General features: G+C 44.2%; 2 protein-coding genes and 1 long non-coding RNA gene across 3 annotated transcripts; all 3 read left to right on the top strand.

The window, feature by feature from the left end:
- Positions 1–9,701: 9,701 nt before the first annotated feature.
- LOC128411617 (uncharacterized) lies at positions 9,702–16,195 on the top strand. Its single transcript, XR_008329845.1, has 3 exons — positions 9,702–9,762; positions 14,350–14,392; positions 16,130–16,195. It is a non-coding gene; the product is annotated as an uncharacterized LOC128411617 (long non-coding RNA).
- A 27,867-nt stretch (positions 16,196–44,062) lies between these two features.
- NT5C1B (5'-nucleotidase, cytosolic IB) lies at positions 44,063–52,193 on the top strand. The gene is made up of 6 exons (XM_053380910.1): positions 44,063–44,590; positions 45,172–45,339; positions 47,068–47,197; positions 48,448–48,570; positions 49,267–49,451; positions 51,026–52,193. The coding sequence occupies exons 1-6, from the start codon at positions 44,441–44,443 to the stop codon at positions 51,386–51,388; spliced, it is 1,119 nt and encodes a 372-aa protein (XP_053236885.1). The 5' UTR covers positions 44,063–44,440; the 3' UTR covers positions 51,389–52,193.
- Positions 52,194–55,815: 3,622 nt separating this feature from the next.
- Positions 55,816–60,821, top strand: RDH14 (retinol dehydrogenase 14). The gene is made up of 2 exons (XM_053380911.1): positions 55,816–56,248; positions 58,591–60,821. The coding sequence occupies exons 1-2, from the start codon at positions 55,844–55,846 to the stop codon at positions 59,206–59,208; spliced, it is 1,023 nt and encodes a 340-aa protein (XP_053236886.1). The 5' UTR covers positions 55,816–55,843; the 3' UTR covers positions 59,209–60,821.
- Positions 60,822–71,895: the final 11,074 nt, after the last annotated feature.

Genomic DNA, 71,895 nt, shown 5'->3' on the forward strand with positions numbered 1-71,895 from the left:
TTCACCCTTGAAAAGTGGCAGAATAATTACAATGGAACTGGAACCGCAATTGTAATCACATTAAAAACCTTTGCATGTCTAGAAGGTTCTATTGACTTTAATGGGGCTTACTCTCAGGTAAGCAGGTATCGGACTGGAGCCCAACACGCAAGTAAGGGGGCTTCCAGGCTGCTACTGGTGGAATTCAGGGATATACAGTGGTACCTCAGTCTAAGAACAGCCCTGTTAACAAACGATTCAGGCAACGTACTCTGCAAAACCAGAAGTAGGTGTTCCGGCTAGTGAACTTTGTCCCGGAAGATGAACGGAAGCTGAATGGTGGAAGGGCACCAGCGGCGGGAAGCCTCATTAGGGAAAGCACACCTCGGTTTAAGAACCCTTTTCCATGTAAGAATGGACTGTACCAGCAACGCACTACCAGCAATGGTTGATTTGATGTTCTTGGGCATCATCATGTAATCACACCACAAACTTTGTGCAAACATATCAGATGGGTACTCAATGAGCCGGTCATCTGGAAGAGATCTTGGATAGCTGCCTGATTTAATCCATGCAAATTTCAGACCTAGCTCTAAAAAAGTCAAGTCATCATCTGACAACATTAATTCCCCCCAGCATTTATGTTTGTTGATTTAATTAACTTAAATTATTTACAACTCACTCTCCTTTGTTCGCACAATTCCAGAGTGTGCATCAGCAATAAAATATAATAACATTTTGCTTTCCCGACTGGAATAACCAATGTAAGTAACATCACAGGGCTAGAGTTCATTTTATTTTACATTTCCTGCATGTCTGTCGTTTGGGCTAAACAGAAAAAAAGACACTTGATCACTCTGCAGACAACATGAAGTTTCAAAATTGTGAGTAAACATCACAAAAGGTATTTCTCCACCCCACTCTAAAAGCACTATCTATTATACATGGAAACATGTAATATTGTCCACAGAATGACTCTGGCAACAGGGTACTCTTGATTCTTGGAGTTATGCCTAGAATAAATATTTCTAACTCTACTTCACATAGGCATTTTTGGCTTAGATATAAAGGCTCTCAGAGAGCAATATATCCAGCTTCAATTTTGCTTATACATCCTGCAGACATCAATCTTTTATTTGAACTCTGTATCTGAAAGCGTCATGTAGCAATTTGATGTTTTGTGAATGTGTACTCCCCTCCCCCATTTTCTTTTACTCTGTAGGTGTAAGAATTTTGTGTGTGTGGAACTATCATAAAATATGCTGTCCTATGAAGTAGTTGTTAAGTGTGTACATAATATAGAATGCGCATGAGAGCACAGAGCATTTAGCATCAGACATTTCAATGTATTTACCATTCAAAGCCTTTCCGTACTCTGTCAAAATCTCAGATTGTCGCAGCACCCTTACATTATTAGGCCCATAACATGAAATAAGAAACATGAGGCGGATCTGCACTCATGAAGGAAGGGTTAAAGAATGCTTTTGATAACATAGATGGACACAAGATGTTCTACTTTTTACGTTCATAATGTGTTATTACCTTGTCTTTTTTAATGCTTAATTTCTAATAGTTTTATGCTGCTATATTGGTGAAACACTGCTCATATATCCCTGTGTAGCATTTAACTTTTTTTACTGCATTCAAATTCTGACACACACCCCTCCAGTGGTACCCCGCCTTTTGCTTCTTCCGTCCTAGAAGTTTCGGAGGAAGGAAGAATTAAAACGTGGCACCAGAAAGCAACCAACGACCTACAGCAAGGAAAGAAACAGCATTTTGGAAAATGGGGTGGCCGGGTATTACTTATGTTTGACGGAGTAAAAAGCTTTTTAATTACCAAGTATGCCCGGTGCTATTTTAGACCAGCATATCTGTGTTTAGTCGTTTAGTCGTGTCCGACTCTTCATGACCCCATGGACCAGAGCACGCCAGGCACTCCTGTCTTCCACTGCCTCCTGCAGTTTGGTCAAACTCATGCTGGTAGCTTCGAGAACACTGTCCAACCATCTTGTCCTCTGTCGTCCCCTTCTCCTTGTGCCCTCCATCTTTCCCAACATCAGGGTCTTTTCCAGGGAGTCTTCTCTTCTCATGAGGTGGCCAAAGTATTGGAGCCTCAGCTTCAGGATCTGTCCTTCCAGTGAGCACTCAGGGCTGATTTCCTTCAGAATGGAGAGGTTTGATTTTCTAATAGGGGGAAATAATGTTAAACTGGTCAGTGTAAATTCAGCCGTGGTCACTGGGCCCCCAAGCAGCTACAAACAAGCTGTGTTTCAAGACCGTTTCCACTCCGTTCTTACTCTCATGCTTCCAACAAGAGGAGAGCCACCACTGACCCACCTTCAATGCAGCATTGTACCCCACTGTTCTCTTGCAAGAAGGAACAAGGAAACTAGGTCAAGGCTAATGCTTTGGCCACTATAGTAGGTGAGAAGTTGTTGCCCCTTCAGTGAGATGCCTTGTTAAGAGGTAAATATATTAAACAAGAGTCAAACTCGGAACAACCAGCTACCCTATAGCAATCCTTTCCAGAATGGAGCATGATGTATCAATGAAGAGAGCAGACCTGCTGAGCCTATTTCGATTTTCTTCCCAATCCTTTCTTTTCTGGAATTTGCCTATGGCTTCCTTGTTTGTTTGTTTTCCGCTCAGTTGCATCAGAAGCGTTCCAGATGGTTTACCTCGACCACATTTGGGATCCCTCCCAACCATTTTGACTAAATTAGGCTTCACATGGTTTGGGGGAGGGGGGTGGGTGTCCCAGGGCTCTTCCCACCCCAACACTTCCCCTCTTATCTTTTACAGACTATTGGAAGCGAGCCAGAGAATGGACAAGCAACTTGGCCAAAGCCATGTGGGAAGTCTGTGGTAGAGAACGAAATTGAACCCAGGTTTCTGGCAAACTCACCGGCAAACTTGTGGTTTCCCTCCTTTCCTGATTTGCTGCAGTTAGACAGAAGTGACGGGTCTTGCTGCTGTGCCAAATAAACTGTTAAAACTATGGATGCTCCCCCTACAAACAAAATCCCAAGTGAAGTGACAGAGTAGAATCTTTAGCAACCTGTGTCATAAGCACACATTTACCTCAAAAGTCCTTGATGTGGCCAAAACAAGGAGGGATTTTCCACTCTCTGCACTTAGTTGGCAGTTCAATCACATGCCAAGGAGGTCAATACTTCCCTGTTGGTCTGTTCAGCTGTTCAGCACAGAAGTGGTGCATTGGCCATGTTCTTTCAGCTGAGAGAAAAGTATCCTTCTTTGGCTACCTGTACAAAGAGAAGTCTTTGAGATAGATCAATGTACTTTATAGACATGTGAGGACAGGGCCGAGCCCCTCCCATCTTGAGGGAGCCCACCAAACCTACCTGCTGTAGGGCAGAGTAGCCTAAGTGGGGCTCCCCACAGAGGCAGCAGGCCTCCACCCGACGGGTGTGACATCACACATGTGTACGCAACTACCCTATTCTGAGGTGCCTTGCTGACTACAGATATGAGGAGGAAAAGGAGTTGCCAGAGTGTGTGTGATGTCACATGCCTGCGTTGCGGTGGCGGGTACCCACAATCCTGAGGACATGATAGCTCCCCGAATGTCCAATGCAACCATGTCCTGCTGTCATTTCCCTTACCTTAGCAGAGGCTCATAGACTAAGGCCGTGGTTCTCATTGTGGGACACACGCCCCACAGGGGGGCAATTTGATTTGGGGGGGGCAATGCAAGAATGTGTTATTAACAGTGAATGTCCTTTTAGGCTTCCTCCACATGAATAGGAGTTTACTTTTTGAATAATAAGAATTATATGTCACGTGGGATGGAGCATCAGGATTTTAGAGATGCTTAGGTGGGGTGCGGCCAAAAAAAAAGGTTGGGAACCACTGCTCTAAAGATTTGGATACCTTGGGACGTAATGCTGTTTATCTTAAACATTTAAGCTCATCACCTATCTTGACTAACTTCTTGGAATGGCTTACAACATTTATGGAACCAAAGAAAATAAACAGAGACCAACACACACACACACACACACACACACACACACACACACACACAATGTCTCAACCCAAGGGCTCTTCCAAACTCAACTTTTCTCTTCTTATCTTTTACTGGCTTTGAATGTGAGTCACAGAAAGAGTCAGTAACTTGGCTCAGAAGCCGTGTGGGGAATTGGTGGTAGAGAACGAAATTCAATCCAGGTTTCTGGCAAACTAACAACCAGATATGTGCTCTCCCTCCTGGTTGCTGCAATTAACCAGAAGCATGCATGCTTTACTAGTCCTTTTTCCCCCTTCCTTCAAAATCCCTTGAATGTTTTCCCAAGAAAGAATCCTCATATTCACTTCAGCTTTTCTGGAGATTTTGGTGGCAACCCTACTGGAAAACCAATTCATGTTGGCTTTTGCTAATCTCAACAGCTTTGTCTGAAAAACTAAAATATTTTTTAATAGAACTAACAGGATGCTACTCCCCCTATAGACTTTACATATAAACTCATTTGAGATTAAATAAATAAATGTCCTACATAACTAATCCATCATAGTTCATTATTACTGCTTAATCATGTCACTTGAACTGTGGAGTTTATCATCATCATCATCATCATTAGCAATAGTATTGTTTAGTTTTGAATGTGGGGTTGGTAAGGTGAATTTATTCGTATCAAATTATGTTGAGATATGTTGAAATACAAAGAAAAATGCAAGTGAAATAAATAAATAACATTTATCTAGGCTAAATGAAATCCATTTAAAATACCAACAGCTAGGACACTAACAAATGCTATTTGGGCTAAAGAGAGACTACAAAAATGCAGATATTACCACAGACCAAACTAGAGAAATGAGAGAGAAATGTTCCATAGCAGAAAATGCATCTAATGCAAAAACATGAAAGTTAGCAAAATGGAAGCTTATAACAAAGCAATCAATTCTGCCTTTTGTTCCATTTGTTAAAAAACTCTGGAGATCAGCTGCATGTACTACCCCACTGGTTGAACAATGCCAAAACAATGTTCCTTACATATCACACCTGCACATCACACACAGTCACAAACACAGACTCTCACGTATATTAATCTAAATACAGGAGGTGATTTTTTAAAATAATAATAAAAATCCCATACTAGTTTTTAGTGCTTACTTTTTTAAAGGAAGGAACATAGTCCATTTTGTCCACTTTTAATATCATCCCAATAAAACAACTGGGAAATTGCAATGCCAGAAAAAAAGACATTCAAAATCCACCATTTCCCCAATCATAATAACAGTCAGCTTGACACGCGTAAGATAGCCGAGTAGATTTGCATTGCTTGGGTTTTTTTTAAAATATATATATTTAATATTGTTAAATTCTCCTTTGGAAAGCAATTAAAAAACAACGCTCCGTTCAAGATTGTAAAACTACCCACTTCTGATTTTGGCCTGACGTTTTTATTGGGAACCTGAGTTATAACATGTTCAGGTTCATTCCTCAGTGATTGGCTGCTGAGCCTTCTTGCCAGAGCTTTATGGCTTTATGGGAAAGTACAGTGTTTAAAGTGCCTTTAAATCTACAGGCTACTCTGGCTTCTGAATTAAGAAAAAAAAAGTTTCTCTTGACTTCTCAAAAATGCATAACAAGAGCCCATGTTTACTTAAAAACATCTGCTCCAACCTTTTTGGTCTGACATAAAAAAGAGGACTGATGTTTTCCATACTCTCCCTCTGCTCTTGTGTCAAACAATAAGAGAGTATAATTACTTTGGGCGAAACTCTGGCCCTCATCCAAGAACCACCAGTGCAGTCCCCACAGCTGGGAGGGAGGGGGAGGTCTGGAGAGGGCCCAGTCTGCAAGGACCTGGGCCGACATGTCAAATTCTTTCTAAAGCTTCCAGCAACAAACTGTCTGTAGGAAGAAAAGGAGCACATTTGCAAGGCCTGTTGTTGTGCTCTTTTGCATACTTATTAGCGAAGTGGGAAAGGGAGTATGGAAATTATCTTAGCGGTCTGCGGTGGAAGAAAATGTCAGGGCTCACTTGGAAAAGTACTTATTAAAACACCAGAGCTCAACCCTAGCATATTACTATCCATATCTATAATTACAGTGTATGCACACCCTTTGGCTTAATCCATCATGAGTATGTTCATCCGGCAGGGCCGGCCCTACCATGAGACAGAGAGCAGAATCGTCCAGACACCCTGTTTACTGAGCATTCATCCCGATTTGCTTGCACAAAGGTTACATGGTGCCTCCCAACACCGTCGTTTTCCCACACTTTCAACTGAATTTTCCCAACACTTCCCTTAGCACAAAAAATCCACTTCTGAGGGGGAGCCAATTTTTGGAACAACAGCACCAAACCCACTTTAATTGTGCGACTTAAATATGCTGGCAACTGAATCATGCTCACAAAATAGTGATAGAGTGCAAGTGGCCACCTCAGGCAGCTAGTTTCGGATGTCATGAAAGGGCAGCAAATTGCTATTTAATGGATTATGACTGTATTTTTATTGTCAGGGAGGGGAAGAATCACTTTGAGGGTTTTCTTTCTCAGGAGCCAAAGGAACTCGCCTTGCCATGGGTACTAAGGACAGTCATACCTCCATTTACGTAACCCTCTGGTTACGTAAATTTCGGGATGCGCGCACGGCAAACCTGGAAATATTTTACCGGGTTTTGCCTCACACACATGCACAGAAGCAGTTCTCAGGTTATGGAAACCTTGGGACTTGACTGGACCTCCGCAACGGATCCCATCCACAACCGGAGGTACCAGTGTACTTTGACATGGGAGGATGAGGTTGCCATATCCTACTCTGCCTCACTTCAATAATTCTCTGGGACACTGGTAGCACTGTGGTCTAAACCACTGAGCTTCTTGGGCTTGCCCAAGGTCGGTGGTTCGAATCCCCACAATGGGATGAGCTCCCATTGCTCTGTCCCTGCTCCTGCCAACCTAGCAGTTTGAAAGAACGTCAAAGTTCAAGTAGATAAATAGGTACCGCTCTGGCGGGAAGGTAAACAGCGTTTCTGTGCGCTGCTCTGGTTTCGCCAGAAGCGGCTTAGTCATGCTGGCCACATGACCCAGAAAAACTGTCTGCGGACAAACGTCGGCACCCTCGACCAGTAAAGCGAGATGAGCTCCGCAACCCCAGAGTCGTTCACGACTGGACTTAACTGTCAGGGGTCTTTTACCTTTACTTTTTACTCTGCCTCACTTAAATAATTCTCTGGGAACTTCTGCCATATGAAGTGAAGTTATGAGAGAACAAGATTTGAAAGCTCCCTGAGTGATATCGGGCCAGTCATTGTCTCTCAGCCTAGCCTTCCTATTAGTTTAGAGGTCAGCAAAAATTTTTAGCAGAGGGCCGGTCCACTGCCCCTCAGACCTTGTGGGGGCCAGACTATATTTGTGGGGGTGAACGAATTCCTATGCCCCACAAATAACCCAGAGATGCATTTTAAATAAAAGGACACATTCTACTCATGTAAAAACACACTGGTTCCTGGACTGTGCACGGGCCAGATTTAAAAGGTGATTGGGCTGGATCTGGCTCCCGGCCTTAGATTGCCTACCCATTTATTAGTTGTTGAGAGGATAACCTAGGATGGGGGGAGCTCATTGGAGGGAAGTTGAGATATGAATTCAGGAACAGCAGCAGGACCCCAACATGGGAATGTCCACAAAGAGAGAAAATTGTCAATGGGGGGGGGGTGTCGAGAGAAACACACCAGCCATGCTGTGATGTGTGACTCTTCTTGAGAAATGTCTGAACAACAGCTATTTATTCTGGCATTACTAGAGATATTCAGCCCAAAAATATGTGAAGAGTTTCATCACGAAATCGACTCATCACGAGATCAACTTTCGGATTGCCCTTCTTGCTGGGTGCAGCTATAGCTTCTGTTAACTATGGCAGACAGAACTCTAGCAAGAGGATGGGATGGCGTTGGTCTCCTTTGCCACCACGGAAAAAGTGGGAAAACCTAATTTGCTGTGCCTAGGGAATGAGATACATCACTTGATGGCAGGCTAAGCTTTTTTAAAAAATAAAATAAAAATCTTTATACGCAGTACTGAGTAATTTTTGCAGTACTCTGCTTAGATATAAATCCTTTAAGCAGCTTCTATATGAGACAAGCTTCTATTCATGCGCCCACATCAATATTAAACCTAACCTCTAAAGCCGTTCCTCTGCCACATAAATATGAGTTTGGTTTTATGGCACTTGCTAAGAAAGCAAAGAGTTTTTCACATTCAATCAACCTTTCCCAAACTTCACACTACACTTACTGCAGGATCAATGCAAACCTATATGAAAGTACAACAGTACGAAGCTGTTTATACCCTTTAATATTATAAGTCAGCTTTTGTCATAAATCTTGCGTCTGGATTGCGCATAGCTCCGGCATGAGCTCATGCCCTTTCTGATTTCCCTCTTTCTTATTACCCTTCGCCAACTGAGTGATATGTGACTTTCTGTCATGGTGCTGACTCTATTACAAAGTGCAAAGGTAATTTACGTCCCTGCATTGGCTAAGCAGCTTATTTGGTACCAACGTTGGGTAGAGGTGCAGCGCTCTGTTTAGCCGAAAGAGAAGAAAGATGAAAATCTAAACTGCAAATTTCATTAATACTGCCATTGGCACATTCTTAAGGGAGGCATGAGAATTTGCCTCCCCTTTTGCCACTAGATTCATAGTAAGCCAGCACCGCCTCCAGAACAAACAAACAAAATCAGGGGTCAAAGAAAAAAGATTTCATCCCTGTTTGGTCTGACTCATATAACACCAATCCTGAAAGACCTACATTGACTCCCAGTGCGTTTCCGAGCAGAATTCAAAGTGTTGGTGCTGACCTTAAAGCCCTGAATGGCCTCGGCCCAGTATACCTGAAGGAGCATCTCCACCCCCATAGTTCAGGCCGGACACTGAGGTCTAGCTCCGAGGGCCTTCTGGCAGTTCCCTCACTGTGGGAAGTGAGGTTACAGGGAACCAGGCAGAAGGCTTTCTCAGTAGTGGTGCCCACCCTGTGGAATGCCCTCCCAGCAGATGTCAAGGAAATAAAAAACTACCTGACTTTGAGAAGACATCTGAAGGCAGCCCTGTTTAGGGAAGTCTTTAATGTTTGATGTTTTATTGTGTTATTAATATCCTGTTGGAAGCCGCCCAGAGTGGCTGGGGAGGCCTGGCCAGATGGGCGGGGTATAAGTAATAAATTGTTGTTGTTGTTGCCACTGCTGTTGTGGTTGTGGTTATGGTTGTGGTTGTAAGCAAGGATCCAGGCCACTGGTTTTTTCCCCACAATAGAAAGGAAGAACATGGCAAAAAAACAACAACAACCAACCTTTGGCCTATTAATGGATATGGCAGATATCGTGACTCAGGGCATTTGAATACCTTATTTAGTTTTCCTTGGTTTCAGGCCTTGTAACCTTGCCTTGTTTAACCATTATGTCTATTTTAGAAATAGTTCTAGTTACTACCTTCCACACAGTCTCCCTCGGGAAGTTGTGGACTCTACATCCTTGGAGATTGGACAGCCATCTATCATGGAGTGCCTTCAAACTCTACAATTCTATGATTCCACGATTCTGGGATTCATTCACATACCTGTGGTTTATTTATTTTGGTGTTATTTTCTGTCTGTATTTGTTCAATAGGGATCTATGGTTGTGCATGGACTCTGAATATTTGATAACATTGTGCTTTGCAGGATCTCTCCTAAACCAATTTTTAAAAATAAAATAAATGGCTGCCATGCTCAGGGGAAAATGAGATGTCCTGGTTTCTTCTGGGACACTTACGGGGTATGCTATCGTGGAATCTGCCTAGAGTGGTATAGCAATGGGTATAGTTGTCTGTCTGCTTTTGATGGAAGTAACAGTTTTGTAATCCTAATATAAGATGGCTGATCGCCGAAGAATTGATGCTTTTGAATTATGGTGCTGGAGGAGACTCTGGAGAGTCCCATTGACTGCAAGAAGATCAAACCTATGCATTCTTAAGGAAATCAGCCCTGAGTGCTCACTGGAAGGACAGATCCTGAAGCTGAGGCTCCAATACTTTGGCTACCTCATGAGAAGAGAAGACTCCCTGGAAAAGACCCTGATGCTGGGAAAGATGGAGGGCACAAGGAGAAGGGACGACAGAGGATGAGATGGTTGGACAGTGTTCTGGAAGCTACCAGCATGAGTTTGACCAAACTGCGGGAGGCAGTGGAAGACAGGAGTGCCTGGCGTGCTCTGGTCCATGGGGTCACGAAGAGTCGGACACGACTAAACGACTAAACAACAACAATATGAGATGGTGGGAGGAAAGATTATTAAGTTATGGTTACCAGATTTTTTTCAGTGAATCAGGGGACACTTTTTTTCTTTTTCTTTTTTGAAGCTGAGTAGCAACAGGGAGTCAGTAGTGGGGATGGTGAGGCAAAAGACCCTGGGCCCAAGCACACATGCATATTGTATAAAGGTGCAAAGCCCTTCTTTTGCACCCTGCGAAACATAAATGCGCAGAGTTTTTTAAAAAAACTGGGCAATGGCGCACCACCCGCCCATGACTCCCGAGCCTTCCCCCATCTCCTTTCCCCTTTGTTTTGAGAGATCAGGGGAGGCTCTGGAGTCACAGGAGGGCTGCCGTAGCCCAGGAGGGGCCAGCCTGGTAGTGCAGTTGGCTCTGGCTGGCTTCAGGAGCTGCTTGCTGCCTGCTGCCGTGGCGGAGGAAAAATGGCGGGTGCCACAGCAGCGAGCAGCTCCTGAAGCCAGCCAGAGCCAACTGCACTAATAGGCTGGCTCCGGACTGCTGAGGCTGCCGCGGCCATGTTTCCCGGGGACAGATTTGCAAATCTGGGGACATTCTGGGGATGGAATTTGTCCGGGGACAGATTGCAGATGACACAACATTGATGGCAGAAAGTGAGGAGGAATTAAAGAACCTTTTAATGAGGGGGAAAGAGGAGAGCGCAAAATATTGTTTGAAGCTCAACATCAAAAAAATGAAGATCATGGCCACTGGTCCCATCACCTCCTGGCAAATAGAAGGGGAAGAAATGGAGGCAGTGAGAGATTTTACCTTCTTGGGCTCCATGCAGATGGTGACAGCAGCCACGAAGTTGAAAGACGCCTGCTTCTTGGGAGAAAAGCAATGACAAACCTAGACAGCATCTTAAAAAGCAGAGACATCACCTTGCCAACAAAGGTCCGTATAGTTAAAGCTATGGTTTTCCCAGTAGTGATGTATGGAAGTGAGAGCTGGACCATAAAGAAGGCTGATCGCCAAAGAATTGAATTATGGTGCTGGAGGAGACTCTTGAGAGTCCCATGGACTGCAAGAAGATCAAACCTATCCATTCTTAAGGAAATCAGCCCTGAGTGCTCACTGGAAGGACAGATCGTGAAGCTGAGGCTCCGGTACTTTGGCCACCTCATGAGAAGAGAAGACTCCCTGGAAAAGACCCTGATGTTGGGAAAGATGGAGGGCACAAGGAGAAGGGGATGACAGAGGACGAGATGGTTAGATAGTGTTCTTGAAGCTACCACCATGATTTTGACCAAACTGCAGGAGGCAGTGGAAGACAGAAGTGCCTGGCGTGCTCTGGTCCATGGGGTCACGAAGAGTCGGACATGACTAAATGACTAAACAGCAACAAGAAGAAGATTTGCAAATCCAGGGACTGTCCCTGGGAACCAGGGATGTCTGGTAACCCTATATTAAGTACTCCGAAGTTGCTGCCTGTTTCAGTTTAGCAGAGAAAGCAGGCAGGATCAGTCAGGCCAAATGACAGTCTGGATGAGCAGAACTTGTATAATCATTTCTCTCCTTTTTCTGCACACCAGAGCAGCTCCCAGCAGCAAGTTGTTGTAGCGCAGTGGCTGTCAGCTTTTCTAACACCTACTGTATAAAAGAAGAAGAGGACCTTTCTACCCTGTTCATATACATACGCATACATGTGTTCCTATAAACTAGATAGTCGAGTGATTTATTTATTCTGGTTGCATGCCAGACAGAAATATTTAAATCCTACTTTTGGAAGCAAGAATTATCTAATCACTCACTAGCTTTTATAATAAAGCATTTATCATGGACCATTAATCCATTAGTGCTTATTTTCCATCCCTTCCTTTCACTAGCACCTTGCTTTGAACACAGTTGAGCTTGGCTGCAATTTCTCCCTTTTTATCATGTATCGTAGCTACATGATAGGTCACACCGAATCCAAAAGGGGGGGAAATAACAATAATAATAATAACAATAGCGCTGGACTTTGCTTGAACTTGGCACCCAGGTATATCGCTTGTCCTGCCACTGTTAGCAAAAAAATAAAGGGGGTGAGTTCTGAAATTAGTTCTGAAAAGGGTGCGAGTTCTGAAATTTGTATTTCACCATTAACCCGCTGGTCGCAGAGGGGCATGTGGAAACAGCTCAAAATAATTATCTGTGAAAAGGGAAGGGGTTGGAGAATGGGTGGAAAAACCCTCTTGTGTTAAAGTTCCCTCTTCCTAGGAGCTTAATATGTGTAGCACATCAAAACGGCCAGCTCTATTTTTAATTCACATAGCGCATCACCCAGCTGCCAGTGGTGAGCCTTTCTTGGCAATCAGAGCACAATAAAGAACATAAGAGAGGAAAGGAAGGGAGGTTTGCTTGTGTTTTGCCGAGCTGCAGATTCAAAAGGTGCCACTGACTAAGAGTTATGCTGCAATCTCACTCGGCGTGAGGTTCAGAAATCCAAAGCTCCCCTCACTATTTGCTTCCTTGCCCTTGTTTTCAGCGGTTTCCCACCATGTCAGGGACCTTGCTGAGGAGGGCTGCACTGATCCCGAATCTTCCCAGCAGCAGGAGGACAGTATAGATTTGGAACAGTGGTTTGCAGAGGGGCATAGTTCAGAAGGCAGAAGCTGGGAAATACTGAGTGGTGAACAGCTAGGAGAAGAAGAACTGGGAGAGAGTTAACAGACTCTCTTTCGCTGGAAAGTGTCCATCCACTCTGCCCAAGGCCAAGGAGAGCAGCTAAGGTGGCAGCACAGAAAGCACAGTGGTTGCGAGATCAGGTTGCAAGGTGCGGAATTGACGTGGATGACAAGGGGGGGAGTGGGGGGAATCCTTAATTGGGAGCACCTTCATCCTAGGAATGGATTCTTTGTTCTCTCACTATGATCAGTAAAATTTCTAACTGGTAAGAGACTCCTTTTGCTTTGTTCTGATTATCTACTGCCAATGGGGGGGGCGAGTCCCTGAAGCCTGACATATCAGCTGTATAAAGGTGAGTCAAGGAGCAGCAAAATTTTAGGGATGCCCTTCCACTGACAGAAGGCTCTTTGATCCTTCCATGATCACAAACAGTACATCAGACACACACAGAAAGCCTTTTTTGCTGAGACACGTGGACCATTAATATAAGAAGACCTGTGCGTGGTACGAAGTATTTTGAAAATTACAAAGTTTGCCTATTCTACCTGAAGAGAACATTGTGCAATCATTCATTGGTTCAGTTTGTTAGTCACCTTATACAAGGTAGTCTCTAGGCAACTCACAGCAGAGTTAAAACCCTGGGAATCCTCTGTCTGTCAGTGTAGACAGTACTCTCCTAGACAGGCCATGGTCTGACTTGATAGAATTCAATAAGCTGTGTTTGATATTGGCAGCTTCTAGATCTTAGGGTTCTTAGATTTTCCTTTGTCCCCAGTTTTCTACAATGTTATCCATCTACTATTTTTTCTTCATGATTTTCCACTCAAGTTTCACGACAGTTGGTTGACAAGTTTGGTTTATCCAGATTTCCTAAACCAACTCATCTTTTACTCATCATGTTCTCAACTTAGACTGATCTCTCATGTGTATTTTCACTTTCAGCATCAACATAAACTTTACTTGTGACTGACAAAAGCTCATCGTATTTGAGCCATATGCAAGATGATAGATTTGTCACTCAACCCAAAAGGAAAATTTCGCCTTTGGATGTTAAAAACTAAAGTAATTTAAACCCAATTGCCACCAAATAAGTTGTTGAAAATGGTACAGTGCCGTCTTTGTTCAACAGGGATTAAAAGTTCAGCTTAAAAAATACTAATTCTATTTTGTTATACAAGTAATTCCATTCATCTGATTTACGTGGACTTTTTTATCTGAACGAGATAGATCATACATGCATCTATTTTAAGTAAATCAACACTCTCCTTTTGAAGCACTAATTTTGCAGTAGGCTTATCAATGTTTATATTTAATGACACATCTGCATATTTCTTTCACTTTCTTGAGTAAAAGACATCTGTGCAAAGTTATGAAGTGTGCATTGATAAATGGAATTCACAATCAATTTTTTTATAAAAAAATAAAATAAATCTACTTCAGATATGAAAGACAATGCAATTAATGGGAAAACTTTCTTTTTCCAGGGCAGGCAGGGATTTAAAGAATGTACATTCTCACATCCAAAAGGTAAGTGAAGGTAGATGACAAGATCCAGAAATTATCTCACTGAATCAAAACATCCCTAACCAATGGTAAGTTTGAGCACAAACTTGGAAAAGAGAAACGCAGAACAAAAAGGACTAAAATAAGAGCCCCAGGGATCTATACAGTGGTAACTCGGGTTACATACGCTTCAGGTAACATACGCTTCAGGTTACAGACTCTGCTAACCCAGAAATAGTTGTTGTCGTTTAGTCGTGTCCGACTCTTCGTGACCCCATGGACCAGAGCACGCCAGGCACTCCTGTCTTCCACTACCTCCCACAGTTTGGTCAAACTCATGCTGATAGCTTCGACAACACTGTCCAACCATCTCATCCTCTGTCGTCCCCTTCTCCTTGTGCCCTCCATCTTTCCCAACATCAGGGTCTTTTCCAGGGAGTCTTCTCTTCTCATGAGGTGGCCAAAGTATTGGAGCCTCAGCTTCAGGATCTGTCCTTCCAGTGAGCACTCAGGGCTGATTTCGTTAAGAACGGATAGGTTTGATCTTCTTGCAGTCCATGGGACTCTCAAGAGTCTCCTCCAGCACCAGAAATAGTACCTCAGGTTAAGAACTTTGCTTCAGGATGAGAACAGAAATCGTGCTCCGGCGGCGCAGCAGCAGCGGGAGGCCCCATTAGCTAAAGTGGTGCTTCAGGTTAAGAATAGTTTCAGGTTAAGAACAGACCTCCAGAACGAATTAAGTACTTAACCCAAGGTACCACTGTATAGGAATGGGAGAGTTACACTGACCAAAGAGGAGACATTTAAATATTGTTACAAAAGCCTAGTGCCTGCCCCTCTCTCTGCCAAGCAGTGGCAAGAGCGCATGGGGTCACAGGCACACATACAGTGTCTGTGTCCCTTTGGAGAACAGAAGACACAGTGCAGACTGTCGTGCTTTAAGAAATATGGGACTCAGCTCTACAGCTGCAAATAAAATGTTTTAAGTGTGCTTTAAGTGCAATATACAATGTGACGCTAGATGGCGATGGTGAAATTCAATGTATTTTTTAAAAGCATTTTCAGAACGTTTTTTAAATGTGTGTCGATTCCACCATGCTTTATTCACCTGTTTACACCTTCAGTCTGCATGGAGGGAGTCCAGATCTTATGGCATGGCCCAACCTTTCCTTCTCCTCCACCAAGATGCATCTCAGCCTTACTTCCTCCTCCTCCTGCCCAGAAGCCCCTGCTTCAAAACTCCCTTTTCCCATCCCATCAAACACACAGTTTCCCCAGCAACCTTTGTGGCATCTGTGTCCCCAGGCCAAAGGATCCTTCTATGGCCCATCAACAGCTTTCCATAACAGGTCTGCTCTCCCCCCAGCCAACCAACAAGGAGGAGGCAACAAGGAACAGCGCTTCCGCTAGGGAAAACACAAAATCCCAGACATTTACTTTCAAAATTATCTCCATCGTTCAGCCTGAACACTTAGGTCCAGCTCCGAGGGCCTTCTGCTGGTTCCCTCCCTGTGAGAAGTGAGGTTACAGGGAACCAGGCAGAAGGCCTTCTCAGTAGTGGCACCCACCCTGTGGAACGCCCTCCCATCAGATGTCAAGGAGATAAACAACTATCTGACTTTTAGAAGCCATCTGAAGGCAGCAATGTTTAGGGAAGTTTTTAATGTTTGAAGTTTTGTCACGTTTTTAATATTCTGTTGGGAGCCAGATTATTATTATGATGATGATTATTTTAAAAATACTTTTAATAATTCTCCCCAGGCACCAATTTAGCCCCCACCCCCTAGACATTACTAGAATTTTGAGGTTCATATGGTGACTCTCCACTTGCGGATGTCAAATAGGCTGTCAATGTTAAGACAATAGTGAATGTTTCCATTTCTGATGATGAGCAAATTGCTTGTTGTTGTTTAGTCCTTTAGTCATGTCCGACTCTTCGTGACCCCATGGACCAGACCACGCAAGGCACTCCTGTCTTCCACTGCTTCCCACAGTTTGGTCAAACTCATATTGATAGCTTCCAGAACACTGTCCAACCATCTCATCCTCTGTCATCCCCTTCTCCTTGTGCCCTCAATCTTTCCCAACATCAGGGTCTTTTCCAAGGAGTCGTCTCTTCTCATGAGGTGGCCAAAGTATTGGAGCCTCTGCTTCACGATCTGTCCTTCCAGTGAGCACTCAGGGCTGATTTCCTTAAGAATGGATAGGTTTGATCTTCTTGCAGTCCATGGGACTCTCAAGAGTCTCCTCCAGCACCATAATTCAAAAGCATCAATTCTTCGGCGATTAGCCTTCTTTATGGTCCAGCTCTCACTTCCATACATCACTACTGGGAAAACCATAGCTTTAACTATATGGACCTTTGTTGGCAAGGTGATGTCTCTGCTTTTTAAGATGCTGTCTAGGTTTGTCATTGCTTTTCTCCCAAGAAGCAGGCGTCTTTTAATTGCTAGCCCCATGTAATTTGACAGCATTCACACCAGCCAACCTTTCCTCCTCACGCTTCCACGAAAACTTGCAGATTCGAATGCAAATCCTCGCGCTGACGCAGACGTTGCATTTTCCGCTCGCGCCATCACTCAACATTCCAAGCATGTCTTCCAAGCCTGCCCTCTGAAATGTAAGATGAAGAAATAAGATCATAGGGACTTCTTGGAAAGGAAACCCTTCATAGCATGGTGAGATGTTTTGTGTGGCTTTGGGGGTGGGGGGTTTAGTAGCGGTGGAACTTGGCATCCTCAGCAAATATATTCACCACCCACTATATATAGGGGGGCAGGGACCCAAAGTCCTTCGAATCAAAAGGGAAGAAACAGAGCGGTCTTGTACGAAGCAATTTCATCTAATGTTTCACCTCGCTTTTAACTGCAGTCAGAAAAAGCAACAACTTTACAACACCACCTGCTGCTCTGCTGGTTTTGACCTGACCCCTTTCTGCTTCTCTTGTTATTATAAACAGCCAGCCCTTTAAGTGAGAGCTGTTTAAAGGATAGGAGTCCCTAAGTGTTCCTTCCTGGATCCCAGATGCAGGGGGGAGACTGATAGGCTTTTTGATCTTTCTTTTTATGAGTGTCTGATGAATTGCCTCTGGCACCTGGCAACTGAAATTTCACTATCTGGAAACGTCCCCTTATGTCAAACAATGTGGCAAATCTCAGAGTATGAGTTACAAACCCCGAGCCATTTTTTTTTTTAAAGCACAAAACAAAAGTAAGTGCAAGGTACTTTCCAACATTACGCAAGATTTTTTTTTAAAGGGGGGGGGCAGCGTACTGCAAATTCAGCAAATTAGCAGAGGTCCTGATTCTGAGATTTGGGCTGGATCCAGACACGTCAAAGAAGGGATTCTGTTAAAAGCGTTGCAGACTCATACAGGGAAATTCGGTAGGGAAAGATGGGACTCCACAGGGCCGCCTGGTGTCACAGTGTTATATTGCTTATAAAAAGGTAAAGGGACCCCTGACCATTAGGTCCTGTCGTGGCCGACTCTGGGGTTGCGGTGCTCATCTCGCTTAGTGGCCGAGGGAGCAGGCGTACAGCTTCCAGGTCATGTGGCCAGCATGACTAAGCCGCTTCTGGTGTACCAGAGCAGCACACAGAAACACCGTTTACCTTCCCGCCGGAGCGGTACCTATTTATCTACTTGCACTTTGACGTGCTTTTGAACTGTTAGGTTGGCAGGAGCCGGGACCGAGCAACGGGAGCTCACCCTGTCACGGGGATTCAAACCACCGACCTTCTGATCGGCAAGTCCTAGGCTCTGTTTAACCCACAGCACCACCCGCGTCGCTATATTGCATATACAACGCATATAAAATTCTTTTTTCTTTACCCATCTAGCTGAGTCCTTAGTTCTCTTCCTCCATTTGTCGTGCCCTTACTGACGCACATGAGGAACTCAAGGGTGATGTTTGCTTATAATGAATCTATGCTACAATCCTATGCCCATTTACCTGGCAATAAACCTCACTGAGCTCAGTGGACTTTAACATCCATTATATAGGCTAGATGAATAGGATCAGGACTCTTTTAAGCCGGAGCTCACCAGAACTCAGTTCCAGCACCTCTCAGATGGGCGCCGTTGACATGATAAGAGAACAAGTTCATAGCGAGTTCCAGCACCTCTTTTTCTAGAAAAACAGCACTGGAAACCCACATTCATACTAATCACATGTGCAATTTGCATTCCGCTCTGACAACACAAATATTCACGTGCAATCTAAGTTCAATTCTGCTGCTACTTCCTTCTCTTCAGAATCATCTCAACCCAACAGCATAGAGTCCTGTCCTTGCCTTATGTGCTGACACTATTTAAAATGCGTGAGAAATTGGAATATTTGTGAGCGTTCCATAACGTCCCCACAGCTGAGCAAATGGGCATTTTAATCAACTGATCTCTCACAGTCATTTGCTACAGAAGAGGTATCAAAGCTTGCCTTTAGCTCAGTTCCCCCCACCATTTTTGGTTGGCTTTATCCAGTGAGAGGGGGGAGAGAAAGAGAGAGAGAGAGAGTTGGCAAATTCACTGTTTTTCTGCTAGCGTCTGTGTTCATTCACTGTTTTAATTTGATACCTCATTTATCACTCTGCAATGCTAGCAAGCATTCTAAGATGCTTTTCAAGGCCAACTTTGACTCTGCAAATAGATATATTTATTTATTACATTTTAATCCTGCCCCTTAGACATCAGCGACATCTGCCTATTGACATAACGATAGCAGAAAGCAATATTTTTAAGGCTGCTGAAATCCGTGTGATAATAAGCTTTGCCTTTGAATCGTAGTGAACAATAAGGAGTAAACATTGTCTCATATATATATATATATATATATATATATATATATATATATATATGGTGATGATACAATGTTATCCTTTTACTGTCACATCATTTGTTTTGCGAACACTGAATAGCAATGATAATGTTCTGCAATTTTGTTTTGTTTTTCCTCTCAGTTGAACTATAGCCAAGAGCTATAACCATTATTTACAACAAAGTCAGTGCTTGTCAGCAGTTCCCACACTATGGTGTGGCCCGTGTAAAGGAATTAACTGCGGTTATCTTTGAAACCGTAATAGTTGGCCAGAGTTTGCTTTTTAATGGTGACCACAGTATTTTTATGAGATGCACATGTCTGGGTGGGTGTTTCATAAACACTTTAAATGGGCCATCGATCTCCGTCTGACCCAGATACTCTGTTTTCACCTTCCAGCGTGACCTGGGCTATCCTAGCGACATTAACCACCCGTTTCCCTGATGCTTGGGAAAAGTCTGCAATACAGTGGTACCTCGGGTTACATACGCTTCAGGTTACAGACTCCGCTAACCCAGAAATATTACCTCAGGTTAAGAACTTTGCTTCAGGATGAGAACAGAAATTGTGCTCCAGCGGCACGGCGGCACCAGGAGGCTCATTAGCTAAAGTGGTGCTTCAGGTTCAGAACAGTTTCAGGTTAAGAACGGACCTCCGGAACGAATTAAGTACTTAACCCGAGGTACCACTCTACTGCATGCAGCAGGCATCGAATGCCATATTTTTGCATTACAACTTTTGACCCCATTGAGTTCTGTCTCGGTTGCATTTCCAGCAGTCATTTCTCAGGCTTAAGGCCCCATCCCTGCAAACCTTTTTTGAGCGTAATGAAGTGCTGTTATTTAAACTCCATTGACTTCCACAGGGCTGTTGCCTGATGAGAACAGGGCTGTGTTTTCTTTAAGAGCAAGGCCAGATTGCAATCAAGTGGGTTCCCTCATGAGGATCCTTACACATTTATCACCCTCTTCCTTGGCCCGAGATAATGCTAAGATCTGGCACAAAACAAAAACAAAAAACTCCGTCTTCTTCCAAGTTTTAGGAAAGGCATATTTATTATTTTCACACAGAGTTGGCAATGGAGAGGACCACTGGGTTCCCCTGCGCTCCTCATTTTCGAGACATATTAAAAATTGCTGGGCTGAGGTGTACTTGGATCGCATTGCTTCAGTGTTTAACTAAAGCACATAGATAACACTCCGTGTCATAGCAGCGCTAGGCAGATGAGAAGGAGGCCCATCGGCCCAAGACCACACAACGGAGGACTCTAGATAGCCATCTCTGTAGGGAGAAGTACTGGGATCACAACTGAGAACCCCACCTGCCCGCTGACCCCAAACAAAACAAAACCTTTCCCAGACACAACAGCGGCAGTATTTTCCCACCCTTCCCTAATCTTCCAAGAAAAGGCAGGCTATGCTGAGGCACTAGAGAAATAGTTGGACATGATCGTAAGACATGAGAAGGCAACATGTTGTTGTTGTTTAGTCATTTAGTCGTGTCCGACTCTTCGTGACCCCATGGACCAGAGCACGCCAGGCACTCCTGTCTTCCACTGCCTCCCGCAGTTTGGTCAAACTCATGCTGGTAGCTTCGAGAACACTGTCCAACCATCTCGTCCTCTGTCATCCCCTTCTCCTTGTGCCCTCAATCTTTCCCAACATCAGGGTCTTTTCCAGGGAGTCTTCTCTTCTCATGTGGTGGCCAAAGTATTGGAGTCTCAGCTTCACGATCTGTCCTTCCAGTGAGCACTCAGGGCTGATTTCCTTCAGAATGGATAGGTTTGATCTTCTTGCAGTCCATGGGACTCTCAAGAGTCTCCTCCAGCACCATAATTCAAAAGCATCAATTCTTCGGTGATCAGCCTTCTTTATGGTCCAGCTCTCACTTCCATACATCACTACTGGGAAAACCATAGCTTTAACTATACGGACCTTTGTTGGCAAGGTGATGTCTCTGCTTTTTAAGATGCTGCCTAGGTTTATCATTGCTTTTCTCCCAAGAAGCAGGCATCTTTTAATTTCTTGACTGCTGTCACCATCTGCAGTGATCATGGAGCCCAAGAAAGTAAAATCTCTCACTGCCTCCATTTCTTCCCCTTCTATTTGCCAGGAGGTGATGGGCCCAGTGTCCATGATCTTCGTTTTTTTGATGTTGAGCTTCAGACCATATTTTGTGCTCTCCTCTTTCCCCCTCATTAAAAGGTTCTTTAATTCCTCCTCAGAAGGCAACATGGGATGAAGCAAATGGGATAAAGTATCAGGATGCTGTGGCAAAGAAGCCCAACATGTAAGAGCATAAGGAGAGTTCTTCTGGATCAGGCCAAAGGTCCATCTAGTAGTCCAGTTTCTTGTTTTCTCAGTGGCCGACCAGTTGCCTATGGGAAGTTGAGACCAGAGGGCAACAGCACTCTCCCACTTTGTGATTCTCAGCAACTGCATACCCTCCAACATTTCTCTGGTGAAAATAGGCCCATCCTATTCCATAATAATAGTAATGATAGTTTTACTATTTATACCCCTGACTGGGTTGCCCAGCCACTTCCAACATATATGAAAACAGAATAAAACATTGAACATTTAAAAAAAAACTGCCTTCAGATGGCTTGGGGAGTCACATAACTCCATACCCTCCAACATTTCTCTGAAGAAAATAGCGACATCCTACCATACCCTCCAACATTTCTCTGAGGAAAATAGGGACGTCCTAAAGAAAAGCGGTACATTCAGGGATCAAAACAAAAATCAGGACAGCTTCTGTAAATCTGGGCCTGTCCCTGGAAAATAGGAACACTTGGAGGCTCTGCAGGCTGTGTACACACAATACGTTTAAAGCACACACACCCCACACAAAGAATCCTGGGAAATGTAGTTTTCCTTAACAAACTACAGCTCCCAAGATTCTTGAGGGCAGAGAAAACATGCTTTATCTGTGCTTCAATTGTGTGTGTATTCAGCCTTGTGTTTCGCGCTATACTGCCTCTGACAGTGGCGATACAGAACATGTAGCCCCTGTCTTCTGACTTCTCCTCCAGGAATTTGTCTAATCCTTTTTTAAAGCCATCCAAGATGGTGTCTGTCAGTTCCATAGCTTATGTGCTGTGTGACAAAGTGCTACTTTTTATTTTATTTTTATTTTTTGGTCCTGAATCTTCTAACATCCAGCTATGTTGGAGGGCCGCCCTGAGTTATCCTAAACTGTATTAACAGAAGCATCACATCCTAGACTTGGGCATGGGTCAGCCTGGTATTTGAGTTGTAACCGGGGGCAGCCTGTCCCATTTCACCGCCTGAGGCGAAAGCGGAAGCTGCCCTCCCCAGAGCCCCACTGCCGTCAAAGCTTCACTCCCTGGGGGTCACACAAGGTCAGTGGCTCCTGGTGAGGTCTCAGAAGTCAGAAACTTATCCTTACTTGTCTGGCAACAGAAGGGCCATCCCATGGGATTATGCCACCCAAGGTAGCTGCCTCAGTCCACCTCATAGGTGGGCTGGTCCTGAGTTGTACATGATATGAGAAAGATGTTTTCTGACGTATACTCTTGTCATTGGGCTTATTTTGAAAAACATCTAAAGAACAGGAAAGGAGACGGGGGCAGAGCTTTACTTTTGATTTGAAGGAATACTAAAGGAGTTACACTAAGTGAATACAAATTAGGGAGTGAGTTTCAGATCCCTTAGAGCAGTAATCTTCAACCTATTCAGACCCGGGCTCTGCTGTTGCTCCATTTGTGGATTCAGCACTTACTGTTTTTAACTATATATTTGCACAGTGGGACTACTGTTGCCACAGCACACTTTTGGTCAAGCTACAATCCATCAGTAACATATACCGTATTTTTTGCTCTATAAGACTCACTTTTTCCCTCCTAAAAGGTAAGTGAAAATGTGTGTGCGTCTTATGGAGTGAATGCAGGCTACACAGCTATCCCAGAAGCCAGAACAGCAAGAGGGATTGCTTTCACTGCGTAGCAATCCCTCTTGCTGTTCTGGCTTCTGAGATTCAGAATATTTTTTTTCTTGTTTTCCTCCTCCAAAAACTAGGTGCATCTTGTGATCTGGTGCGTCTTATAGAGCGAAAAATACGGTACTTTTTAAAAGCATAGTGTGTGGGGAGGCCGTGTGAACTGAGAAGGAAGTCCCATCAGGTTGTATTCAACCCTGTCAATTCTGCTTGCATAATGAAAGTTCCTCCATCTCTTTTCTCCTCTTCGGATCCCTCTGCACACTATTGGAGTAGATTTTTCTGGGAGGAGAGGGAGAAGAAGTCCCATTCAGTAGAGTTTACTCCCAGGTAAGTGGGTATAGATTGTACACTAAATGTACTACAATTCTGAAGAGAAAGGGCACACATATGTTGAAATAGGTTGGGTTGAAAAGGCGAGTAAGATTTCAGTTTTTTGCGGAGAGTCTTTGTTCTCATGCAATATAGAGAAGCTTCAGCCCATGTTATTCCTCTCTCTTCTGCTGTTCAGTACAAAAGCAGCGCACGGAAACAAACGCATTTAGATCAGAGTGCCAATAATGAATTCTTTGTGCAATAGTCTCTTTTAAACATTAATAAATCCATCTGTAGAATTGCGGTTTAGGTCTTATCTACCATAAGCGATGCCCCAAATATATTGAACTCCTGAGAAAAAATTTTCAGTCTGAATCTCACATAGCACATCCTCTGGAACTGTTAAGTCCCTCCTGGGATGTCCTAATTATGGTCTTTAGGAGTTCCCAAAATGAACATTGCCTGGAACAAGACTTTTCGTTGAACTGGAATTCATCCAGAACATTTTTGGCACATGTATTTCTATATCTTATGTTGTTTAACAAGTATTTTTCAGAAACTGGACATCAACAAAACACCAAATATTTAAGACGGTTATGCTACTGGTGGTAATTATTTCTATTTTGTTTATATGTTAGGATACAAGTTGAATGCACAACACCTGGTTTTTGTGGATATTCACCATTATCTCCCAGTCATGTCCCATATCACACAGTCTGTCCATGGACTCAGCTACTGTCTGGGTCTGGACTGAGGAGGAATGGTGGAGACCACCCTGTCCCCCTTCTCCTGAACCTTCCTGAGAACAGGAGGACAGTATAGATTTAGAAGAGTGGTTTGCAGAAGGACATAGTTCAGAGGCTGCAGAGGGGAGAAGTTGGGAAATATTGGGAGAGCAGCAGGAAGAAGTACCAGGGGAGAAATAGCTGACAGACTCAAAGTCCTTGGAAGGCATTCCTGGCCCACCCCTCTCTCCCAGGACCTGGCACACATTGAGAGTAGTAGAACAGAAAGCTCAGAGGCAGAAGGCTCAGATCAGCCGACACAAGGAAAGACGGAGGGGGTGGGACTTTACTTGGAGCAATGCCATTATTTAGAGAAGACTGCATTCCTTCGTCTCTCTCTCTGTGAATATTAAATAAATGACTTGGTAAAAATTCCTCTTGTTAATCTGCTCCTTGGCTGCCACTGTGAGAGAGATCAGATTCCCTGAAGCCTGACAGCTACAATAGTCAAAATATAGCATTATAAATGTGCTCTAACACCATGACACCAGATGGCGCTGTAGAGCTGAAATCGCAACTCAATGATATTTTCAATTGTGAGCGGTTTTTTTGCAAAGTGTTTTCAGAGTGTTTTTTTAAAAAAAACTGTGTAGATTTAGCCCATAAAGAGATACTGGGTGGTGTTCAACTAAATCATTGCAATAGTTCAATGATTAGGGCCACCACAATCGGATTTCCCCCCTCCACTTCCACTGTATGCACCCAGCACCACCCACAAATCTGTTCTGGAGGGTTGGGGAAAACCCAGAGCAAAGCAGGGGGGCGGACGCAAGGGAAGGATTGGGGCAGAAAATCCTGTTGTCCAAGGAGAAATCCGTGTGCTGACAGAACATTCATTTTAGTGCTACAGTGACTACAACACAAGGTGTGTACATTTTCCAGTCAATATCCGAGATGTGTTAGGGAATGTGCACGTCTTGGCAGCATTCTGTAAATTCTCCGGGCAATTTGGCTACGGAGTGCTATTAGCAGAAGACAACACAAGGATTCCTGTTAGTGCAATGGGTTTTTTTAATACCTCCCCCCCCCAAAAAATCTGCTCTAGTGGGTTAGGGAAACATCAGAAGTGTGTGCAGAGAGAGGAAAAGGGATATCATTCTATCAGGCAAGCAGAAATTCTTGCTCTCCTTAGCTCAACACTGAATTACACCCAATATGTGGAATATGCAAGAGGTCTTAGGGAAAGAGCATCTCTCAATAGGGATTTATATGTTTGGGGAAAATTATATGCATAATCTCAAACAGACCTTGGGGGACATGCATCCATTGTCAGAGCACATAGCACTTAGGACTTAGGTCCAGCCAGTACTGAAATTTCTTCAAACCCAGATATGGCTTATAATAATAATAATAATAATAATAATAATAATAATAATAATTTATTTATACCCCTGCCCGTCTGACTGGGTTTCCCCAGCCACTCTGGGCAACTTCCAACAGAATATTAAAAGGTAAAGGACCCCTGACAGTTAAGTCCAGTGTCAAATGACTCTGGGGTTGCAGCGCTCATCTTGCTTTACTGGCCAAGGGAGCCGGCGTTTGTCCGCAGACAGTTTTTCCGGGTCATGTGGCCAGCATGACTAAGCCACTTCTGGTGAAACCAGAGCAGTGCACGGAAACGCCGTTTACCTTCCCACCGGAGCGGTACCTATTTATCCACTTGCACTTTGACCTGCTTTCTAACTGCAACAAAAGTAATAGGCAACAAATTAAATCCTCATAATGTTTAAAGAGTAGGGGGCCAAATAAAAAAGGAATGCTCTTCACTGATGTATGATTCTTTTTTAAAAATATATATATTTATTAAGATTTTCAAATTTAATACAATAAAAAAGAATCAAAAAGGAAAAAGCAAAAAGGATTAAAAACACATAAAGTTCACAATACCTATTTTTCAATAACATATTTCCCTGACCTCCTCATACCTCCCTTTCTTGTATTCCAGTTCAAATTGTTAATTCAGCAAATCCTTATCCATAATTTTTAACCTATTTCTATACTTAATTTAACATATTATTATTTTACTTTTTCTCTTTCATCCATTTCCTCAATTTATTTTTGCTAACCTTATTTTCATTTAATTTAGTTCATTTTTTTAAAAAAACCAATTTTACCTTATCCAAACTTAAACATCAATACTTATACATCAATACACATTCTTAAAACATTCTTTCTAAAGTCGACCCAAATTCCCTTCCACGAATTTCCCAATTTTCATACACATTACAAAAACAAAATAAAAACAAAACACATTATAATTATGTACCCTTTGGATTCCCAACCCCCCCCCCTTTCCCGGTTTCAGTCCCCAATAAATGTCCATCAGTCTTAATCTAGTATTAGCCTGGAGATCTCACATCCGAGGCTCTTAATTCTCTCTCAATTCCTCTCTGCCGGTTTTTTTGATAGTCCTTAAAATTAAACACCAAATCTCGGAGAAGCTCTGGCCCTTCAGGATCCATGTTTCTTCCAACCAGTCCTCCATACTTAAAAGTCGAGCCCCACTGATGTATGATTCTTAAGCTGTAATCCTATTGCACATTTATTTGAGAGTGATTCTCCTTGAACTCAGGGACGTGGGTAGCGCTGTGGGTTAAACCACAGAGCCTAATGCTTCCCGATCAGAAGGTCGGCGGTTCAAATCCCAGCGACGGGGTGAGCTCCTGTTGCTCGGCCCCTGCTCCTGCCAACCTAGCAGTTTGAAAGCACATCAAAGTGCAAGTAGATAAATAGGTACCGCTCCGGCGGGAAGGTAAACGACGTTTCCGTGCGCTGCTCTGGTTCACCAGAAGCGGCTTAGTCATGCTGGCCACATGACCCTGAATCTGTACGCCAGCTCCCTCGGCCAATAAAGCGAGATGAGTGCCGCAACCCCAGAGTCGGCCACGACTGGACCTAATGGTCAGGGGTCCCTTTACCTTCACCTTTACTCCTTGAACTCAGCTGGACAACCTTGATTCCATATGTCAGTGTTTCTCAACCTTGCATCTCCAGCTGTTGTTGTACAACAATTCCCTTCATCCCTGACTGCTGGTCCCACTAGTTAGGGATGATGGGAATTGTGGTCCAACAACAGCTAGGGACCCAAGGTTGAAGCACACTGCCATATATGAATTTTAATGCCTTACACATACAAATGAGAGATTTGAGAGGCTCACAGCCCATCCGTGCAGTTCTTGCCTTATGTCCCTAATTGTGAGGGGGGATCTCTCCCTCCTCTTCAGCATTCTCTTCTCACAAAACCATACATATGTTTTTTTGGCTCGTATGATCTTCTCTTACTTGAAGCTGCTCTGCTATCAAGGGCCTAGATACACAACAGGCACAAAAATGTACTTCGAGATATTTACCGCTTCTGTATTCTCAGATACTACAGCATTCTTTCGGCCTTTTCTTTCGCTCCTCCTACTTCAAAACAGATGTTGCACACCTGTGGCACAGCGGAACTCAGTGCAAGGCTTGTGTTCCCCTCTTCTTAAGACAGGCTAGTCGGAGGGACACGGGTGACACTGTAGTCTAAACCACTGAGCCCCTTGGGCTTGCCGATCGGAAGGTCGGTGGTTCGAATCCCCACGACGGGGTGATCTCCCATTGCTCCGTCCCAGCTCCTGCCAATCTAGCAGTTCGAAAGCACGTCAGGTAAACAGTGTTTCCATGCGCTGCTCTGGTTTCGCCAGAAGCGTCTAAGTCATGCTGGCCGCATGACCCGGAAAAACTGTCTGCGTACAAACGTTGGCTCCCTCCTCTAGGAAAGCGAGATGACCGCCGCAACCCCAGAGTCATTCGTGACTGGACTTAACTGTCAGGGGTCCTTTACTTTTACCTTTTAGTCTTAAAAACACCGAAAACTAGAATGAACAAGTGCAAAGGGATTAGGCAAGAAGCAATATCGCCCCATGTCTTGAATCTACAAGATCCCTAATAGGAAAAGAAGGTGCTAAGAATATCTTTAACCTCAAAGCCCCTATATTATTATGCGCTTTTCATGGGGACGCCATGCCTCGCCCCCCAAAAAGTGAATGTGCTTGTGATAGGGAAAGAGCAAAATGTTTCGTGTTTCCTATTAGATTTCTGTGAATGGGACTATCCTTTTGGTTTGCCCTCAAGATATACCTGGGTCGATACTTGAACCTGACTGTCAAAGAGCGAGCCAGCAGTAAATCACAGTGTTCAAAGTTGGCGTTAACTCTTTGTTAGCTGTGCCTGGGACATGACTAAAGGAACTACAACTTGTAGAAACAAATGAGCAATAAGATACTATATTATTAATGATTGTGAACCATGATTAGTAGCAGGATTCCTGTAGTTGTAGTTGTAGTTGTTGTTGTTGTTGTTGTTGTTGTTGTTGTTGTTGTTGTGTGTAATGACTGCTTGCTAAACACAATAAACCAAACTAACTGACAATCCTAACTATTAACAATAATCAGTGCTTTTTTTCTTTAAAAATGTTTAAGCATACTCTCATTTTGACTTAAGAAAATCACCATTTTATAGTTCAAATCGGGGAAAATAAATACAGTAAATGGACAAAAGGCCGCCATCGGGGGTAGCAACGGAACTGACGATTCACTGTGCTAGAGAAGAAACTTAATTTTTCTTTTGTTTCTTCTCCCATTAGATTCACAAAACCTTTAGGAGCATGCATACCCCTGTCTACCCCCAGAAAAAAGCACTGGCTATAATAGTTGTATTTCACAATGCAAAGGATGAAAAAAGATGGCAGCCTTCTACACTGAGTTCCAAACTAGTATTCAACATGAGCAAAGGGCTCCATTGCTCCATTTCCATGACACGCAGCTTTCTAACACCCCTGAGGCAAATAAGGACTGCAGGATAATAAATCTCACTGTGACTTTCTTTAAAGTGACCTGAGGACTATTGGTGACTTGTCAAGGTTGAAAGAAGGCACATAGGTCGTGTCCAGTATCAAAGAACAATAAGCATGCAGGGAAAAGTGGCATTTTACAGGAAAAAGAAAAATAACATTAATGAATAAGCAGGCATTCTGAGGCCTTTTTTTGTCCAGTGATATTTAACAGGCTGACCATGTCTTCTGCGTGATTAATTAGCCGGCTACACATGATGACCCTCATTATGTTTCTGACAAGTGAGATGAATAAATCCTATTTTCTTTTTTTGAGGGGTGTTAACAACTTTGTGCGCACACACACACAAAATCAAATTGCTGGTGTCAAATTATAAATGTATATTTTAGTTGGCTATTAACATATCTGGGGCCAGATCTCTGGGAAGAAATCAGGGGGGTTGACTGAGCTTTTGCTGGTCTCACCTCCAGGCTGAACTTCTAATGAAAAGTTGCTGCTCCCCCCACCACACTGTGGATTTCTCTTCACATTTGTTTCAAGCCTTTGGCATGCATAAGTCGGTGGGAGCAAGGAAGGTTTCCTTGCATAGATGTTCCATTTCAAATCCTTCACATGATCATGGGGAAGTGGCAAAATCAGTTCTCAACCAGAGGTACTACTTCCGGGTTATCAGAGTTTGTAACCCGGAGTGTTTGTAAACTGAGGTACCACTGTACAGTGGTACCTCAGGTTACATACGCTTCAGGTTACATACGCTTCAGGTTACAGACTCTGCTAATCCAGAAATATTACCTTGGGTTAAGAACTTTGCTTCAGGATAAGAACAGAAATCGTGCGGCGGCGGCGCAGTGGCAGCAGGAGGCCCCATTAGCTAAAGTGGTGCTTCAGGTTAAGAACAGTTTCAGGTTAAGAACGGACCTCCGGAATGAATTAAGTACTTAACCCGAGGTACCATTGTATAGTAAATAAGTTAGGACAGTTGTTTTGAACAATTATGTATGTTTTTCAGACTAGGCTGTAAGTTGCCTAGAGTCTGACCTGTGCTAGGCTAATAAATTAAACAAACAAACAAACAAGAAAAGCATTTTGGCATCTTTCTTCTCTGAGGGCCAAGTTTAAGCTATCACCAAAGTAAGCAGTAGCAAGATGAATAGAACAAAGTTAGAATTCGTTTTAAAACAAATTCTCTCTTTTGCTCCACTCCTTCTGCAATTGCTTCCTCTGGGCAATACTTTACACTCAGTTACCGAGAGAGGAAATTTTCTTGTAAAGTTCCAAAAAAGCTCCCCATTTTGTCTGTGTAAAGCACTTGATAATTTGCAATGCATTTAGCCATTAATCATTTTAAAGAGCTTTTAAATGAGCAGGGAGTCCTTTGAGCCCTTTTGCATGTACAGGCATTGGATCAGGGACCTTATTACAAATTGCTTTTGTCTGGCCTCATAATGCAAAATCAACTCGCGAATGGGAGAAATATATCACTGTTGAGTTTTATTACAAGGCAGAACTATTACAAACACATCATGGGAAATATTTTTGAGCCATTCTATTAATAACAGCGGGGCCTGATTTCTTGGTTTAAACTTACCCCCTTTTCACATTTTCTGTGATATTTTCCAGATATAAACTGTTATGATGAAGAGTCACTCAAAAGAGGGAGAAAGCTGCAATTATGCTCTTTTCCCCCACCCCAGAAGAAGGGAGAACAGAGAGATTGTTTTACATACATCAGTGAAGGACGTACTAATAAAGATTGGTCTGGAACATTTCTTTTTATGACGATTGACTTATCAGCAATAGCCATTGTAGCAAATCTGGAAATTACATAATTGCCAGAAACTGTAGATATTTTACTTGGCAAAGCCTCTAGGTGTCTCTGATTTATTATTGTAAGAATTTGGCTTTCCGGAGATGAAGACATGTTTAATGAAAGAACAGTAGAATGCATATGATAGAAGCAGAAAGTCCGGCTTTCAAAGGTGCTCTTCCACGACACTGTCACTATCCTGATAATGCAAATAAACTAACATGAAGTTGTTCAAGATGGCAAAGTATGCAGGGCTCGCTTCCAAAGGAAAATAGTGACATCAACCACTGTCTTAGCACTAATCACTTTTTGATCATTGAGGAATCTGGCCAGGAGATATTTACTAAAGTATGTTGTGCACTAGTTTGGCACATTACATTCCGTTTCCTGACTTTTTAAACGGATTAAACCTCTTCCTTTTAACATTGCATACTAAAACGAATTTATAAGTTGCCAAAACCTCAACATGGATGCCTTTTTGACATATTGAAATGGAGTTGGGTGATTTATGCTTTTCTAAACAAATACTAGCAGTCATTATTGGAAGGGAAAGTTGTTTTTAATATTTTCTTTTTCATCCCCTGCTACAGTAACACACCAGAAGCAAAGCATGTTTAAAGAAATAAACGTGCAACCATAAATTGCAGCCCCAGCAATTAAAAACTCGCATTCACAAATTAAAATGGCCTTCCTCCCATTAAACAATGAATTAATTTGTTAAACCCATTAGGGCTTTCCTGTCAGTAACTGTGCCACTCAGAAATAAGTCCCATTGTGTTGTGTGGGACTTACTTTCTGGTAGAGAGGGTTGGTGGGAAACTGCTTCAACCCAAAGGATGAATTTCTTCATGGACCACCTTCATGGACCATAGCCAAAAGTGGGTGTGGCCAAAGCCAAGGGATGTGTCTCTCACCTTTCTAAAGTAGGATACATTCCAGTCGCACAAAATCCAGTGGTTTGATAAAAGAAAATAAAGCGGTTATTCAAAAGTTACAATACAGCATTTTCAATTAATAGACCCCCTCCACAGAGACCTCTGTGATGATGATGGATTAAAATATCCTGTACTTCTTCAATAAAAGAGAAAAAGGGAGACCAGATTGTATCAAAGGTATCTTTTTGGAAGATGTCCTTGATAAGTCGGCGATGGTATGTGAGGCGTTCCAATTGAGCAATACTCCAGATGTTATTATCCTAAGTCTCTATTGGTATATTAGAGGTTTGCTTCCATCGCTGGGCAATAACTAGTCTAGGTGCTAATATATTAACTAATATATTTTTGAAGGAGCCCCCTCAGTTTGCAGAGGGTGCTTGGCTCCGCCCCCTGGCTTCTCATGACATCATGCACATGGCGTCAGGATGTTGTACAACATCACATCAGGACCCCCTTCCCTCTGGAGAAGCTGGCGCCTCTGCTCCTGCCCATTCTAGACTGGTCTACTCAGAGGAAGGTCCTATTGGTTGAGGGAATGCTTATTTTCAGATCAATGAGTATAGGATTGCAACCTTAGCCCCATCAAACTCAGTGGGAATTTTCCTAAGTAAAAATGCATATCATTGGACTGTAACACTTACAGTCCTAGTTGCCATATATACAATAAAAATAATAAAATGAGAGATCAGGGTAGGATGTTATTAATGGCAGAGCAACTGGGACTAGAATTCCTTTCTTAGAAGACAAGGGATTTGCTGGTAGATTCCATGTGTCCCGTCTGAGGCAAACCATCCTTCTGAAAGTTGCAAAACGAAAGCAAAGGGTGTTAAAAGGTTAAAAATCAGAACTATTTACATGACTTAAAACGTGAGTGTGACAGCATCTGCAGACTGGGAATATTGTATAGATTCATGTTTGACATGGACCATATGAAACCCATAGAATCGAATAAAGATGCCTGGAATATTACTTGAGCTGAACTGTGGGTTTTGACATATTTGAAGTACCAGGTTGTCGAGGAATTAAATGGAAAGGAATGCGTTTTGCAATTCGTTTTCATCAAAGGAGATTTGTTTTGGCAAATTGTTCACAAGAAGGTTCCCCTTTCTGATAAAGAGTTTTCCCCTTGGCTCAAGGCTGGAGAGAGTTTCCTGAAAATATAAGTATATCTTCTCTTTAATACCTCCTTACATTTCCCATGCTTATCAGTTTTGAAGGTCAACTGGACTCAGCTGTTAGAATCCATGCAGCTGCTGCCTCCCACTTCAGCCGCCTTGGAGCAGTTAGAAAAGAAAGGAAGATATACACATTGGCCAACTAAGTGGGACCAGAGACTGGAGATTTGTTGGCACGCACCATCAGAATCAGGCCAAACACTGGCAGTTTGGCAGTTCTTGAACATCTTTACAGAGACATCATTATCCTGCTGGAACACACATACCACCAGATTAAAATGTGATGCAAGATGCAGTTTCCACAGTACAATAGGGTTTTCTCTCTAGTGAGTTCAAGATTGCAGTCTAACAGGATTTCAAAAGGTACCACAGTTGTGCATCCCCCCAGATGGTGATGTTTTAAAGGCTGATTAGACAAATGAATGGAGGAAGATGGTTATCATCATGGCTAACAACAGTTGATAGACTCTCCTTGCTGCCAGGAATAGTGGGAGAGGACTGTTGCCTTCAAGGTTTGCTTGTGATCTTTCCACAGGAGGAGTTTGGACTTGATATCCCACTTTATCACTACCTGAAGAAGTCTCAAAGCGGCTAACATTCTCCTTTGCCTTCCTCCCCCACAGCAAAAAGGGGAAAAGAGAGGACCCAAATAATTACCGCCCAGTCAGTCTGACATCAATACCAGGGAAGATTCTGGAGCAGATCATTAAGCAAACAGTCTGTGAGCACCTAGAAAGGAATGCTGTGATCACCAATAGTCAGCATGGATTTCTGAAAAATAAGTCATGTCAGACTAACCTGATCTCGTTTTTTGACAGAATTACAAGCCTGGTAGATGAAGGGAACGCAGTGGATGTAGCCTACCTTGATTTCAGCAAGGCATTTGACAAGGTGCCCCATGATATTCTTGTAAAGAAGCTGGTAAAATGCGGTCTTGACTATGCTACCACTCAGTGGATTTGTAACTGGCTGACTGACCGAACCCAAAGGGTGCTCATCAATGGTTCCTCTTCATCCTGGAGAAGAGTGACTAGTGGGGTGCCACAGGGTTCTGTCTTGGGCCCGGTCTTATTCAACATCTTTATCAACGACTTGGATGATGGACTCAAGGGCATCCTGATCAAATTTGCAGATGACACCAAACTGGGAGGGGTGGCTAACACCCCAGAGGACAGGATCACACTTCAAAACGACCTTGACAGATTAGAGAACTGGGCCAAAACAAACAAGATGAATTTTAACAGGGAGAAATGTAAAGTACTGCACTTGGGCAAAAAAAATGAGAGGCACAAATACAAGATGGGTGACACCTGGCTTGAGAGCACTACATGTGAAAAGGATCTAGGAGTCTTGGTTGACCACAAACTTGACATGAGCCAACAGTGTGACGCGGCAGCTAAAAAAGCCAATGCAATTCTGGGCTGCATCAATAGGAGTATAGCATCTAGATCAAGGGAAGTAATACTGCCACTGTATTCTGCTCTGGTCAGACCTCACCTGGAGTACTGTGTCCAGTTCTGGGCACCACAGTTCAAGAAGGACACTGACAAACTGGAACGTGTCCAGAGGAGGGCAACCAAAATGGTCAAAGGCCTGGAAACGATGCCTTATGAGGAACTGGGCATGTTTAGCCTGGAGAAAAGGAGGTTAAGGGGTGATATGATAGCTAAGGGAGCTGGGCATGTTTAGACTGGAGAAAAGGAGGTTAAGGGGTGATATGATAGCCATGTTCAAATATATAAAAGGATGTCACATAGAGGAGGGAGAAAGGTTATTTTCTGCTGCTCCAGAGAAGCGGACACGGAGCAATGGATCCAAACTGCAGGAAAGAAGATTCCACCTAAACATTAGGAAGAACTTCCTGACAGTAAGAGCTGTTCGACAGTGGAATTTGCTGCCAAGGAGTGTGGTGGAGTCTCCTTCTTTGGAGGTCTTTAAGCAGAGGCTAGACAACCATATGTCAGGAGTGCTCTGATGGTGTTTCCTGCTTGGCAGGGGGTTGGACTCGATGGCCCTTGTGGTCTCTTCCAACTCTATGATTCTATGATTCTATGATTCTATGATTCTATGATTAAACACTCTGTGAGGTGAGTGAGGCTGAGAGACTTCAAAGAAGTGTGACTAGCCCAAGGTCACCCAGCAGCTGCATGTGAAGGAGCGGGGAATCGAATTCAGTTCACCAGATTACGAGTCTACTGCTCTAAACCACTACATTACACAGGCATCTTCTTGGTAACTGTAAAAAAACAGGATGGTACCTAGATGAGGAATGGACCCTTCAGATGTTGTTGAGCTCCAGCTCTCATCAGCCCCCTGGCAGCATGGTCAGTGGTCAGGGATGATGGGAGTTGTAGTCCAATACCATCTGGAGGACTGCAGATCCCTCATCCCTGATCTAGATGGATTGATTGATGGTTCCGTCCAGTAGAACCTGTCTTCTGCTCTTGTAATTATGCAGGAGTAAATCCCAGGGAACGCAATGAGGCTTGCTTCCAGGTCACTTTGCCTAGGGTTGTACTTGCACAGCAGCCTTTTGCAAATTAGGACTCAACATTTACCAGAGTGCTAGGCTACACACCTGCACAGACCTAAGAAATTTAAGTTGGAGAGAGAGACAGCACTGCCAAACTCCACACTTGGAAGGAATTGTGTATTCCCAAAGAGAGTCGGCAAATGGTTATCTAAAAGACTTGTTCAAAGTGTGACATGAGGAAACTAATCTATATTAAGTGGTCTGTGAGTAGTAACTGACCTTCAGAATATTAATGTCCCACACATTAGGAAAGAATTTCAGCATGGATTAAATGCATTTAGAACTGTAATAAATTCACATTTTTTGTACAGAGCAAAAAGTGTCCCCTGGTTTTATACACTGTGTAAAGCACTGAAATATGCACACATGTTTTTATATTTATTAACATAACTTCCTCCCCCTCTATTTTATAAAGTGCAGATATAATCCTGGCCTCCCCCAGTAATGGTTTTATTCTGTCATCTATTTACTCTTCAAAACAAATAATCACCCGCACTCAATCATAACCATTTTATTTGGCTGATGTCACTTACTTAAAATTATATATGTTTATGTTGGATAGTGAATGTCACATCTGTGTGTGCTAATTTCTTAAAGGATGTTTAGGTATGCGGATAATTCAGCGTCAATGAAAAGTTGGACCATGCAGTTCACGCTGTAAGTGCTTGAAACCACTGAAGTGAGAGTTATTAAATGTTGAGAGGATATACTAGGAATAAAAACAGTAATGGTTAAACTAAAATGACAACTATCTATTTCTCTCTTCCTCGTCTCATCTGGCAGGAACAAAACTGGAAGCCTATCTCTCTCTCTCTCTCTCTCTCTCTCTCTCTCTCTCTATATATATATATATATATATATATATATATATGGTAAATTGGAAGAGAGGAAGAACTCAAATGCCGCCACAACCTATAGAATCTACCATGGAGTCATCATGGCAGCTACAGGCAAATATGATAACAGATGAATTGAGCTACCTGGCCACACCTCAGACTCAGCCATATTGCTCAGATAGGAGAAAGGGTGACATAGCAGCAGTGAAGTTCAAGTTTCAAACCACTGGGCAAAGATAATTTGCACGCACTCCTTCCCTGATCAGATGCTACTGTAAGTAGGGTTGTTACAGGACACGGGTGGCATTGTGGTCTAAACCACTGAGCCTCTTGGGCTTGCCGATCGGAAGGTCAGTGGTTTGAATCCCCATGACAGAGTCAGCTTCCATTGCTCTGTCCCAGCTTCTGCCAATCTAGCAGTTCGAAAGCATGCCAGTGCAAGTAGATAAAGAGGCGGGAAGGTAAACGGCGTTTCCATGTGCTCTCATTTCCATCAGTGTTCCGTTGCACCAGAAGCGGTTTACTCATGCTGGCCACAGGACCCAGAAAGCTGTCTGTTGGCAAAAGCCAGCTCCCTCAGCCTGAAGCGAGATGAGCGCCACAACCCCATAGTCAGCTTTGACTGGACTTAACCATCTGGGGGTCTTTACAGGGCAAAAGAGATAGTCAAATTCTTTCTTTTCCCCCTTCCTTCCAAGAGGATAATGTTGACGTCCAGCTCTGCTCCCCACTGGTCTCCCAGAACCAGAAGAGATATGAAGAGGGTGGAACCAGACAGACGCTCTGCTGAAGTCTCAGATTGCTTGGGATGGACCCAAGAAGAAGAAGAAGAAGAGTTTGGATTTGATATCCCGCCTTTCACTCCCCTTCAGGAGTCTCAAAGCGGCTAACAATCTCCTTTCCCTTCCTCCCCCACAACAAACACTCTGTGAGGTAAGTGGGGCTGAGAGACTTCAGAGAAGTGTGACTGGCCCAAGGTCACCCAGCAGCTGCATGTGGAGGAGCGGAGACACGAACCCGGTTCCCCAGATTAGGTGACTACCGCTCTTAACCACTACACCACACTGGCTCCACCCAGGGTAAGAGGCAGCTGAGGGACCTGCAAGAAGGCAGGGACCTTCAGTTCTCACAGATGCCTCTTTGAGGCAAGATCTACCAGGATGAGTTGTTGTGCTCACTAGCCCTCAGCTGTTTTGTTTCTTTGAATTGTAGGCTCCAGTGTGGGAATGTTCAGGGATGCAGGAAAGGATACAGTGGTACCTCGGGTTACATACGCTTCAGGTTACATATGCTTCAGGTTACACACTCCGCTAACCCAGAAATAGTACCTCGGGTTAAGAACTTTGCTTCAGGATAAGAACAGAAATTGGGCTCCGGCGGCACAGTGGCAGGAGGAGGCCCCATTAGCTAAAGTGGTGCTTCAGGTTAAGAACAGTTTCAGGTTAAGAACAGACCTCCAGAACGAATTAAGTTCTTAACCCGAGGTACCACTGTATATTGTTTGATTATATCCTTTCCAACTTGTGTTAACAAGTTCTACAGTTTAGCAGACTTAAGTTAGAAAAGTAATATACCTGGAAACTATCCCATAAGGAGATAGTCTCTTTGTTCTCTTGGCTGGAAGAGCATCTTAGGCTAAGCAGATGTTGCTTCTTCAACAAATGTGGTCAGAGAGAGAGAGATGGCCCACCTGTCCTGCTCTATTGTTACCTGGGCAGGTGAAGTCATGCCCACCTCTAGTCACACGCAGAGGAAGTCTGTCCCAGCCTATGAGAAACAGGAAGTTCTGACTGGCTGGTCCAGACATCCCCTTTTATGTCCACTCTAGGGATGTTGTACTTGACTGCTCTTGTGTTTCACATCCCACATCCGGCTTCCACCCAACTTTGGGGGGACCCTTTGCACATGTGACAACATGTACACTGCACACATGTGTGATGTCACATGCTGGGACGAGGCTGCAAGGCCCATCACAGCCACAGGGACGCCCGATGGAGCCCGCCGCAGCCATGGGGAGGCCACGTCACACCTACATGGAAACTAAAGTTTGCAAGTGACAAAACACCGTGGTTTAAATGTTCAGGAACATTATATCCCTGCAACAAATATGTAGGGAGGACGTGTAGACTGTCTGCCATAAATCAACAACAACTGTGGCCTCATTGCACTAATTATCTGGAAAGGCCTGTGCAGTGAATAAAAGGCTGCATACAACTAAAACGGTGGATTGATTTATCAAATCAGTTATTGTGGCCAGCCTGAAATCACTAACTGCATTAAGACTGAGAATAATGAGGGGAAATGAACCACTCTTGTAATCAGAGAAGGTAGCTGGATTGGAGAGAATACATCACGTTAAAAACACTCAGGAAATGCCCCTCTCCTGCTCATGAATTAGTCTGAAAAGGTTTGAAAGGCCAACATAAAAAATAAATCTTAATTTTCCACTACAGATGGTGGTACTAATCTTGCAGAAATCCTGCCCCAGTTTGAAAAAGACTGTGTGCTAAGAATATCAGCAGAGAATAAAATGAATAGAAAGTATTAAAGCCTATCCTGAGTGCAACACACTTTTCAAAAACCTACAGCACAATCCCTAAGCACATTTGCTTGGAAGTAAGTCCCACTGAATTCAATAATAATAATAATTTTTATTTATACCCTGCCCTCCCCAGCCAAGGCTCAGGGACCTACCATATAGTAAGTCTGCACATAATTACAGCATATATCATGACATTTCTCTGATTATGCTCAACATGGATGTGTCAGCATTGAAACTAAAACATGGGTGTGATTTTCTGGAAGCTCAAAATGCAAATTCATAATTTACAAGGGAAGAGATTTTGCCACTTACACACTGGTGCTCACCAGCGTTAATTTCTTAGAGGTGTAGGAAGTCTCCACTTCCATTGTCCAGCTTGGACACTGAGGTCCAGCTCCGAGGGCCTTCTGGTGGTTCCCTCACTGTGAGAGTTGAAACTACAGAGAACTAGGCAGAGGGCCTTCTAGGTAGTGGCTGTTACGAAAAAGGAGCAATGCAGAAGCAAGCACCAGGTGGCTGGAATGGTAAACAGGAAACTGATGTTATTGGATTGTCCCGTGGGAAACTGGGACTGTCTGTAAAGTGCTCTGAGAGCCGGATGTTACCTCAGAGCAGCACATGACCCTGTACTGGAAGTACATGGGTGGAGATTATTCTCTCTCTGTGTTGGGAAGCAGAGTGTGCAGACATGTTTTCTCTGTACTGCTGAAAGACAGGAATAAAGTCATGTAGATATATTTCTGTCTGTCTCTTTCCCCCTCCCTGGGGGAGGAGTGGTGTGTTCACAAGGAAGAGCCACGTTTGAAAAGGATCGCCGAAGAGACCTCCTTGATCCTGCCGGCAGACGCTGGCAGGAGGTCTTAAGGATTCAAGCCGGGCACCTGGAGGGTGGCCAAATTCCTCTGGACTAAGAGCTAAGCTGGAGGCTCTGGCTTTTGGCTTGAATCCCGACAACTGGTAGAAAACCGATGGTTATCTGATCTATGAGAATCTGCATGAGAGGTGAGAGGTCGATGAATCGTTGCCATCCTCTGCACCTAAGGAGATAAAGAAATGCGTCTGCCTGCAGCCAGAGGCTAAACAGAACAGACAGCTGGACACCGAGAGGAGTGTGTTTCAAGGCAACGGCACCAAGAAAAGGTATGCTGCATTTTGGGCAAGAGAGAATGAACGCAGAAAGATTTATTTTCTGGTTCACAAGCTGCGTTTGAGAAAAACAGCTCTGAAAGAGCAAGCTTGCATACCAGGAATTCCTGTGGTTTAGATAAGGAGTTCCGTCCTGAGCAGGTTGCTAGGCAACGTCTGCCAGTTACTGAGTGGCCTAAAAAGAGCCTGGGAAATCGAAAGTGTATCTGCGCAGCTGTGCAAGGGTTTTGAAAAAAACAACCCAAAGGTTTGCCTGCCAGTGAAGCAGTAAACAAAGACTTTTGGAGTTTTACTGGCTTGAGAAAGTGAAAACTGGCTTGAGATTGAGTGTAAAGCTGACCCTTGGATTCAGCATGGATGCCAAGAAGGGGGGAGTGCCCCTGGGTGCCGTGGTTCTAGAAGAACACAGCCGGCATGCTGCACTGGAAGTAAAGCACAGGGGGAGGGAGGAACGGAGTTCTAATTCCCCCACCGATGAAGCTACTGGAGAGAATGCTGTAGCTTTGAATGTTGTCCAGTGTTACAATTGCGGACAGGCTGGGCATCTTCAGCGGAACTGTAAGAAGCCACGTCAGCCAAAAGGAGCGAAGGGCCGCTCAGCAAAGCCTGAGGCGTCAGGCAAAGGTCATACCAAGCCTATGGTGGAACCTGCAAAGGCTTTGATGGCGAAAGGAACCACGCCAGACGTTGGGAACTCGTTTGTTATCGACACTGGATGCACGTTTCATATGTCCCCACACAGAGAACTCTTTTCAACGTTTAAGAAGCAAAGCTTCACTGTGACACAGGCCAATGGTCAGGAGCTAGAAGCGGCCGGCGTGGGGACTGTTTATCTAAAGAGTCTGAACTTGACAATAAACAATGTTTACTTGGTTCCTGAATTGAAGTTCAATCTGCTGAGTGTTTCGCAGATTGCAAAGAGAGGACTGAAACTGTCCTACGATGCTGAGAGCTGCGAGATCTACAAAGATGGAGAGCTTTATCTTTCTGCCAAACAGAAGGATGGACTTTATTTGTTGACTTTTGCACAAAGTGATTACATGGAATGTAATTCATCTGTGTCTAACCTAGTTTCTCTTGCAGGTGTGAGCAAGAAGAAGACCGGGGTCAACAGGGCATTTCAGCGGGTGTATGCTGATGTGATTGGTCCTCTAGAACCATCTAGAGGCAATGCAAGATATTATCTTGTGTGTGTGGATCATTTCTCTAACTATGTCTGGGTTTATGTGTTGAGAAAGCCAGAGGAAGCCTTGGAGAGGTTTCAGGAGTTTTGTGACAAAGTTAAGAGTATGCATGATGCTAACATTGATTGTCTATTCACAGATGAGAAGCAGATTTTTCTTTTACAGGATTTCCAGAGGTTCCTGCAGAAGAAGGGAATAAGACACAAGGTTTCTGTTTCAGCGGAAGCGTGGAACAGGGGTGTCTGTGTACGGGTGAACAGAGAATTGCAAAAGGGGATGGAAGCGCAATTGCTTAGTTCACATCTGCCACATGAGTACTGGGCCGAGTCTCTGATGTCGTACTGTTATACGAAAGTGAGAAAGGTTTCAAAAGAGTTGGGAAGTTCTCCTTTTGAGAAACTGTTCCACAGAAAACCTTCTGTTGCCCATTTCAAGGTTTTTGGGTCTCATGTGAGAACAGAAGCTCCAGGTGGAGTAAAGAATGCCAGAGGCATTTTTGTGGGGTATGAAAAGGGTCTCTACAGAGTAATTTTGTCTGAATCTGGTCAGGTGATTCTCACAAAATTTCTAGAGAGTGCTCCTGAACAGGAGAGAGTGATAGTACACACATTTCCCACTGAGGACGATTCTGATGATGATTTTACTGATTTCAGCTGTACAGAAAGTGATGACACTGATAGCTCGGAGAGCTCAGTTGTCACAGTCATTGAGAGGAAGTCTCACACAATAGATAGGCCTTCACAACTGAAGGATGAACCACTGTTTACCATTGGAACCAGTTCTCCAAAGAGTCCTGAGACTGGACCAGTGAGCAGAGAGGATCAGCACCTCATACGTAGGTCTGAGAGAGTTACAAAGGGTCAACCACCCAAGAGGTACTCAAAAGAGTTTGCTAACTTAGCTGTTGCATGTGTTGCTGTTGTAAACAACCGAGGACAGGTTGGAGCTGTGTCTAAGTCAGAGACAAAGACACAACAGGGGGTTGCTAGCCAAGGTAATGCAGATGCACTCATTCCTTGGAAACCAGACAACCAGAGAGGTACACTGGGGAAACCAGTGGCGGGGAGTTCCAAGGGCGGAACTGAAACAACAGGGGAGTGTTATGTGTATAACAACTGTTTGTTTTCTTCTCTGGATCATGCTTTGCTTGCTGCAACACGCATTGATTCTTTTGGGGGAGGATGTTACGAAAAAGGAGCAATGCAGAAGCAAGCACCAGGTGGCTGGAATGGTAAACAGGAAACTGATGTTATTGGATTGTCCCGTGGGAAACTGGGACTGTCTGTAAAGTGCTCTGAGAGCCGGATGTTACCTCAGAGCAGCACATGACCCTGTACTGGAAGTACATGGGTGGAGATTATTCTCTCTCTGTGTTGGGAAGCAGAGTGTGCAGACATGTTTTCTCTGTACTGCTGAAAGACAGGAATAAAGTCATGTAGATATATTTCTGTCTGTCTCTTTCCCCCTCCCTGGGGGAGGAGTGGTGTGTTCTTTTCACGTTTGAAAAGGATCGCCGAAGAGACCTCCTTGATCCTGCCGGCAGACGCTGGCAGGAGGTCTTAAGGATTCAAGCCGGGCACCTGGAGGGTGGCCAAATTCCTCTGGACTAAGAGCTAAGCTGGAGGCTCTGGCTTTTGGCTTGAATCCCGACAGTGGCGCCATCCCTGTGGAACGCCCTCTCATCAGATGTCAAACAGATAAACAACTATTTGACTTTTAGAAGACATCTGGAGGCAGCCCTGTTCAGGAAAGTTTTTAATGGCAGCATATAAATAACAAAATGATGATGGCATACTGTTGTAAACATACCGTAGGCTTGTGCAAAGGAGCTGCAGCCATTCAGAGCCTACTGACAAATGCAGTTTCTACAAAGATTTGTCACCACTTCACATTTCATGACGTGTGCACAGCAAACATGTAAAAGTATGGATCAAATCTTAGGTCCAGTCAAAGGTTTCTTCTTTGAGTAAAGGTAAAGGGACCCCTGACCATTAGGTCCAGTCGTGGCCAACTCTGGGGTTGCGGTGCTCGTCTCACTTTATTGGCCGAGGGAGCCGGCATACAGCTTCCAGGTCATGTGGCCAGCATGACTTAGCCGCTTCTGGAGAATTAACAGTCAAATTCACAAATCAGATAAGCCAAACTCTTTATTGATCATTAGCAAAAATCCCATAATTATGACAGATGATTATGTGCATGGCAGGAGGACTTGCATTCTGCAAGGTTTTGCTGTGGGAATGGTTAGTATGGAATGTGGATGGGTGTAGGCAGGGGATGAATGAATGAAAGAATGAATATGAGTGACAAGAGATTCCAACGAAAAGTCAGGGAAAACTTTCTGACAGTAAGAGCTGTTTGACAGTGGAACGGTCTCCCTCAGGAGGTTGTAGACTCTCCTTCCTTGGAGGTTTTAAATCAGAGGTTGGATGGCCATCTGTCATGGATGTTTTAGCTCAGATTTTTGCATTTCATGGGGTTGGACTAGATGGCCCTTGGGGACCCCTTCCAACCCAACAATTCTACAATTCTAATATTGTCCCGCCCTCCCAGCAGATGTCACTTTGTGATTTTTAAAAGACACCCAAGGGCAGCCCTGTGTACAGGGAAGTTTTTAGTAGTGTGATGTTGCATTGTGTTTTTACTATTTATTTCTTTTTTGTTGGGAGAAGCCCAGAGTGACTGGGGCAAGCCGGTCAGATGGGTGGCATATAAGCAATAAATTATTATTATATCATTATTGTTACTCTGCGTGTGCGTGATCTCCAGCCGGATCCTAGTCGTGGGATGCGAGTCCCCCTGAACACAACCCTGAGGAGTTAAGCGCGCCTAAACGTCCACTGCAACCCAGGAAAGGCGCGCCTCTTTGCGCGCACGATCGCCGCCCGACCGGTTCGACGGCGCTTCCTCCTCTCGCTTGAGCGAAAAGGCACCTGCGCTCCGAGGCGCAGCCCGGCTTCCTCCTCCCGTCTTCCCCGCCCTGTGCCTGGGGGCAAAGGGTGTGGCGGAGAGAGGCGCGGACGTGCGTGCCGAGAAGACGGGAAACGACGGGGCCCGAGGCAGGGCTGGGCATGCCCTTTCTTCCCCCCTCTAGCCGGAGCAGTTGCCGGCGCGTCCGAGGGGTGCCTGGCGCTCTGCGAAGCTTCCCTCCCCTTGCGGGTGCCCTTTCGGCCGGCTGCGCGCCGTCGAGCCCCAGCCAGCGACTCCAGGCCGGAGGATGAGCGGCTGCAACCCGGACAAAGAAGACGAGCAGCGCGGCTGCAAAATGGAGCTTCTCTCCGAGGAGGAAGTGGCCGTCGCCGAGCAAGACTGGGAAGCGGCCAAGGCTGCCTACGAAAGCCTCGCCTCCACTAAGAGACCCCGGCCCGTGAGTTGGGGGGAAAAAAAGGGCAGTGCAAGGCCACGGGGTTTGTTGTTGGTTGTTTTACTCGGGAGTAAGGGATCCCGCCCTCTGGGGTCCAAGGAAGCGTGCAAAGGGTAACAGCAACATCAACTAGCTTCCTTGGAGAGGCTGCGTAATGGCGCAAGCGAGTCCTTCCTTCCCCCAACCACTAAATGGCTGTCCCTTTCTTCCTTGTACCGCTGCTCCTCGCTCCAAGTGGTTACACGCCCCTCGCTGGTTTTCTCTGTAAAACAATTCAGACTGGCCTCCATCTCTCTTTCTCATGCGCCCCCCCCCCCGTACCTTTCCTGCGCTCCCCATCTCTCACACACATACGCACACACCATGGGCGTAGTCGGGGGGGGGGCAGGGAACAGCTGCCCCCCTAAATCAAGTAAATATATAAAAATAACTAACGGAGGTTCTGCCTCCCCACTTAAAGCCTGCCCCCCTCCTAGCATAAATCCTAGCTGCATCCATGGCACACACACTCTCTCCCCCCATAAGGCTGTCTCCTCAATAATGTTACCATCATCATTATTATTTTCCCTCCCACATCCCTGCAGCCGAAACCCCAAAACGCCATCACCATCGCTGTTTCCTCCCGGGCTCTCTTTGATATGGTGGAAGAGAGGAAAATCTACGAAGAACAAGGCGTGGAAAAGTATGTGGAGTATCAACAGGCGAACGAGAACGTCACCCTGAAGCCCGGCCCAGCTTTTGCCTTGGTGAAGGTAAACCAGCTTCGTCTCAAGCAGTCCAGTTCCGTAGGGGCTATATATATATATAATCATTCTCTGCATCCCAGAGCTGCAATTCTCCCTCCCCGCCACCCGGTTTTCCTCTCCTTTCCCTTCCTCTGCCCAAAAGCAGTAATCCGGCTGCATGTTACATAATCCTGCTGCCAGATAAACACAGAGACTTTCAGAGTTAGAGCAAATAGAAAAGATGGCCTCCTGCTTTCTCTGGTGGTGGTTCCTTGAAAACACACACAAAAATGATGTTTGGGGGTTCCAGGCCACTTTTTACTGAGGGGCTGGGAGTGCTAAATGAGCGCACCAAAAACTGAGAGTGAAACTTGAGGGAGACAATTGATTCCCATTGTGCCTCGTAATCCTAAGCGAGACCAAGTGAAAAGTAGAGATGATCCAGTTTACAATAGTTCATTCTGTTGAGACTGGGATAAAGATCTGTGTTTTTAAAGTAGCTTAGTGCACAATGGGCAAAAGCAACATGGAAGATTTTGAGCTCTGCTACAGCATCGGCTCTGCATGTATCCAACGTCTGTCTCCTAAGAGCTGCTGCGTGGCCCGTGTAGACACCATGCAGCTAGAGGGACAAATGGTCTCATACCATTATCAGGCAACTTCCTATATTTTGAGACCCTACCTGCCCTCAGACTGTCTTGCCAGAGTGGTGCATGCTCTGGTTATCTCCCACTTGGACTACCACAATGCGCTCTATGTGGGGCTGCCTTTGAAGGTGACCCGGAAACTACAACTAATCCAGAATGCGACAGATAGACTGGTGACTGGGAGCGGCTGCCAAGACCATATAACACCGGTCCTGAAAGACCTACATTGACTCCCAGTACGTTTCCAAGCACAATTCAAAGTGTTGTTGCTGACCTTGAAACCCCTAAATGACCTCGGCCCAGTATACCTGAAGGAGCATCTCAATCCCCATCGTTCAGCCCAGACACTGAGATCCAGCTCCGAGGGCCTTCTGGCAGTTCCCTCCCTGCAAGGAGTGAGGTTACAGGGAAACTTCTTGGTAGTGGCACCCACCCTGTGGAATGCCCTCCCATCGGGTGTCAAGGAGATGGGTAACTATGTAACCTTTAGTTACATAGTTTAGTCTGAAGGCAGCCCTGTATAGGGAAGCTTTTTAAGATTTAATGTTTTATCTCATTATTATTATTCTGTTGGAAGCCACCCAGAGTGGCTGAAAAACCCCAGTAAGTAATAAATAAGTAATAAATTATCATCATCATTATTCCTAACTCTTTTGAAAGCAAGACTGGCAGCATTCTCTGCAGTGTGTAAACACTCCCGTTTTCTTCATTGCTTTCATTTTTGCATGTGGTGGTGTCTACTACATTCTGCTCAGTAATTGGGAAGGATTTCGTTTCTCTTCTGAAAAAACGGATGCCAAGCTGAACAGCCTTGGGTATATGCAGCTCTAGGATAGCTAACCTTACAATCAATCAATAATTGCAGGTGCCCAAATTGAAAACTGTAAAACGCACTTTCTTCCATAACTGTTAGATGGTGGGGTTTGGGTTTGTTCCTTTTGCACCAAAATTTAGCAGGCCCGCTTATTAATAGAGCACCTTATGGAAGTTCAGCTGGCAAGTGCATTCTTTTTCTAGACGGCTTCCCACATGTCCCGGTCAGAAGATCTGATGAAAACAGCTAAAATTGAGCCAACGCATGAACTCCTCTATGTTTGCCCATCCACAGGCAGTTGAGCTGGTGAACGCCCGACTCCGTGAGCTGTATCCAGACGATGAAGAGCTGTTTGATATTGTGCTTATGACTAATAACCACGCTCAAGTCGGGGTCAGACTTATCAACAGCATTAACCATTACGGTGAGTCTGGAGGTCTGAGTTCCTGCCCATCTGGCTGTGCTGCTACTTCCCCGTCACTCTGTCATGTGTCTCACTGTTGTGCCTCCTCAACACAACTCAAGAGAAGGCTGGGTTTCCTCCTGCACCTCTGTGCAGAATCCAGAGGCTAGGGTAGCCCTAGATTAAAGATATATCTGAAAGAATTACTTGAGTTATGCCTGTCAAGATTTACTTGCCAGATATAAGAAGCTGTCATAACTGGCTCCAAATGTCCCACAGATTAATGTTGTTGGACATCTGGTAACCTGGCTGAAAAGCAACATGGTTTCACCCTCGCTCCATATCTCCTCTTCTCCAAGATGATGTTGTGCTTTCCCATCTTGTCGCATCTGCTGTGTCCCCACCCCTGGCCTTGAAAAATGGGCTGGATTTGGGGAGCGATGCAACTGAAAGCTGTGAAGGAAGGACTGCGAAGCTAGGGGAGGAGCACAGAGGACATGGATGGAATTGAAAATGGCAAGGAGGAATTGAGCGACATAAAAATCACAAGGGGGGGCTGTAGAGTTGGGATGAACTAGCTAGGGCTGGGTTGGGGGACCTGTGGCCCCTTCCAGATGTTGGTGGAATACAAGTCCCATCAACCCTGTCTATTGGCTGTGATTGCTGGGGCCAGTCCCTGCACTGGGGTGACTAGGTAATTGGATTTTGACTGGCCTTTCTGAGGGTTTTGTGTGCAGCATCTGATTTTCACTTACGTGTGACTTTCACTAATCCAAAGTTTAGGGGATGGTGGAATAGATCAGGCTAAGGAACATGGTGGTAGGAGTTGTTGCCAGGTGGGGTACCACAATCCATGCCTGACCACCGTAATGATGTAGCCGTCTGTTCCCAAATTTATTGTTTGGGGAGAAGCCAAATGTATTCAAATGTCCTCCGTGGCCGAGACCAAATCAAATACTTGTCCCGTGTAATTATTAAATGGTAAGTAACTGTATGTAGCAGGTTGCAACCAAATTCCAGGAGGCCAAGTCCATAACTGTTATGCTGCTCTCCTGTATGATGGTGTGGCAGATCTCTTTCAGATTCTCATGTAGAGACCATGAGAAATTAACATCGGACTGGAAGCATCTCTCACCTCTCCCATTTAAACCAGCTCCCTACATGCCTCCCAAAGGAGAACACAGCTTCCACATGATTGTATTGCAAGAAAACCTGTGGATCTTGTGCATCAAATGATTCTTTAAAAAAATAAAAATTCTTATCCATTCCAGGCCTGCTAATTGAAAGGTTCTGCATGACTGGAGGGAAGTCTCCCATCGGGTACCTAAAAGCGTACCTTACGAATTTGTACCTTTCTGCTGACTCTGAAAAAGTTCAAGAAGCCATAGAAGAAGGTGTGGACAAGTTCTTTCCTTGCTTCAATCATACACCAGTCTTTTTGGACCAGCGGGAACATCCTGAATTTTGAGCCCCAGGATATGCAGCGTGGTAGAATGCAGTTGCCTTACACTTAGTACAGATTTCAAGTATATCAGTACAAGAATGTGCTTCTGGGCTTTCATCCAAAGTATTCTACAGGCGTCTGTAGAAATGAAGAAATAGAATAGTAAGATGGTCCATTTCATTGGGCCAATGCCATTGGGTTTAAGAAAATGGAAGTTTTTCAGTTACATATGAGTCCTAATTATAAATGATGAAAGTATGGCCTCCTACTGAGCAAACTCAGTTGACGTAAAAATGAATGCAGTTTGAATTTGTGTCCAGCCTGGGACTTGCTCCTAAGCAATTGTGCAAATTGTGTCCAGCCTGGGACTTGCTCCTAAGCAATTGTGCAAACGATTATGCAGCCTTGCAGCATAATCGGATGCATTTTTGCATTCAGTAGGCTTTATTTCCTAGTGTGTTTAGGACTGCAGCCTTAGTTACTCTAGAAAGGCAGTGGTTTAGCCAGAAAATGTTTACTACATCAAGCACATGAGCCCCTATGTTTACCACCAAGGTGTGATCCTTTATTATGCTCTTATAACAATGGCCTTCAACTTACACAAGATACAGATACAGACCTAACGACTTCTGAAATATTTCCGCAGGAATTGCTGCAGCCACATTGTTCACTGGGAATAAAAACGTCCCTTACGATGACAAGCAACTCCGAGTAGCCTTTGATGGAGACGCCGTTCTGTTTTCTGATGAGTCTGAAATAATTGTGAAAGAACATGGCCTGGATAGGTTTTTTGAGCATGAGCAACTAAATGAGAACAAGCCTCTGGCACAGGTATGGTGGTCAACGTTTGCTATAATTTTACCCCCTAAGTTATTGGAAGCCTTAAGAAGCGTTGGAAAGGTCTGTGGAAGAATCTTAGATCGGAAACAGATTCTGTTTTAAAAGAATAACAATAAATCTTCAACGTCCTGTCCTGATAAGGTTGGTTACCCTGGTAAGGTAAAGGGACCCCTGACTATTAGGTCCAGTCGTGACCGACTCTAGGGTTGCAGCGCTCATCTCGCTTTATTGGCCGAGGGAGCCAGCGTACAGCTTCCGGGTCATGTGGCCAGCATGACTAAGCCGCTTCTGGCGAACCAGAGCAGCGCACGGAAACGCTGGAGTGGTACCTATTTATCTACTTGCACTTTGACGTGCTTTCGAACTTCTAGGTTGGCAGGAGCAGGAACCGAGCAACGGGAGCTCACCCCGTTGCGGGGATTCAAACCGCCAACCTTCTGCTCGGCAAGTCCTAGGCTCAGTAGTTTAACCCACAGTGCCACCTGCATCCTGGGTACCCTGGTAGAACCATCCAAATGTTTAGTCTGCAAAAGAAAGACAAGGATGGAAGCCAACTGTCAGGGAACTGCTATCGGAACGAGAGGAGGAGGCGAGGCTCCACGATGATGCTGGAGAGGGGCCAAGTAGGGAGAGAGGCAGGTCTCCTGTTGGGGAAGAAAATCAGCGCGACACCAGGGATGGAGGGGGGCCAATGGGGGAAGTGGAGAGCAGACTCAGAGACTCTTCACTGGACACCAGCGGAGAGAGCACAGGTCCTCCGCTACCCACGCCCACCCTGCGCAGAAGGCTTCCGCGCAAGGAGGCTAGGAGGAGACTGGGCGTCAAACAACTTTTATGTTGGAAAAGGTTGAAGAAACGCCCACTGTCGGATTCTGCCAGCGACTGAGCAGCCACGAAGTGAGGGGCTGCCCAGCCAGGAAAGGTTTAACCAGGCCACCTACCCAGGAGTGGCGGCAGCTTACGCACGAGCAACCCCCATAACCATTAGAGCAACATTCTCTTACGTTTAATGGAAACTGCAGCTGGTAGTTTAAACCTACTGCTTCTTGACCCCAGGTCCAGGGTTTCCCAAACTTCAGTCTCCAGCTGTTTTTGGACTACAATTTCCATCATCCCTGACCAGTGGTCCTGCTAGCTAGGGATGATGCGAGTTTTAGTCCACAAACAGCTGGAGACCCAAGTTTGGGAAACCTTGGTTTGGTCAATGCTGCACTAGATGATTGACATCCAGTGCCCTTTTAAAAAGTGGGGGGGGGGGGTATTGGGTTGTTTTCGTTTTCATTTTCATTATATATTTTGTGTTTTTATATTGCGATTTTATCTTGTACGCCCGGAGACCTGCGGGTATAGGGCGGTATACAAATAATAATAATAATAATAATAATAATAATAATAATAATAATATATGGTACAGTGATCAAACTTAGCCTAAAGCAATGTCCTGTGCACCTTTTCTCTAGCTAAAACTTTTTTTTGTCCTTTATGCTTTTTATAACCCTCATAGTTCTCTTCTGAATCACCAGTCTCCATATGGTAAATGTGTTTCTGATATTTTGTGCCTTTAGGGTCCTTTGAAAGGTTTTCTGGAAGACCTTGGACGACTCCAGAAGAAGTTCTACGTGAAGAACGAACGGCTAGATTCGCCAATCAGAACCTATCTGGTGACTGCCAGAAGCGCCGCCAGTTCTGGGGCCCGAGTGCTGAAGACTCTCCGCAGCTGGGGCGTGCAGATTGATGAAGCCCTCTTCCTCGCAGGGGCACCTAAGGGACCAGTCCTGGCAAAAATCAGACCTCATATTTTCTTTGATGATCAGATGTTTCACATAGAGGGAGCGCGGCAGCTGGGTACGATCGCTGCGCACGTGCCATATGGCATTGGGCAGAAGTACCACAAGTCCAAGCTGAAAGACAGCCCTGCCAAAAATTAAGTTGCTTTTTCAGCCTCGCCTTGAATGTGCTGTTGAGTCTGAAATTTCCATTCTTGGACTTTTATCAAGGTTTATATTTAAGTGTGACCTCCAGTTTCCTGATCTATTTTTAGAGGAGATATATATTTTTACTATAAATATATATTTTGGGAAAAGTTGAAATACTTGCATATGCACTCCTAAACAGATTGGGTTTTAGTCGACCTTTCTAACTTGGGCTCTTTGGCTATTGGGAAATATTAGCACTATAATACTTAAATCATTCCCTCTGCTCTACAGAACCGTGAACATAGCAGAAGACCATGCATTCGTTGCTGTGTCTTGACGAATAACCAGTGCCTAGTGCACACTTTGCACACAAGCTATGGAAATATGGGGTTTTGTATGTGTTACTGCTTTATTAGACAGTCTGTTGCCCAGTGTGCACAGCAGCTAGACTGCTGGATCCAATTCAGTAGAATGCAATCAATAGTTTCCATTGATTGGAATGGGATGCAAATAGCACTCCTTTCATTTAGTGATTCTGAATACAGGCCCAGTGCATTGTCTAGAACTTGAGCTGTGCTGCATTACTATGCACACAGACACCTGCTACCACAAACACCAAAGCGGCGGTATATGTAACTGTTAATGGCAGTCAGTAGACTGGGCCCTGCCTTCTGTCTGGTGCGTCACATGGTTTATGCTGTGTGAAAGTGGTATAAACCAATTAGTAAATGTCTTGTGATTTATAGGGATACACACGTCCCCTCTTCTTTTTTAAACTACTTGTCTGGTTTAATAAAAGCGGCTTTTAGAGACTTAATCAGCATTTTTCTATTTATTCAAGCGTCTTTTAAAAGCGTATTCATGAACGGTTGTCCTGTAGAAGTAAATAATATATTCTTGTTTTAAGTTGCACTATTGAAAGAATGCAGGAATCATTACATCCCTGCATAGATACGGTATTTCTAGGCTAATATTTCTAAACACTTTTAAATGTATCTTGCATAACCATTGCAATTAGATTGCCAGGTATCATTCAGCTGGGATTGTGTGGCAAAATAATTCTTCAGATTGCTCCAAGAGAACCACCCATGGAATGAGAATAACCATTACTTTTGCCCTTGGTTTAATTATTTCCCTATCTGTGCCCTCTTTTATGGACATAAGGCAGACATCTGTGCTCAAAGTGTATTCAGGCATTTGTATTAAGGTCCCAGTGTACCTTCCAGCTCCCAAAACAGAAAGCACTACAATTTTATTCTCTGGTATCACGCAGCTTGGTCAGAAACAAAGTTCTATGGGACTCAATTCCAAGTGCACAGCATGACAGTGATAGAAGCCTATGAAACATGATACTGATACACAAGAAAGAGGAGTGCACCTTTCAACATTATGTACGTATTTCCCCATTATGCATCTACCCATGAATCATTATTTAACACTAGTGGAGTTAGACCTGTTTGACTGGCATGCTATTTACTATATGCCTTGTTGAGAACAGAATTCCTCAAGCGCCAATTTTGACCGTGCTAAGAGATAATAGTTGGGGAGTACCACCCAGGATGGCAATTATGATAAACGGAGCACCCAGATGACATCTTTCTTATAAAAGAAGAAACCAAGCCTTGGATTGGACATGTCAGGGCCATAGCTAGGGGGTGGTGAAGAAGGCCCCCACCAGGGGTGCAGACGAGGGGTGGGGCACAAAATTGGCTATAATATATATATAAATAAATTGGGTTTTCTGTGAAAGAATTCATTACAAGGTGAAGTGTGTGAGGAATTAAATGAGTGGAGGGGGTTGGGGTTGGAGGAGAGGTGGAAAGAAGAGCTAATTTGTCCGTGGCTAGGGGGCGCAATATGGACGGTTCTGCCAGGGACGCAAGATCACCTAGCTACGGCTCTGGGACAAGCCGTAATAACTCCATATTACATTATGGTTGGTGCTGTGGGTTCTAACGGCATTTTGTGTTAAACCACTGAGCCTAGGACTTGCCGATCAGAAGGTCGGCAGTTCGAATCCCCGCGACGGGGTGAGCTCCCGTTGCTCGGTCCCTGCTCCTGCCAACCTAGCAGTTCAAAAGCACGTCAAAGTGCAAGTAGATAAATAGGTACAACTCCAGCAGGAAGGTAAACGGTGTTTCCGTGTGCTGCTCTGGTTTGCCGTGCTGCTCTGGTTAGTCATGCTGGCCACATGACGGCGGCTCCCTCCCTTGGCCAGTAAAGTGAGATAAGCGCCGCAACCCCAGAGTTGTCTGCGACTGGACTGTCTATTTGCAAAATAAGGTAAAGGTAAAGGGACCCCTGATCATTAGGTCCAGTCGTGACCGACTCTAGGGTTGCAGCGCTCATCTCGCTCTATTGGCTGAGGGAGCTGGTGTACAGCTTCTGGGTCATGTGGCCAGCTTGACTAAGCCACTTCTGGCGAACCAGAGCAGCGCACTGAAATGCCGTTTACCTTCCCGCCAGAGTGGTACCTATTTATCTACTTGCACTTTGATGTGCTTTTGAACTGCTAGGTTGGCAGGAGCAGGGACCAAGCAATGGGAGCTCACCCCGTCGCGGGGATTCGAACCGCCGACCTGATTGGCAAGTCCTAGGCTCAGTGGTTTAACACAAAATGCCGTTAGAAAGAGCACGAAGCTCTCATCTTTTCTCATTATTTCCTGTTGGGAGCAGACATTCCTATCTTGCATCTAGAGAAAGCCTTGTAAATCTAACCCTTTTAAAGTCTATTGCAGCAGGTGGAGAACCTGTGGTTCTCCCAAGAGTTGGTCTGTAACTCCCATCACCAAGAATATCATTGGGCATACTGGCTGGGTCAAAGTCCAATCAGTTGTCCCGCCTTGTTCAACGTTGATTTCATTTGCAAGTTGAAAATATTTTCGCCTTTGGAACGCAGTCAACATTCTTGCTGGCACTGCTGCTTTGTATATATTTGTTTTTAATCTAAAATATTTATTCTCTGCTTAACACAAACCTAAGTGGCTTGCATAACAAATATAATATACAGTGTTGCTAATGCTACTTTTTAGTGCAGTGCTGTAAGAGGGAAATAAATATTCCTGGTCTGTTGCATAAAATAAAAATAGCTAGATATTGAAAGACAGAGCAGGGAGGAATGTGACTTGTGACCCTCAACAACACAGATTCCTATTTTCATATCGCTCTTGGTTTAAAATGGATTCATTAGGTTTGTAACCACACCCTTCTTCCACAAGGAGCCCAGGGCAGCTAACAATTTTGTTGGCGTCCATCTGCCTCAGGAGACAATGGAAGAGTGTGCTTTTGGAGGTGCTGCCATTGATTTTACCATGCACTTAAATTTTCTCCTATGGCAATAAATGGGTATTTTTGAAACACTTAAGTCTGCTTATTTTTTACAGTTTAAAAGAAAGAAAGCAGCTGATGAACAGTAATGTAAATTTATCCCTCCATATTACAGATCAGTATGGAGGTTCACACTTGATTTAAAAAAAAATTAAAAAACAAACATTTTCTTAGTTTAAATTTCTCACTTTTTGGTAGGGATGGCAATAACTAGATTCGGTTATTTACCCCACAGGACAGGAGTAGTCATCTGTAAGCAGCTGCACCCATAGAGCTACACCCTTTTTAAAATTGTTGGCTGATGGAAATCTAAGCTGAGGCTTCCCCACTGGCGCAGAAATGTGTCGCAGACTTCTTTCCACCTCTGGGCTAATAACATCCACACAGCTGTGGTAAAGAAGATAAAGTCCCCACTAGAGAAGAATGGCAGATCAAGTTGATGGATTATGCCGAAATGGTCAAAATGAATCAGAAATCAGGAAGACCAAAATTTTAATAAGGAATGGGGGAAATTTATAATTTATCTTAAAAACCATTGTAAACAGCTAAAATCGTTAGTAGGATTGGATAACGCTTGTGGTGTTGATGGTGAATTTTGGACATAATGGAGATGTAAAAGATTTGGATTGTTATAAAAGATGCAGGAGGAAATGACTAACAATAGGGACCCACAAAGGGGAGGAGGGAAGTCCAGGGGAGTCTTTGGAACCTTGTTTTTATATTGTGTGTTGGATATGCGATTGTAAAACATTAATCTGAATAACCAAATAAATAAATTTTACAAAAAAAGAAAAGCGTCGCACAGGCTTCCTAGCGCACCACGTGCTGCGACGGCTGTTCCTTACAGTGGTTCTCACCAGATGTTTTTGGCCTACAACTCCCATGATCCCTAGCTCACAGGACCAGCGGTCAGGGATGATGGGAGTTGTAGGCCAAAAACACCTGGGGACGCAGGGTTGAGAAAGGCTGCAAGTTCCAGAGCGCTCGGGAACTACACCTCCCAGGATGCCTCGCGAAGGGCCGACCGCAACGCGGCGCCGAGGAGCCTCTGCGAGCGGCGCGCATTGGGCCGCGCCACTCCGGGGTTGCGCGTCGCTTGGCCCTTTCGCCCTCACGCTCTGGGGCGGGGCTCCGAGGGCGATGGCCGCCGCTGCTGCCGCGGTGATTGTGGCCGCTGCTCTGGGCGGAGGGCTGCTGCTCCTCGCCCGGCGCCTCTGGCCGGCGGCGGCCGCGGGGAAGGGCAGCGCTACGGCCGCCGCCGCCGCTGCCTTGTGCCGGATGGAGGGCAAGACGGTGATCATCACGGGCGCCAACAGCGGCCTGGGCCGGGCGGCGGCGGCCGAGCTGCTGAGGCGCCGCGCGAGGGTCATCATGGCCTGCCGGGACCCGGCGCGCGCCGAGGAGGCGGCCCGGGAGCTGCGCGCCGAGATGGGCCTGAGCTCGCGGGAAAGAGGCGGAGGCGGCGGCCGAGGGGAGCTGGTGGTGCGCCAGCTGGACTTGGCCTCGCTGGGCTCCGTGCGCCGCTTCTGCCAGCAGGTGCTGCAGGTAAAGAGACAAGCCCGTCTGGCTGGGCTGCAGCTAAAGAGCTGTCATTATTATTATTATTATTATTATTTTATTAATAATATCATTTATATCATTTATACATACATACATACCCGGCCCATCTGGCTGGGCTGCAGCTAAAGAGCAATCATCTCATCATCATTATTAATATTATTATTAATACCTTGCCCATTTGGCTGGGCTGCAGGTAAAGAGCTGCTATTACTATTATTGTTGTTGTTGTTGTTAATATCATTTATTTATACATGTATACCCGGCCTATCTGGCTGGGCTGTAGCTAAAGAGCAATCATCATCATCATCAATATTATTATTATTAATACTCTGCCCAACTGGCTGGGCTGCAGCTAAAGAGCTGCCATTATTATTATGGGCTGCAGCTAAAGAGCTGCCATTATTATTATTATTATTATTATTATTATTATTATTATTATTACTTCCCACCTATCTGGCTGGGCTGCAGCTAAAGACCCTTCATCTTTGATCCCAACTGACTGACTGAGGTATAGAATTTCAGAATAAATAAGTGGGGCTTTCTTCTAAGTATGCATGTCTTGGGGTCCAGCGTTCAGAGGACCACAGAGTCAAAACAATTGTCGAGTCAGAAGGGACCGCAGGGATCATCTAGCCCAACCCCCTGCAACGCAGGGATCTTTTGCCTAACTTGTGGCTCAAATCCACAACCCTGAGATTAAGAGCCTCATGCTCTACCAGTTTGAGCTGTCCAATGTATGCCTAAGATTTTATTGGTAGCTCCCTTCATCTGTAGTTGTTGCTGCTTAATGTAGCAATCTACCCAAATGCCACAGCACAAAATGGTTTTCTCTTTGCGCCATAAGCATTAGCAGTGAGAATATATCTTTGCTGAATCTGAAATGCAGACTAGCCAGTATGAGGGCGGTTACAGCCTGATGATTTAAAGACAGACAACCACAGGGTGGATAGAGAAGAGGAGCTGGTTGATCTGGTTTTGGCCTTGCTTGTATCAGATGCAAACACAGTATCCTTTTTCCAAGAGGAATGACATGTCAGTAATAAATCTTAGAATTATTATCACAAAAGCGAGAGAAGAGTATGTTACATATATAGGAAAATAGAATCCAGTACATCTGAAGGGGACAGATACAGCAATATCATTCATAAAAGAGCATTTGACCTTCCAATGTCAAATCTTGCCATGCAACTATTAATAGCATCAAAAGAGAGTAAAACAGTGACAGTGTAGCAGAAACAACAAAGCCATAAGCTGTATTTGTTTTGCATTCCTTGGAATGTCACTGGAAGTCTCCTTTCACCCAGTAATCAATAAGTGATCAATTAAATATGAGATTAAATATGAGAAGAGCGTCTGGTCACACCAAATGAGCCAGTTTAAGAGCTTGCACTCTTATATGTTTTTGGAGATATGATACTTTGAAATTATGGACCTGACAATCCTGGCACAGTGCTGCTGTATAGCTAAATATTATTAGTGAACGAGACTGCAGTCCTGTCCCTGCTTACCTGGGAGTAATCCCCACTGAATTCATTAGGACTTAGTTCTGAGGAGACATGAATAGCGTTGCACTGTAAATGGCTTGTGTTTCAGCAGCTGGAGTGTTCTCCAATAACATTTAATTGCTATTAAAAGTGAGATGAGTTGTGGAACTTGTATGTGTTAGGCCATGCTGCTTGTGAAAAGTGTTTTTAATTGCATTTTTTCTTTCCCCAAAGATATCAGAGAGGGACAAAATGCCCCTCTTTTGTATCACAAACCTGTGACATCGGCTAAACTGAGAGAATGATTGACTCATAGAAAGTCACCTAGGGAGAGTTTAATGACAGAGGAGATTTGAACCCAGTAATGGTCCAACTCTACATTGGGGGTGGGCATCTAGTAGCCATAGGCTCACATGCTGCCCTCAGCCTAATTTCAAGCAGCCTTTGGTCTACTTTTCATGTGGCAAAAAGGAGAGAAAAGGAGGTGGCAGAGAGAGGGGGAAGAGAGAAAGGAGTGGCAGAAAGTGGGAGAAAAGAGCGTGGGCCTATCCACCACTAATATGTCCCATCCCAACAAATAACCCTAAGAGGAAAAACATTGACAGGGGGGAAAAAGATCAATAAGTTCAGGTTGGAGTGAGCGGAAAATCAAAATGGTGTGTTGCCAAATCAATAAAGGTATTGCTAGCATTGGAAGTGATCAACTGTAAAGGGTTTCTGGTTCGCTGTCACTTTTAAGGGATCAGACTTTTAAATCTTTATTATTATTATTTTTAAAAGGTGAATGATTTTAATATTATTAAATGAGTATGTCTGACTACTTTCCCCCTCTGTTGTATAAAGGAAGAGCCTAGGCTGGATGTCCTGATCAACAACGCAGGGATATTCCAGTGTCCCTATATGAAGACCGAGGACGGCTTTGAGATGCAGTTTGGCGTCAACCACTTGGGGCACTTCTTGCTCACAAACCTCCTCCTTGGACTTCTGAAAAGCTCTGCGCCCAGCAGGATTGTGGTGGTTTCCTCCAAGCTTTACAAATACGGCGAGATCAACTTTGATGACTTGAACAGTGAGCTAAATTACAATAAGAGCTTTGCTTATAGTCGGAGTAAACTGGCCAACATACTGTTCACTAGGGAATTGGCCCGTCGCTTAGAGAACACAGGGGTCACGGTCAATGTGCTGCATCCCGGTATTGTCAGAACAAATCTAGGCAGACATATACATATCCCTTTGCTAGCCAAGCCCCTCTTCAATTTGGTATCTTGGGCTTTCTTCAAAACCCCTCTGGAAGGAGCCCAGACTTCAATTTATCTGGCCTCCTCCCCCGAAGTAGAGGGTGTATCTGGGAAATATTTTGGAAACTGCAAGGAGGAACAACTGTTGCCCAATGCCATGGATGATTTGGTTGCAAGGAAACTATGGGATATCAGCGAAGTGATGGTGGGGCTATTAAAATAAAGGTCAAGGAGAAGCACTGTATCAAAATAGTGTCAATAGATAGTCTTTCAGAATTTACAGTTTCTTGCTTCTGTTATCTTGCCTCATTGCAACAGATGGAGCCCAAGTTATTTTGCATCTCTGGCTGGGATTTATCACAATCAATGCAGACTGTGTTTGTTTTTTTAAGAGAAAATATCAGAATAAATTAATATTTAAAGAAAATAATTAGAGGTGAAGGAGGTTTTTGTATATTTTGGGCTGAAGGGAGATTTTTGCTGTTCTGCAAACAAAATGGAAAGATGTCTGCTTTTGTAGGTGTTTTCTGATAGTTCAGTGCTTCATATCCGAATTAGCTGTGCATGGTACTGTATTTGAAATATGTGGCAGCTTCATTTTTGTGCTCCAAAAAGGAATTCCAAGAATATAAGGCAGAGAAAATCACCTGTGAATCGCTCGAGTCAATGAGTATTTTTCTGCTTTGGTAAGAAAACCCAGCTGAAAACAGCTTGGCATGATGTAATAGCACCATTGTACACTGACTGTTCTCTAGACATCTCTAGGAACAGTATTCCGGATGCAGATGATAGCATATTTCAGTCAATAATTGATGTATGCGTAACAATGGATTGCATCTTTGATGTTGTCTGACTTTGCAAAGCAGTTATTGCATTATTGCAGTCCTCCACCACTTCAAATAGAACCTCTTACTTCAGGTATGCTTCTTTGGCTAGCAGCACTTCACAGATCACATTTAGTCAAACCTTTTAGGTTTAGTGTATGGCACAGGTGAAAATTACTGCTTTGCACATGCTTACCAAGTCCCGATCCACGACTGACTTTCTGTTTGTTACGTTTGCACACCTGAAGCGAGTACGTGGTTCTTCCAGAATCAGTAAGCCATGACGTTGCATTCCTACACTTCTTAGCTGAGACTGTTCTCCTTTAGTGCAGTTGTGTGTTAAGAAAGTTTCACTTATATCCATGGAACATTATAATATAATACAGTGTTTTGCACTGATTCACATACATAGATTTTATGTCCTTGGAGTTATTTTGAGTGATTTATACTAACAAAATATGAATGGGACATTGCAGAGAATCACAAACTAGAATCTCAGAGCAAATCACAAGAGTTGGCAGTGACACACAAATCATTATGCATGAAGTACAATTCATAAACGACCCGATTCCCACCTGTAATTGATTAATGCTAGTGTACTCGCATTAATGGCGAATTGTGACCTAAGCTGCTGTAGCCCACTTGGCAATTTAATGCTTTTACAAACTACAGGCCAAACACAGTGATTCTGAACTTGTTTCTTAGAAGTAAACGTATCTCAGATTGAAGTGTACATTGGCTGGAGTGGGTTCTGAGTCATTGGACTAATAAGCTGCCATCTAAGTTTGCACTACTATACAAGAACATTACCCAAATTTTATATACATATGCACAGATACAGAACACCCACCCTCACCATCAGTCTAAACTTGTCTTGAATTAACACCCACCATAAATTTTCATATAGATTCTCTGCCATGCAGAGTCGTTTTTCACAGTATTTAGGATTGAGTTTAATTACCTAAATGTGCCTCCTTTTGTTGTACATAAATAAAGGTATATCTTAAACAAACACAGCAAAGTTATCTGTGTGCATCATTGTTGTGTTTCCTTATTTAAATTAAAAGCTTTGAAATGCTTAATCTATGTTTGTGAGGATAGCAGGTAAGAGGGAGAGAGCACAAAGTGCCAGAATAAAAGAGGAGCAGTACAGTGGTACCTCGGGTTAAGTACTTAATTCGTTCCGGAGGTCCGTTCTTAACCTGAAACTGTTCTTAACCTGAAGCACCACTTTCGCTAATGGGGCCTCCTGCTGCCACCGCGCCGCCGGAGCCCGATTTCTGTTCTTAACCTGAAGCAAAGTTCTTAACCTGAAGCACTATTTCTGGGTTAGCGGAGTCTGTAACCTGAAGCGTATGTAACCCGAGGTACCACTGTATTTAAGAAACAAACCAAAGGTTAGAAAACTTACAAGAGCCTGCAAGCCTCTTTCCAACGAAGGAATGCTTGGGGTGCTGCTTCTGAGCAGTTTTGTAATGCCCATAAAGGCTAAATTGGAAAGACGACATTTGCCCTGTCTGAAACCCTAGACCACCTTCTATGAGAGCCAGCCTCAATGAGCTTAGTGGGACTTCTGTTTGAGGAGGCGTGTACAGGATTGTATTGTCTTTAGCACACTTAACAAGGGAGGAGGCTGCAATCCTAGGCATGCTTTCTTGGAGTAAGTCCCATTTAACACAATGGGGTTTGCTGCTACGCACAATATTGGTATTACTAACAGCACAATAGCTTTCAAAAATAAATCCCACAGTTCAGGGACCTTTGCTATGCAATCCTATGGCACGTCTACTCAGGAGTATGCAGAGGGTTCTGCTACAAAGGCCACTGAACTCGATGGGATTTGTTTTTGAAGAAGGATGTTTAATATTGTGCAGCAAGTATCCATATATGCTGGATTCTCAATAGAATTATACCTGCTACTTGCATCCTAGGATTGCACAAAGATGTTTGAAGGCAGCCCGTCCTGTGCTTGGGTATACATATTAAATCCAGTGTTATGCTTCTTGAAGGAGTATCTCTACTCCTTTGAGTGACAGTTGTAACAGGTCACTGGTTACGCACAAATGTAAAAAAAAGAAAAAAGAAGAATCACGCTCCAAAGCTTTTTTTAAGGGAACTCTTCAAGCCATTTAAAGAAGCAGTTACCAATAGACCATACGTACAGTTGCTTCTGCAACTGTTTGGGCAGCTCCTGCTGCAGCGTGGTTTGAGGGTGGCGTGACAAGATGCCACCATCTTCAGACATTGAGGCTGGCACTAGTACTATGAGCAGAAGGAGGGCTGTGATTATATGGTGGGGCCTAGACAACCCATAGATATGCAATGGAGAGCTAAGAACAACTGGAAAACTTGCTGTTGAAATGGTGTATTACATGAGGCTTATAGCAGGCTCATATGAGTGCATATGATATACGGTTAAGTCCAGTCGCAAACAATTCTGGTTGCGGTGCTCATCTCACTTTACCGGTGGAGGGAGCCGTTATTTGTCTGCTCTGCAGACAGTTTTTCCAGGTAATGTGGCCAGCATGACTAAGCCGCTTCTGGCGCAACAGAACACCGACACCAGAGCAACGCACAGAAACACCGTTTACCTTCCCGCTGGAGCAATACCTATTTTTCTTCTTGCTCTTTTTGGCGTGCTTTCGAACTGGTAGTTTGGCAGGAGCAGGGACCGAGCAATGGGAGCTCACCCCGCCGCGGGGATTTGAACTGCCGACCTTTTGATCGGCAAGCCCAAGGTTCAGTGGTTTAGACCACAGTGCCACCCGGAAGGTATTTTTAGCCTACTCTTTATTGCAACCGATTCTGGGGTGGGGTTTGGTGCAGTGCCATGAATCAAAACCACAATACAGTATTGTAAAAAAGGCAGAAAAAAGCACCAGCAATAATAGGAAAACCTGACCAGGGCATTAATACCCTGCAATGGCCTGCTCCAAAAAATAGGCCTCCCATTGGTACCAGAAACTTGCATGTCTCAGATGGGAGGGTATGGCATATTTGGGGCATCGCTGCTGGCATGCAGTCCCCAACCATACCCTCTGAGATTATGTCTGCATTTTAGGAGGGAAGATTACCAACCCCCTACAATATACCTTTTTTTTTTAGTCATTTATGCCAGGATGCCATTGACTTCTGAATAACTGTCATTTGGAGAAGTTTTAGTTCTAGGGGCAGATAGACTTGGTTCTTTTATATGTGCGTTTTCCATTCGTAATGATGTATATGGGAATAAGTGTTGAAATAATGGGATTTGCTTCTAAGTATAATAGGCTTAGAACTAGGGTGTCGGGAAATGAGTTGATTTCCCAGCTGAACAACCTTGATACTTTTTCCATTTAAGGTGATTGGAAAGGGAGGAGGTTTAAATTCCAAATGTATTTTAAAAAATACCTTGTTCTTTGCTTTTCACATAAGGCCCCCGTCCCCGGCCTAATCTTCCAGGCATTCTTCACCTGGCAAAACAGTCCAGGAGACCTAGACAGAATATTATTTTTGAGAATGGAGCTGTTGTTTTCTGTAGCAGAAAATGGCCCCATTCCATCTCCTCTCCCAGCAACCACCAGCACCTTTTTTTCTGCTGTGACTGGCCTAAGATCTAAGAACTTAAATGAATATTGACTCGATTCCAAGTATCCTAAACACCATCCAGGAAAAGAAAAGGGGAAAAAAACCCTGTTACTGATCATTCTTCAAAAGGTAAGCATGGTAGGTGTGTGTTTTTTTTCTAAATTCAGCAAATGTCTTGCTCCATTTTGGAATTACCGCCTTTTTAAATATTTACAAATAATTAATTGTTGTTGTTGTTGTTTAGTCATTTAGTCGTGTCCGACTCTTCGTGACCCCATGGACCAGAGCACGCCAGGCACTCCTGTGTGTAAGTACCAGGTGCTATGCTGGAAATAGTCTTGAAACCTGTGCAGGGAGAAAAGGCAGGAGTCTAATTAGCTGAGTCTCATGCTGCATTTAGGTAGCACCCCCAGTGCTAAGTGGTACTACAGGTGGCCCTTTTTCAATTTTGCAGTTTGCTGAAAGATTACCAAGGGGTTTCTAGTTTGCACAAGCAGGTTTGGGGGTGATACTATCTGCTGTGTTTGCTTCTGCGCCCCTTTACTCAGCTGTACATCTGCAAACAAATAAGATACTACAAAATACCATATGTTTGCAGCATGTGGGTTCTACTAACTTTCCAGCTCGTTTGGAGTCTTAATAAAAGAGCCAGGACGGCTTAAGAAAACCTTGTTATTGATAGCCATCGATACTGTTGCACAGATCAGTGATGGGGAACCTTTGGTTCTCCAGATGTTGGATTGCAACTCCCATCATCTCTGGGGCAGATGGGAGCTGAGACATATCTGGAAGGCCATAGGTTCCATATTCCTGGCATAGATGCTCCAGGCTAACTAACACCTGAAATGAGTGCAAGCTTTGAAAGATCTTTATTAAGGCCCGAAACACCTGTGGTTTATCTGGGCAAGTGTCCATTTTCAACATACCCTGAAAGCAAACTATGCAGTCTCTTTTGTCAGCTTGTATGGCATTTCTATACAGGCATCGGGTCACACCTAGTCCATAACCTTAAAGAAGAAGCATTCTTAACACATGGAAAACTGATTCAAACATCCACTTCTAGAATGCAACAGGCCAACAAGAACCCTATGTGTTCTTAATGCTAGCACATTCACCGCTACTTCCTGTGATGCCTGCGAAAGGTTCCAGTAAATATCGTCTCAAAAATGCACAATGTTCAGGGGGGGGGGTGCTCACGACATTTTTTGTTCCCAATTCTTTTTCTTCTCTTGGATGTGGCAGCCATTGGACGTTATGCCACACTACTGATAGCAGCCATTTTGTGATGGCCGTTTCTCAAAATTCCGAATGTGCCCATTGGCCCAAAATGGTCGGTGACCTCTGCCTTATAGTGACCCGAGGCAGCAACACGTTTTCTTCCAGTTAACAATGGTTACTCACTGGAAGATTGGCAAAGGTTTTGGCGGCTCGTATTTCCTGGAATCTGAACAAGGTCTAAGATGGGTCACCAAACTTTTTCAGCAGGGGGCTGGTCCACTGTCCCTCAGACCTTGTGGGGGGCCGGGCTATATTTTTTGGGGGAAAACGAATGAATTCCTATGCCCCACAAATAACCCAGAGATGCATTTTAAATAAAAGCACATGTTCTACTCATGTAAAAATGCCAGGCAAGCCCCACAAATAAACCAGAAATGCATTTTAAATAAAAGGACACATCCTGCTCATGTAAAAACACGCCGATTCCTGGACTTCCGCAGGCCAGATTTAGAAGACGATTGGGCCGGATCCAGCCCCTGGGCCTTAGTTTGCCTACCCATGGCCTAAGAAATGGGAAATCAATGATTAAGCATCAATTAACGGCTGGAGGGTTGGCAAACCTTCCTGTCTCCTTTTCGTTGCTGTGCTTTTCAAATGGCAACAGGCCAAGCTCAGGTACATCACGTCCTGCTTTCTCCTTCCAAAGAGAACGGACCCTGACATTCTCTGGAACTTCCCACCAGTTGGGAAAGTGAGAGAAAGTGACACTTGTCTCTCACACTGACATCATTGGGTCGTCCTTCCAAGTGAATGTACTTCGGAGCAGATTGTGTCAGTGAGTCGCTGGTGAGGGAGAACTCAATTGTCCGGCCACTTTCTGCCAGTGAGATTCGTTGCATCTGAGAAACTTTACTGTGCTTTCATGTCAGTTTTCATCACAGGTTCATTCTGAATCCACAAGTGCAGGGCCCCCGGCTTTTATTGAACCGATTAACTTGAAAGGCAACACTTCCATTGTGCATTTGGACCTTTCGTCAGATTAAAACAGCTTGCCAGTTCCCTGGGACCAGTGAGCAAACTGACTGCAAAGCATGTTGTTTGTTTTAAAACTGCAGTGGGGCATGGCTGTGTGTTTGTGCACAGGCTTAACAAAGAGCTCTGCTTTATATCCATGAATTACAGCATTGTTTCTCGTTAACTTCCAATTTACTGATCTCCTGGTTTTTCATTTGTGCCACAGTCATTTGATTTCTGAGGAAGGATCGTAATTGTTTGCTCTCTCAGGCTTTTGCTTGTGTCCGCTTAACACATGGACAATGACAATTAGTGCCCCCCCCACACACACACACATTTTAAAAGGCTGTTTTGTAAGAAGAAAATTGGGTTTGTGCTCTGTGTTCTTCTGTATATTTTTCTGACTTCGCTTGTTCTGCTGGCTATAGACTCAAGGTTGTACATGGTGTCAGAGTCAGCTTTGATCTGGTCCAATAGCCTAATGTTTTTTGTAAAGATCCAGCCGAAGAGGAACGGTAAGGTTCTAGATTTAAAGGAGAGGAATTGCATGGTTCTAGATTTGAGGAGAGACACATAAAAGAAAAAGGAATGGGTTGCCTCTGGAACATTTAGCTATTGGAATGAAACCTGGCCTGTACATTCAATACATCTGTTTTTCAAGTTCGAAGGTGTCACAACTCTCCAACCTCCCCCTTTTTTTGGAGGGAAGAGCTCATTTTGAACATGCCCAGTAATGTTGGAGGTTTTGTTCTGTGTTACTTTTGCGTGTTTTTACCCATAATTGCATTTTACCCATAAATGCAAGAGAGTCAGTGTGGTGTAGTGGTTAAGAGCGGTAGACTCGTAATCTGGTGAACCGGGTTCGCATCTCTGCTCCTCCACATGCAGCTGCTTGGTGACCTTGGGCCAGTCACACTTCTTTGAAGTCTCTCATCCCCACTCACCTCACAGAGTGTTTGTTGTGGGGACGGAGGGGAAAGGAGAATGTTAGCCGCTTTGAGACTCCTTCGGGTAGTGATAAAGCCGGATATCAAATCCAAACTCTTCTTCTTAATTCTGCATTTCAGCACCAGGTGTTGAAATTTTGCATCCCCTAACAATTTTGCACCCAGGGCAACCAACTCTGGGGCCCCCCATGCTGTGATTCCCCCATGCTATGACCCTGTACAGTACGCCTCTGAATGCCAGTTGCCAGGAAGCACAAGAGGGGAGCATGCTTCTGTGGTCAGATCCTGCTCGTGGGTTTCTCTCAGGCATCTGGCTTGCCACTATGAGTACGGTAAAAGGTAAAGGACCCCTGGACGGTTTGACTGAAGGCGACTATGGGGTGCAGCGCTCATCTCACTTTTCAGGCTGAGGGAGCCAGCGTTTGTCCACAGACAGCTTTCCGGGTCATGTGGACAGCGTGACTAAACAGCTTCTGGTGCAACAGAACACCGTGACGGAAACCAGAGCGCACGAAAACGCAGTTAACCTTCCCACCACAGTGGTACCTATTTATCTACTTGCACTGGTGTGCTTTCGAACTGCAAGTTGGCAGGAGCTGGGACAGAGCAACAGGAGCTCACCCCATCACGGGGATTCGAACTGCCAACCTTCTGATCGGCAAGCCCAAGAGGCTCAGTGGTTTAGACACAGCACCACCTGTGTCCCTACTGTGAGTGCAGGATGCTGGACCAGGTGGGCTTTCTTTGGTTTGATCCAGCAAAGCTCCTTTTATGTTCTTATGACTGGCAATAGCAAGGAGACGGGTTGTTCTGCTTTTCAGCCTTCTGCTTCAGCGTTCCTGTAATAAGCAACACACTGTTCTCCAATAAATTCAATGAAAATCAGGCTTCACACTTTTGATTCCTTTGGCCTTTAATTTATTTTATTTCATTTTAAGGAGCATAAAACACACTCTTTTATATATTTATTTCCAGAAATCCTATTTTCCCAGCACTTCTCATGTAACACAAAGTTAACCAGAAAAAGAATAAAAATCCTTGGAGATCACCTTTAAGCTTTGTGGAAAAAACCTCATCGGCTCAGAGCAATCAAAGTGATGGGGACCAGATACGTTAAGGAGACACTCTATTAGGTTGTATTCCCATTGGGCTAAACTAACTATTATTAATTAATGTGCCCCATTAGTGCAATCGACCATCTGGCTAGGCTCACGGCGTAGGAAGCCAGGCTGTTCCAAGTATTCAGATACAGCGCACTATTTTGGAAGTACTGGCAGAATCTGTTGGCACATAAACCAATAAAATAGAAATAGAAACCCTATCAGTAATAATCAAAGCTACAACTTTGGAATGCATGCCGGCCTATGTGGCAAAGTATATGGAATGGGGGCAGCACCCAGCGAGGATCCTGCCAATTCTCTATAAAATGTCTGGGGTGGGAGAAGACTGATTTAAAATGCCAGCATAAGTAAGTGTGGGGCTTGGTGCTCTTGCTCATATTGTTTCACCCAGTGAGAAAGGAGGAGCAGCCCCACTGGCAGTCAAATAGCTTTTTAAAAAAACAACAACAACATCAGAGGGATGAATGTATGAGGGAGCAGGGCTGGTCCAAGACTTTTTGGCACCTCAGGCGAACCACAAAATGGCTCCCCTTTCTCTTGTGAGTGAAGATCTACGTCAGGAACAAGGGGGGAATGAAGATCTACATGAGGATCTGTGACCCTGTGGATCCTGCCGCCTGGGGCAGTTTCCTCACCTTGCCTCATGGTTGAGCTGGCCCCGGAAGGGAGGATTCTGCTCCCTTCTCCTGCCTGCCCAATTTGTGCTTTAATCCACCCATTCTACCACTGAGATACGATGCGACCTCATCGTCACATGGACAAATAATATATACGGTGAATTGGGAGCACTGTGCAGCCAGAATGTTCTGTGTTTTAAGATTGCTTAATGTACTTCAGTATACCCGAAGGAGCGTCTCCACTCCCATCATTCAGCCCAGACACTGAGGTCCAGCTCCTCCCTTTCCATCTCTCCCTCAGCTGCAGCCTGACTGCAGGTGACTGTGAAGAAAGGATGGGCCTGATGAATCAGGTCTCTTGGAAGAACCCATTGGAGTGATTCTCTCCTTCCTTCCCTCCCTCTCTCTAATGAAGCCTGATGGAATTGAGAAAGTAGAGAATTAATGAAGCCTGACGGAATTGAGAGAGTAGAGAATTACACCCTCAGTCACAACTGCAATGGAAGATTAAGGTGGAATCTAGACACATACAAAAAACCTTGTGAAAATGTGTGTGTTTTTAGCGTTTTGAAAAAATATATCGAATTTGCCACAAGCTTCCCATTGCCATTTAGTGTCACATTTATATAATGCACTTAAAACACACTTTAAACGTTATATTTAAAGCTGTATAGCTGAGTCCCGAATCTATTCTCCAAGTCTGCCGACTCCAGCCATTGAGAATAAAGCCAGCAGTTCTCTTCACAAAGCCACATCTTGGTTTCTGCTTCTTGGTGACACTGATGTGACAGAACTTGACTGCTATGTAGATTCTGCACTGGTCATCTTAACAATGAACATGCTGACATAGAAAACCAAACCTCATGCATTAAAGTATAGCGGACACAGGCAGCTATGCTGCTTCAGTATCATCCAGGAATGTATTGATGGATTTTGGAAAACTGGAAAACTGTTGATTTGTTGTGGCGTTCCACTTCGAAAAAAACAAAATAAAATCAATAAAAATTTCGAAATACAGGGTTGGATTCAGACTAAGTTAGATATACAGTGGTACCTCGGTTTTCGAATGTAATCTCTTCTGGAAGACTGTTCGAGTTCTGAAACATCTGAAAACCAAAAACTCAATAACCGACAGCTAGGCCTCAGGATCTTACACTCAGCGGAAGCCGCGTTGCATGTTCGACTTCCAAGGCTTCTTCGAAAACTGAAGCATTTACTTCCGGGTTTATGGCGTTCAAAAACCAAAATGTTCATCAATGGAGATGTTCGAAAACTCAGGTACTACTGTAGTTAATTCCTGTTGAAATCAATGGGATGTGTCCTGGGTATACCTGAAGGAGCATCTCCACTCCCATCGTGCCCATCCACTGAGGGTCTTCTGCTGGTTCCCTCACTGCAAGAAGCGAAGTTATGGGAAATCAGGTAGAGAGCGTTCTCGGTAGCGGCGCCCTCCTTGTGGAACTCTCTCCCTTCAGCTGTCAAGGAGATAAAAAAACTACACAACTTTTAGAAGACATCTGAAAGCAACATCTGTATCAGGAAGTTTTTTTGTATTTGTTGTTTTATTATGCTTTTATATATGCTGTGGGACGCAGGTGGCGCTGTGGGTTAAACCACAGAGCCTAGGACTTGCTGATCAGAAGGTCGGCAGTTTGAATCCCCGCAACGGGGTGAGCTCCTGTTGCTCGGTCCCTGCTCCTGCCAACCTAGCAGTTCGAAAGCATGTCAAAGTGCAAGTAGATAAATAGGTACCACTCCGGCGGGAAGGTAAACGGCGTTTCCGTGCGCTGCTCTGGTTTGCCAGAAGTGGCTTAGTCATGCTGGCCACATGTCCCAGAAGCTGTACCCCGGCTCCCTCGGCCAATAAACCGAGACGAGCGCCACAACCCGAGTCAGCTACGACCGGACCTAATGGTCAGGGGTCCCTTTACCTTTACCTTTACCTTTACTATATGCTGTAAGCCACCCAGAGTGGCTGGGGAAACCCAGCCAGATGGGTAGGGTATAAATAATAAAATCATCAAAGGCGTCATACTGATTTCATGGGGGTCTACGTGCAGCTAACACATTTCCGATTCAACCCCTAAAACTCATGCCCCATGCAGGGCTTCAAACGAATGTCAGTTCTTCTTATCCAAGATGGTCGTCTGATCTTGGAGTCTTTGGTTATTCACCTCCTTCTGTTCTGTCCTCACTTTCAGCTCCTCTTTTGCCTTCCCTCCAGCTCCAACTCCTTCTTTACAAGGCTCTCATCTCTCTTGCTACTTCAATGACTACTGCTGAAGCTTCCCTCTAATTATCCCCTCCCCCCAAAAAACCTGATTTGCTTTCTAGACTAATTTGGCACTCAAATCCTGCCACTCCTAAACAGCCATGCTGGTTTCAAGCACCGCATAACATAGACCAGTGCCCCCAATACAGCCTTGTGGATCAAGGTCAGAATGACATCATCTGTCATCAGTGTTGGAGAAACAGCATGCGGACAATGGAAGACGTCTGAGTTATGTCACAATACTGGGATCAAAAGGAACATATTACAAATATTATAATAAGACCAGTGATTTCTTTTGAAAGGGAATGATCTGAAGTCACAAACATCTGCTTGAGAGTGCAAGGAGATTTTAAAAAGCCCAGTTATAAAAACATTCCAATTAAAGACTTGGAATGCTTGGAATACTTTTCTAGCTATGTAAGTTGGTGCAACTGATAACGTAGCTTGACATGTTTTACATTATTTCAACTCCTTTTATTTGCATAAGGAATAGATAAACAGAAAGTACCTTTTAGATTTTCCAACTATTAACGTGATTGGTTAATAGTTAAATGATTGGTTAGCGTACAGTTCATCTGGTTTGATTAGCAAACTTTCTAAAACAACAACAATTTTTAGTAACTTTTACCAACTGAATTGCAGGAAGAAATGTGATCATTATTTAACACACAATCCTTGATCAATAACCAATATCATTGTAGAACTGGAGGGGGGGAAGAGAAAGAGAGAGAAAGAAAGAGACTTGTTCCTTCATAAACCTTTTAAAATAAATATATCTATACCAGTCATTTACAATGAAACCAATAATTTCATGGAATTATGGCTATTATCAACTCATTCAAATAGACATATTTAAGCATTATATGCACATTTACCTGGGAGTTAGTAGTCTTACTCCCACTGAGCTCAATTGTGATTTGCTTTTTGCATAGACATGCATAGGATCACACCACATAGCAGTTAATATATCCACCTTCTTTGTTGCTGTGCCACTAAGAGTGTTTCCTTAGCCAGCCACTCTGAAACTGATATGAATGTTGGCAGCTTCCAGTGTTTTACAAATGCAATATTGGTAGCCACTAAAAGTTTCTCAGTAGACCTCATTAAATCTTTCAAAAGCTTTATAAACCTTGGCCATGATCCAGTTATATCCAAAGGCTACTATGTTGTGTGTGTGTGTGTGACATTTTTATGATATGTAACGTCCTGACTCTTTATATTCAAAAGAAAACTTTACTTTCATAAACTTATAACTGAGAAAAACATAGCTACCATCTCATGCTTATTCACCTTGTTTATTATAGAGAGCACAGGTTTCTCCCTATTAACA

This window comes from Podarcis raffonei, chromosome 3 (assembly GCF_027172205.1).
Source record: "Podarcis raffonei isolate rPodRaf1 chromosome 3, rPodRaf1.pri, whole genome shotgun sequence".
In the NCBI taxonomy this organism is placed as follows: domain Eukaryota; kingdom Metazoa; phylum Chordata; class Lepidosauria; order Squamata; family Lacertidae; genus Podarcis; species Podarcis raffonei.

Excerpts from the sequence above, each read along its gene's own strand:
- RDH14 (XM_053380911.1), top strand. The coding sequence starts at position 55,844 with ATGGCCGCCGCTGCTGCCGCGGTGATTGTGGCCGCTGCTCTGGGCGGA. Across the intron at positions 56,249-58,590 it reads TCTGCCAGCAGGTGCTGCAG|GAAGAGCCTAGGCTGGATGT; the intron begins GTAAAGAGACAA and ends TGTTGTATAAAG.
- NT5C1B (XM_053380910.1), top strand. The coding sequence starts at position 44,441 with ATGAGCGGCTGCAACCCGGACAAAGAAGACGAGCAGCGCGGCTGCAAA. Across the intron at positions 45,340-47,067 it reads CAGCTTTTGCCTTGGTGAAG|GCAGTTGAGCTGGTGAACGC; the intron begins GTAAACCAGCTT and ends GCCCATCCACAG. Across the intron at positions 48,571-49,266 it reads TCAAGAAGCCATAGAAGAAG|GAATTGCTGCAGCCACATTG; the intron begins GTGTGGACAAGT and ends ATATTTCCGCAG.